Source organism: Malania oleifera, chromosome 3 (genome assembly GCF_029873635.1).
Source record: "Malania oleifera isolate guangnan ecotype guangnan chromosome 3, ASM2987363v1, whole genome shotgun sequence".
Lineage (NCBI taxonomy): Eukaryota > Viridiplantae > Streptophyta > Magnoliopsida > Santalales > Ximeniaceae > Malania > Malania oleifera.
The window spans coordinates 16,156,015-16,214,585 of NC_080419.1; the positions used below are offsets into that span (position 1 = coordinate 16,156,015).

Sequence of the window (58,571 nt, forward strand, 5' to 3'; positions counted from 1 at the left end):
ATTCTTATTAAAACCCATTCAAGAGGGCAAGAAAGGTATATAAGTTTTTTAAATTTATTTTAGCAGTAGGGTTTCTCCACTTATAATTCATGAAGTTAAAACTTAGTTGGATCGAGACGTGATTACTTTTTGAGATGGTATTGCTCACATATTTGACTGTTAAGTATTTTATAAAATCATGTCAAAAGCAAGCACAAGAATTAATTTAATGGTAGCATGCCTAAGTAAGCCTTCAAAATGAGCTACGTCACAAGTTGATTGAATCATTATAAATTAATTTTCTTGATCTTTTTGTATCTATTTATATTTACATTACTTATACGTGTACAAATTTAAATTCAGTATTTAAAATTTATGTTTCCAAACACAACTTAAAAACATTAAACTTTAATCACAAGATGTTTCTTAAAAGATAAAAAATAAAAATATTTAATGGCTATGGAGTCCTATTTCTTAGGAGAAAGAAGATATGAAAGCTACTCATTTCCTCCTAGCGATCCAAAACCCTCAAAACAAAAGCCTTTTGAATGAAATAAAGAAAAAGTAATAACTATCCCCACCCCCTATTTTATTTTCTTCATTTAAAACTTTGTTATCCTCTCTTAATCAAACTCCTAAATGTTGTGTGAAAAATAATCTTTTTTCACTTTTGAATAAAATTAAGTTATAGTTAAAATCCAAACTTTTAGTTGTTGCAATTTCAGGTTTTTTCACTTCTGTCATGTTTGGTTTGCATAATAGAATATGATAGAAATGCATGGAATGAAAATTTAGATGATGAATATGATTAAATCAAGGGATAAACTCAACTTTATTCAACCTAATTTCATTCCATTTTTAGGTAGCAAAAATATCATTAGTGTTACAGTTTGGGGAATCGATATAATGGATATTAAAGCTTTGATGAAAATTTTGATGTGAAACACAATCGACTTATGGGAGCATTAGTTTAGGCTTACATAAATACGAAATCCTATGCACAATTAAAACTACAAGCGAATTAACTTTTTTTGCATAAGTAAGGGCTTGTTTGCCACCATTTTTGTTTGTAGTTTTCTATTTTTCTTTTTGAACAAGAAGCAGATTATAAAAAAAATTTGTTTATGTTGTCAATTTTCTATTTCTATTGACGGTTTTCACTGTTTGTGAAAATTTTGAAAATCAAATTTTATGATTTTCAGTTGTTTTAGTAATCCATTGTCAAAATATTTTAGCATCCAGAATTAACTTTTTTGGATTAAATCATTTATCTTGTCCATAGTTTTTTATTAAAATTAAAATAAAATGATCATATTAATTGAAAACATAATTAAAATAAAACATTCCCAAAAAATTTTGAAAAAAAATAATTAAATCTATTTACAAAATATTTTTACTACATTTCAATTGTCATGTACAATAAGATTGTTCTTGTAAAGTGACTTAGAAATATAGTAATGAAGGAAAACAATTAGAAATATTTTAATTGAAAACATAATTAAAATAAAATATTCCCATAAATTTTTTAAATAAATAATTAAAGCTATTTACAAAATATTTTTACTTTTTTTAAATAAATAATTAAAGCTATTTACAAAATATTTTTACTACATTTCAATCCTCATGTACAATAAGATTGTTCTTGTGAAGTAAACTTAGAAATATAATAATTAAGTAAAACAATTAGAATAATTTTTTTTATTATAGTATTTTTAACATATATGTTATTTTGTAGTTATTATAGTTTTGTTATTTTAATCATATTTTGTAATTATTAATTGAAACGAGGACACAAATGAGCATATTCAATCAAATTTTTTATTTGTTTTAGTTCTAAAAATATTAACCAAACAAGTTATTGATTTTTGATTTTTAGTTTCAATTTTTAATTTTTAATTTTCATTTTTGGTTTTCGTTTTTATAAATTTTAACAATGATACCAAACGGCTCTTAAGTAATTCTCGAACCTATTTTTGAATCTTGTTGACTAAACTAATTGAGCCTAAAGAAGATTAAGCTTGACTTATTTAAACCCGTGAATAATTCATTTCTAAACTTGTTTGCACCAGCTTAGATTCATTTCTATTCCCATGAGGATCCTACTTATGAGAATTCTATTCCCATGATGATCCTACTTATGGGAATTCTATTCCCATAAGCATCTTACTACCAATTCTCCTCATTATTTTGAATTTTAGATGACACTGCCTCTATAAGATAATATAATCACATTCTATTATTAGATTTTAAAATAAAAATAACTTATAAGCTAAAGGTAAAAAATCTAAATTAGTATAAATATTGATTATTTTAATTAAAAATATGTATAATTTTAGGTAAAGATAACGAACTATGGCTTTTAATTAAAAATTAATTAATTATTAAGTATAAAGTAATCAAAATTTTGATAATAAAATATCAAAATGGAAATTAAAAATATTAATTAACATAAATTTTAAGTATAAATATTAAAAATTTTAATTACAACCAATGATTAGAAAATTTTTATTAATTTTTTAATTAATTTTTTTAAAAATGCCTATAAATGGATTACAATTTAACATTTTAATTGACGTTTATAATTTATTAAATGAAATTAGCATTGCTATTTAAAATTTTAATATAATATTAAAATTTAAACATTGTATTATCCTCAATTATCGGTTAATGGATTATTAATTGTTAATTGTTTTAAACTTATAATTGGTGAGTATTTTAGAATGTAGATTTAATTGAGTACATATTTCAATAGGTTTCTATAATAAAAAATACAATTGTTCCTTATATATTCATTATACGCTTGTCTAGGATATAATAGTCATCTCTTTAAAATATCAATCAATATATTTTAAATAGTCAATGTAGTAACCCGAACCAAGAAAATAAATAAATAAATAAAAGAAAAGACAAAGGAAAAGGAAAAGGAAAAAGAGGAAATTGGTTTGGCCAGGAGAAAACCAGCAATGGTTTTATGAGGATCAGAAAAACAGTCGACGGTTTTCCTGTAGGTAAACAAGTAAGAGTTGGTTTAAGGTCAAACTGTCAACGATTTTGTCAAGCCCAGATAAATCAGCGACGGTTTTCCTATGGGCTTGTTTACTTAAAGGCTAAGTTACTCTTTTTTTTTCATAAGTTACATTTGCTCTCTCTTTCTTTCTCTCTCTAAAAATTAGGGTTTTGGTTCTTTCTCTCTCTTTCTAGCTCGAGAAGTCTTCACAAGTGTTCTCCAGTTCTCGTTCCCTTCCCTTGGCACATAGGCTGTTGATTTTCGGCGGATCCGTGCAGTTAGATTTTTTGTAGTTTTGAAGGTTTAGACATTTTCTTAAGTAACAGGTAAGGAGATTATATTATGTCAGTTGTTTTTAAATTATAGACTGATTAAACTACAATTTATGTTTACATAAACGGTATATATGATTTTCTGAACGAATAGGGGATATGGAAAATGGTGGTTTTGACTGTTATATGTTTTTGGGGAAAACTAACGTGAATGGTTTAAGCATCTCCTATTTTCAATAAAATATGTATTTGAGTTAAATAAAACCGTGGAGATGCTCAGACCCCTGTTTTCAGTAACGTGTATGTTTCCCCATCAGTTTATTTATTTATGGTTATTAGGTGAAAATTGTGTGGCATGAGAACAGTTTTTAAATGACATATCTGAACAGAATGTTTTCACTGATATTATACAGTATGATATGACGGCTATATGCCGAGATATGATGTGATGGCTATAAGTCGTGAGATGATGTGACGACTATAAGCCGAGATTGATATAACGGCCAAGGGACGAGTTTTACATAACGATCGAGGGTCGAGTTTTGATATAACGGCCGGAGACCGGATTTTATTTGACAATCGGGGGCTGAGATTTATTGAATGGCAGGTTTTATACGAAATGAGTTATAATACAATTTTTATTGTGTAAATTGTCATATATGATTCTAGAACCCTGTGGATATGCGATGTGATATTGTGAGCACGGTACCGTAGCTATGTGTTGGCAGTGAGTACAATCACACGGGGATGGAAGTGTGATATGGGATTTTCGATTGGAGACTTGGGCATAGTGCTACCCCGAGGAAAGTGTCGAGGGCCCCATCTGATGCAGTGTCGGGTGACCCTTTAGGGTAGGCACAATCGTACTTACAACCTTTTTTCTGACTCAACTATGGTCGGCCAGCCATATGTTAAGTCCAGCCTTCGAGCCGCACAACCCGTCATGGAGGAAAGCATGTCGTATGAGTATGTGATAACATGACGACGCTAATTTAACAGTCCAGGTTGTGTCTTTTATGCATATATGGGCAAATTTACTATAAAATGGGCTATATGGAACCAACAGTTTGTTATTCTGAAATTATGTATTTTCATATATAAATAATGCAGTACAGTTTTAAAATGTCATTTCATATACAGTTAAATAATGGAAGTTTTATATTCACACAGGAACTCATGCTAGCCACACATTGCTAATAATGTAATCCGTCTTACTAAGAAGTGTCTCACCCTATTATACAAATCATTTTTCAGATCCTTTAGGGAATCGTGCCTAACTTACTACAGGGTAGGGATTGGACCTTTGGGGGGTGATAGGCATAACTGGTGAGCTACCAGCTATTTCATTTTGTTGTTTTGTTGGGTTGTATTATATAGACTGGTAGCATAGTAGTCAGAGGCGCGAGGCACGAGGTACGAGCTGAAGGCGCGCGCCTCATGAAGGTGAGGCGCACAATTATTAAAATGGTGTAAAGTATCTATTTGAGGTAATTTATATATGAACATATGAATATCTAGTGACATTAGAATTTAAAATGCCAAAACATTCAATAACAAAATTGGAAATTTAATAAAATTGTCAAGACGAAGCCCAAAAGCATCAACAATTGAACATAGTTCAACATCAAAAGAAAAGAGTACAATAAAAGATTTCAAAATATAAAATCTAAAAATCCTCCTCAATCATCACTCATCACTCATCATCAACTAAGTCGGCGAAGATATCATCATCTTCCTCTTCATCATCTGAACTGTTTTCTCCAACATCTTTTTCCTCTTCCGTCTCCTCTGCACTATCCACTTGGATTTCATCCTCATCTACAAGTTCCAACATTGTGGTCCGACCCCTAGCACTGGTTGCACTACTAGATGAAGCCCTTCCTCTTCCTCTAGACGATGATGGCATATTTGTACTTATTCTTGATCTAGTGTGATGCGGGGGGTTATTTAGTCCAGCAGCTCTAGCAACAGAATTCCAAGTCAAATTATCATCTTCAAACACAAGTTCATCATCCTCATCAGAATCACCATCCATCCTACCAATCAACCACTCATTACTATCATCAATGTCCTTTAAAAGGATAGGATCAATGGTGTCACGTTTGTCATATCGACGCCTCAGAGTTCGATTATATTTCACAAATACCAAATCATTCGAGCATTGCTGGGATAGCTTATTTCTCCTTTTACTATAAAGCTGCAAAAAGTTTAAAGTAATATGGTTAATAATGATTCTAAAAAGCAGTAGATTAGTAGTTCTTGTTCTTTAATAATTAATCCATGATATACTAATGACTTACATGTTGGAATATGCTCCAATTGCTTTCGTAGCCGGTAGCACTACACGTGAGGCTAAGAATTTTCACAGCAAACTTTTGCAAGTTTGGAATTGTTGATCCATATGTCATCCACCATTGGCTGTTATAAAATAAATTTTAAATGAATACCTTAGGTAAATAGCAAAAATAATTTTCAAAAATAAAGAGGTAGTACAAATGCCACTTTACCTGGTGCTTTTGTCTTCCTTTGTCTCACTGCCAAACTAATTCCAAAGATGCCACTAGCGGCATTGTATTTTTCCAACTCATTTGAAACTTTATCTTGCATTTCAATAGTTGGCAGTAACCTTGCAATACATTTGTACAAACCCATCATAATTTCTTCATCTTGCAAAATGTTGGGGTTTGAATAGAAAAATTTTGGATTCAAGTAGTGTGCAGCTGCATGCAACGGTTGATGGAGTTGGCATCCCCACCTCATATCAATAATTTCAAATGCCTCCTTGAATTTATCCTCTCTCTCACCGAAAGTCTTAGCTATGGCTTCCTTAGCCCTATCCATTGCTTCATAAATGTATCTCATTGCAGGCTTCTTTTTCCCATCAACCAAATGGAGTACACGAACAAGTGGACCTATTAACTTAAAAGCATAGACAATGGTACTCCAAAAAGTAGGCATCAAAACAATAGTAGCTGCTCTTTTTCCAACCGCCTCCTTTGCCCATTTAGTAGTATTCCAATCTTCAGTAAATATCTTCCTCAAGTTGTTCTTTTGAAGATGGATTGAACGAAGAGTGATGAAGGCAGTTGCAAATCTTGTAATTGCAGGTGTTAGTAACTTCTTTCCTACAATGAACTGTCTTATCAAGTTGACAATGCCAACATGATTATAAATATAGCCATTCAAAAAAATTGCCATTTTCAAAGTTGCATGAATTGAAGGCATCTTCCCAATATCCTCCAAAATTAAATCAATGTAATGAGCAGCACACGGTGTCCAATATAAATGTGGCATCTTTGCTTCCAACAATCTCCCTGTTCAAAAATCAAGGAATGAAGCCATTAAAATATTAAAATAAACAATATATACACTATAGAAAGTAGTTCTAAAAATAAGTTCTTACCTGCTACAACATAGTTTAACGCATTGTCAGTTACCACTCGAATCACATTTGATTCTCCAATTTCCTCTACCATCTCATCAAGTAATCTATATATTCTATTTGCATTCTTAACAATATTAGAAGCATCAGTAGACTTGATGAATACTGATCCCCTTGGAGAGTTCACTAAAAAGTTGATTATGTCCTTATTAGCAACCGAATCTCTCCAACCATTAGACATAATTGAGCAGCCATATTTTGTTCATTCCTCCTTATGGGCCTTCAACAACTCTTTCATTCGACTAACTTCCTCCTTTAGGTAAGGAACTCTCACTTCATGATAGTTAAGTGGCTTTATTCCAGGACCATATTGTCCAATCGATTCAAGTGCCACTGCAAAGCTGCTCAAACATACAGCATTAAATGATATCCCAGCATCATACATCCACCTAACAAAATCTCCCATTGCCTTTTTTCTTAGTTCTTTCTTGCATGCTTCATCTTCCCTTCTTTCCTAGCTTGAACCGCTTTCTTTGGATCGGGAGTAAAAAACAAGTCTATAGGCCCCTTCTGTTTTAGTTTCTTCAAGTTTGATTGGTATGATCTTTTACTTCCATCACTAGTAAGCACTCTCTTGCCACGAATGTCAATTTCTTGAACTTCATCTTCTTCATCTTCACCGTAATGATCTATATCATCAAAGTCGGGCAATAACTCATTTTCCTCCTTTTCCATATCTTTCTTCAACATATACTCTTTAATCTCCTCACGTACATGAGCAGGGCACTTAGAGCATTCTTTCACATTTCAAAATCCTCCAACAATGTGTTGTTTTGCCCGAAATATTCCTCCCCTTGTCACTTTACCACGAAAATTGCAAGTCAAATTATTTCTATTTTTTTTATCCTCTAAATGTGCATAGTTCCATGTAGGATCTTTCTTTGCCGAGGCCTCACATCCAGAACTAGAATCCATTTAAGATTTTAGACTTGGTATCCCGTATCCTAACTGAAAAAACAATGCGTCATATATTTAAAATTTAAGACTTACATAATGCATTTCCAAACAAATTAAAAAACAATAGCTAAATTTCAATAAAAAGAATAAATATTATGTATTAGTTATAATTTGTAAGCTTACATTAATTAAACTTAATATTATAAATTAAAAAACAGTAGATAAATTTATGTAAAAAAAATAAATATTATGTATTAGTTATAATTTATAAGCTTACATTAATTAACCAAATATTTAATTTATAAGCTTACATATAAAGAAGAAGAAGAAGAAGAAGAAGAAGAAGAAGAAGAAGAAGAAGAGCAGGCAGCAATCAGCAGTCAGCAGCACGCAGCAAGCATGCAGCAAGAAGAAGAAGAAGAAGAAGAGAAGAGAAGCAGCAGGCAGCAGGACGTAAGCAGCAGCAACAGCAGAAGAAGAAGAAGAAGAAAAGAAGCAGCAGGCAACAGGATGCAAGCAAAAGAAGAAAAAGAAGAAGACTTACAAAGGTTCGAAGGCTTAAAGACGATCTCCAGCTGGTTCAAAATGTTGAAGGCGACATGACGAACTCATGACTGCTTTGAAGGCAGGCAGACAAACTCGCGAAGGCTCCGGTTGGTTCGAAACAAAGTCGCGCAGGTTGTGCTTCTTCAAAATGTCGAAGATGAACTCACAGTTCTGGTCGAAGCTCGAAGATGAAGTCGCGAAGGCTCCGGCTGGTTCGAAACGAAGTTGCGCAGGTCGTGCTTCTTCAAAATGTCGAATATGAACTCACGGTTCTGGTCGAAGCTCGAAGATGAAGTCGCGAAGGCTTCCGGCTGGTTCAAAGGCTCACAAACGAACTCACGAAGGGCTTCGAAGGGTCGAAAGGGGTTAGGGCTCTGTTCGTTTAAGTCGAATGAGGGATACGAGTCTGGCTTGGGCTATTTCTCTCCTTTAAATGGCTTAAAAATACACAAGGCGCCCCTCACTACGCCTCGTCTCACCTAGGTTCGCCTTTTGCAGGTCGCCTCGCCCCACCTGGTATGAGGCGGCAGCCTCTTCGCCTCACTGCGCCTTGCGCCTAGAGGTGCGCTTTTAACTACCATGACTGGTAGTTGTATGTATGTATTTGGAAACAATTAGAACTCTGGTAAAGTGTTTTTATGTTTTAGCATCTTCGATTGTATGATTTAGTTCTAGTAATGACAGGTGCACCTGAGATTCCTTGGTTAGGATGGGTTGCAATGTATATATGTGGTATTAGAGAAAATTTGATATATTTAGCAGGTTAAATATTAGAGAGTTTATATGTTTTATTTAGCACTCTAGGCCCACGTGGCAGGTCGGGGCGCTACAATCAATAACATGCCAAGATACTATATTGTCCTCAAGTATCAGTTAATCAATAATAATAATAATAATAATAATAATAATAATCTAGGCTTTAAATTAGAACAATATCTATAATTTTTCTTCCCGAAAGGTCTTTCTCTAATACTATAAAATAATTTTTTTATATATTTTTAAAAAATGTCAAATTTGTTCTTATATAACTAACTATGACTATCAACAGTTATCTCAAAATACCTCTTTAGTTATTTATAATTATTTAAAGAATATTCTTATAATTATGCCAAGTTTAATCTTATAACTATTTAAAATTATATAAAAATATTATCATATTTTTAAATTTTTAAAAATATTTTTTAAAGAAATTAAAAAATGAAGAATCGTAAAAGACGCAAGTAGTGCTGACCCTGGCTTCAGGCTTCTATCATATTATCGGAATGGTATTGATTCGTGACGGCCTGCCTTGCAAAAGTTTTCAAGTCGAAGCACGACCCAAACTCTCCCTCAATTTTTAATTAATTTTGTTTCCAAAGAAAAAAAAAATCCGTTTTCATTCCAATTCGAGCCCCCAACTCAGCTTCCACCCTTCTCTCTCTCTCTCTCTCTCTCTTTCTCTCTCTCCCCGTCTTTCTGTGTCTTGAGTTCATAAAGGTATGATTTTTGTTTCTTTTTTTCAATTGTTAGTGATCCCTTTCCCCTCTTTTTGGCTTTCTTTGATTGTAGGTATTTGCTTTCAGGTTATTTGATCATCCATTTCTCGTTTTAGGGTTTCATTATCTGAAGAAAATCAAGAAATCAAACTCTGCTGCGTAAGGTATCGATTCTGTTGTATCCATAAAGCACTCGCTCATCGATCGATTGCTTATGTATGCGTGTGCGTCTGTGTGCTTGTGTGTGTCTTACCTGTTTTTTGTTAAGCTGATGACAGTTCTATAAACCCCCATAATTGAACTTGCGTGATTGAGTGGTCTTGAATTATTGTTTTTGTGATTTTGTTTTTCAGTTTTGCTATGTATTCCGTTATTTAATTATTTTTTTATTTTCTTGCGTGCTTGATTCTCTTGCATAACCTATGGAGGTTCTGTTTTTTATGGAGTAATGCATGCTGTCAATAAATATGTGGTGGGTTCTCTGTTTTGAGGTTAGAACAGAACTGAAGAGGTGGTTTATGGTTGCTGTGTACTTTATATGTGAGGCCCACCTGGCCTGGGCTACACAGCAGGGGTAGCCTGTTCCCCAACCCAAACTCCTTCCCATGGTTACTCAAAGTTTGAATATAAGACCTTCTCCATGGATATCCTGTGCTCAACCCTTGGGTTGTGCACTTGAGGCCCGCAGGGTCTGAGTCTTGTTGAGCTACCGCTGAGGCAGCTTCAGCTCCCTTTTTGTTGCTCAAATAGAACAAATGTGAGCACAAGGCTTCCCCATTTGGGGAATTGTGCAGCGTTGTCTAATTGCACTGTTTGAAGAATAAAGATAAAAAATAAAAATAAAAATAAAAACTTGTTTTGACCTATTACGTGCCCTCTTTTCAAATTCTTGTAATTTTTTTCCATTGTCCTCGTGTCTTTCATGAGGAGAATATGCCTTGGTGTTAACTTAACTGGCCCATAAGAGCTGTAAGTGTAATATCTTTTGAAATGACACGATTTTGCATCTTATTTCTGCTCATATATTGGCAGAATGGTTATAGATTTTCTCTTCTTTCCCTTGTTTTAGCATTTTGGTTTATAAATCTTACAGATGGTTGTCCCTATATTTTGATGGCTTTAGGGGGAAAATTTATGTTTTTTTTCACTTAATTTTTTTTACTTGGAATATTTAGCCATGATTGACTACCTTACAGCAAACAGGTGAGAGATGATGAATTTTTAGAATTCTTTATAATTCAATATACATAGAGATAACAGGGTTCATAAAGATTCCTCCAACATAATTTTTTATTTTTTCTCCAGAATAGAGGCTTCCATTTAATTTGAAACTTGTGTTTCCACTGCCTGTTTTGGTTATAATTATATCACAGTTATAATTTCATATTTTTGTGTAACTAGTGCTTCCCTTGTTGTTTCCACTTCAAAAAAAGGGAAATCTTAAGTATCATTCAGTTTTTAGATGTTGAGTAGTGGTATAAATAGCACGAGACTCACTAAATAGACATAGTTGTGAGTAATACATAAAATTTTAGAACCCTATGCTAGATTTGCTAGGCAAGGTCTTTGGAGAGTCGATTATGATGCTGTCCTAGATTTTAGCATTTACTCATAACACTTGAACCTTTGCACTCGTGATCAGCTGCTGGAGATTTTTACTAATTGTACCATACCATGATAAATGAAGGAAAATTTTTAGAAAAAATTCTAAAATCTTTTTAAATTTCATTCATGGATACAAATAGGGATAATTTGATCATACATGCCCCTTGTCTAAAGAAAGTTAAATGTACTTGTGTACATCAATTTGTCAAATTTTATTGCCTTCACGTGTAAGTAATGGAATTATATATTTTCAACCACGTGTAAGTAATGGAATTATATAAGTTCAATGGTTGAATATATGCATATTAGGACCATGAAAAACATGGAGAGCTTCCGTTTAGTATAATTTTTCCTAGGTGGTTTTTGCAAGATAGAAAAATAAAAGGGGTGGGGGGTGGGGTTGAGGTGGTTGCATTCCTTACTTTCGATTCTCTGACATTTGAGCAATGTTATGGGAAATTCTTTTGCTACCCCACAAGTTGGTTTCTTTTAAGGTAGTTGAGGTTTTACTCTGCAATCAGCAGCTAATACAGCAACCTCTTCATCTCTCTGATATTTATATGTTTATGGCTTGTGTGCCGTACTGTTGAACTGAAAATTATTAATAGAATGCAGTTTTTAACTCCGCAATCAGCAGGGGAAACTTAGGCTGGGCCCTGGAGCTGGAAATTGTGTATTTGGCGAGAATATTGGCATTTATTAATTATGGCAATTCACCACTCTCTCTCTCTCTCTCTCTCTTTGACAGATTGGCTTCATTACAGTTATGATGGTTTAAAAATTTATCCAGTTCATGTTGTTCCAAGCAGGTTATTTGTAAATACGTCTTTGATTTATTAATGGAGGTCATCAGTAATTTTTTAGGAATCTCCACTTGTTTTATTGGTAGCCTTTTCGAAGAATAAGAGAATTGGGCATGAGCATACCTGCATAGGAAGTGCAATAACATGGAACTTCAGAATATTCTTGAATCTTATGGGGCTCTTGCTTAGAAGATGGAGCAATGTCAATTACTCAATTCTATGTTGAAGTTTTTGCAAGGAAAATGCTTTCTTGGCATTTATTTTTAGTTCAGCCATTTTTTCCTTAAGAAACTGAGTTATTTTCTCCACGTGGACTACTGAATTTATAATATGAACTCCATTGTCATCATTGGCTAACAGTCCTGTTTGGGACACAGCCAAAAATTTACACTGTTGTTTTTTTGGGAATAAAAGCCTATTCAACAAAATTGTTCCTGTACGAATAATGACAATTCGCATTCAAAATGTGTGATTTGGATATTTCCAATGACATCCAAGTCTTTTACTCTTTTTTCTTGGCTGACACCTAAGTCTAATATGTTTATCATTATATTATATAGGAGTCTTAAGATTTTATGGTTTAGGAGCAGTTTATGATCTTGAAGAGTTTTCTCCTGGTGAACAGGTTAATCTCTTTCTTCATTTTGTTCTTCTTCTTCCCTTTTTTATCGTTGGGTTGCTTGCTTGATTGCTTTTAATCATGGGATTGGGGGTTCAATGAGCTTTTAGTTTCTTTTAATATTTCTAACCTTCAATTTTTCCTTGTTCTTAAAGGTAATATTTAAAGTTTGGTTCTTTTTAAGTTTTAATGACCTTAATATATATTTTTTGGTGTTTTGCACTTTTAATGCTGTCCCACAAAGATTTTCTTCCGAGTCTATTGGCATCCAAGATGGACCAGCAAGGACATGGGCAGCCCCCAGTGATGGGGGTGGTTGGTAGTTCAGCTCAAATGCCATACGGTGTGAGTCCATATCAACCCAACCAAATGATGGGGCCCTCCCCTCCTGGATCAATCCCATCCCCTACTCAGCCAGCAGCCCTATCTGCCTCCCCAGCTCAGCTTGCACAACACCAACTTGCTTATCAGCACATCCACCAGCAGCAGCAACAGCAACTGCAGCAACAACTCCAGAATTTTTGGGCAAACCAGTACCAAGAAATTGAGCAGACTACAGATTTTAAGAACCACAGCCTGCCACTGGCTAGGATCAAGAAGATTATGAAGGCTGACGAAGATGTGAGGATGATATCGGCGGAGGCCCCAGTCATATTTGCCAGGGCATGTGAGATGTTCATCCTAGAGTTGACACTACGGTCTTGGAATCACACAGAGGAGAACAAAAGGAGGACACTCCAGAAGAATGACATTGCAGCAGCCATCACGAGGACTGATATATTTGATTTCTTGGTTGATATTGTCCCTAGGGAGGATCTGAAAGATGAGGTGCTTGCCTCTATTCCCAGAGGGACTCTCCCTATGGCTGAGGGTCTGCCTTACTATTATATGCCACCTCAGCATCCTCCACAGGTGGGAGCTCCCGGAATGATCGTGGGTAAGCCTGCAATGGATCCAGCTGTTTATGGCCAGCAGCCTCGCCCTTACATGCCCCAGCAGATGTGGCCGCAGAACAGCAGCCACCTGCAAACTCCTGACCAAGGAGGTGAGTAGATTCACTGAGAGAGAATCATGAAAAAACTGAAAGTCAATGTAAGTAAGTGCATTTATGATAGTTTGGGATTTAGGGTTCCAAATTGCCAGTACCTAATTGTATCTCAAGGAAACTAGTCTGCTTAATGTTCCATCAACTGAAATGATGATTATGTTCTTGTGATTGCTCCTGCGTCTGATGAATACACATGCTCGCTGTACATAATTGAATTTCATGTTTCTTCCCTATTTTATGTATGGCTTCTGAATGCCCTCTTATTCAACTCATGCCCTCTTTTTTACATTCTCTCAGCACTCTCATATACCCCCAAAGGAGAATAAAATAAATAAAAGAGAAACAAAATCCTGTGTTCCCTGAGTTGGAAAATATCGATACAGCATCTCCATTCTTTATGCTGAATGCAATTAAGCTGACCAGAGGTAGGTGTTAAGCTGTGCATAGTTGTCTTGGCTCAGTTTAATTCTGATGAGTTATACTCAACTTTGATACATCGACCCCGCAATATTGTTATACAAAATGTGCCCACAAGTTGCAGCTTAATTCATTCCAGTCTAAAATCTCTTCAGTTCGGTTTTGATGTGTGATCGTGATAGCTTCTCTTATTTGTGGCATCTTTGTTCGAGTGGTTCATGCTTGTGTGATAAGTTTTGTCACATGGTAGGGTTCAAGTAGCTTTGATAATAGATGTTAAACGTAATTGTTGTTGATTGAATTCTGATGAATTTTGAATCGGCCGTAATAGTTTTGTCTCATAAAAGGTATCTCATGCTCTTTCTTGTCATTTTTTTTTTTCAAAGTTTTCCTTTGAGAAATTTATATCTGCTTCTGAAATCGAAGATCTGATTCCTCAGTATCTTGACACTTAATTTTTACCCTTTATTTTTTTCTTTCCAACCTTGTGAGATTTCAATAGCCTGGGTTTGCAGAGGTTTTGCTTTCGGCTTGGGCTGTGAGAGTGTGAGACAGCATCAAGTGCACTTCTCTTTTAGTTTTCCTTCTCCAATCTGTAATATAATTTAATAATATTGTATGGACACGTCAATGATTTTTATAGATACCTATATGATATCCGTTTGAAAACAACGTTGGAGAAGAATTGCAAACATGGTAGTAATTGTGGAGTATAATGTCATTTGAAGAATGCTATTTTAATGGACACGGCATCAAAATGTCATTTGAAGAAGGATGACTAGTTAGAAAAGATGGTCCATCGTCCAAGAAAGGTAGTTGAGCGAGCTTGGGCGGCTAACCAGCAGTCAACCAATCTTACTTTTCAAGGGTTCCAATAGTCAGTTGTGTACTCTTGACGACTAATGTCAAATCAATCCATTGTGACATAAATCGATCAAATGAACAATAGATTGATTTAAATGACATAAAGCATGACATAAGTCAACCAAATGAACAGATTGATTTAAATGACATAAAATGTGACATAAGTCAATCAAATGAACAATAGATTGATTTAAATGATATAAAATGACTAGTTTGACCAAGATCTTTATAAATATGTTCTCTTAAAATCAAGAAACATTGAAAAATGGATTTTTAAGTGGTCAAACTCTTTTTTCCCTCTCAATGTTTCTTTGCGCCTTAACTTCCTTACTCTTGAGAGACTTCTTAGAAAACTCTAGTGTTATCGTTTGCATATTTCTTTGAGAGTTATTTCTTGTGCTTCAAATTATAAATCAATCATTGAGGAAAATTTCTATTACAAGCAATCTTTGTAAAATGATTATCTAGTTTTCATATAAAACAAGGATGTTATTATTTCCCATCTCTATTAAAATAAGGATTAGTCGAACCTCAAGGTAGTTTCACCTTGATAAAAGAGTTTGTCTCCCTTCCTTACTTTTTTAGTTTAATTGCTTTAATATATGTATATTTGCTTGTTTTGCATTTTAAATTTGGTAATCAAGTTCTATTAAACTCAATTCGCCCTCTTTCTTGGGTTGCCACTTGAGCCAATGGACTAAACATAATTAAAAATAATAATAATAATAATAATAATAATAATAATAATAATAATAATAATAATAATAATTACAACTAATTAATAGGTTTTTAAGAAATCATTTGATATCATGACAAGTGATAACTCTTTTTTTTTTTTTCCCCTGGTAATAACATAAAAATATTTTATTTCCATTGGGAAACAAGACCAAGCCTTTACAACAACCAATACAAAATTGGCTAAATACAACTATGACCCAACTGTTCTAATAACATGCTTCAATAATCGGTTCAATATCTCCTTTATCATCACAATAAGGCAAGGGGATATTGGACCTTAGCCCCTTTAAAATAACCTTGAGGACTTCTATTTATAATAATTGGATAGCTGGGTGAAGTCATACATGCTTGTATGCAATCCTTGAAAACCTTGGGTGTCCCAATACATTCCAGCAAACTCAAAATATACATCTCTTTGGAGTCTACTTGCAAGAATCTTAATAGTATGTTTGTAGACCAGATTAGAGCAAACAATGGGTCTAAAATCCTTTGCTTGACACATGATTTGTTATATTTGATTTGCAAAATCTTTATTTTTAAAAATAGAATAATCATAATATAAGGATTTGATCATTTGTTAAAAAAATAAAAACTATCATTATAAAACAAACAATAAATTTTTTAATTAATCCAACTAGAAAAATATAACTACTTTCAAATCTTATTATGAAAACATATATTGCTATCCTATTGCATATTGGATGAAGTAACACATTCTTGCACAAATGACTCTAAATAATTTTATATTTTTATGCAACCTTTAGTTACATTCCTGTATATATTTTTTTTCACTACAAGCCAAACACAGCCTAAAACATAAAACATCACATGATCTTGGATTATTTGAGATGCAGATCACCAAAAGATAAATTATAAATACTGCCCTAAGACCATTGTTGTGATCCTAGTCTAAATGTAAACATAAACACCAACAGCAGCCCTGAGTAAGCACGAAATAAACTGAACCAAATTATGTTCAATTCTATTCTACATGTTATGTGAAGGTGCTTTTTCTTAAATTACGATTCCTATGAATGGTCTTCCACCATTTTTGTAAATGTTTAAGATTCTTATTATTGAGATTACTGTAAAACTGTTATAATTTTTTGTTGCGTCCAAGTATTGTCAAATAAATATGTGACCGAATTCAAAAAGGGAGGGGTCAAAATGCACTGTACTTACTGTTTTATGAAACAAAAACAGACAGAAAAACACAAGGGCTTATGCATATTTGGGCGCCTGTAAACATCAACCAGGACAGCTATTAGGTAAACCTACAAAACCAAAAAATACTAATTCACAGAGTTATCATCAGCTGGGGATTTCCCTTATTCCGCTCTCCTAGTTTGTATCTGCAATTTCGCTTTCGTCTCTTCCCCCCGCCAACCACAGGCAGAGGCTGATCGAACCTGAGAAAACAACACAAAATAGCGAGTCCACTTGACAACGGCCGGCAGGAATAATTACTCGAGTTTTCTCTCCACATAACAACAACTTTAACTTGCAGGACAAATATCCTCCAAACTGCAACAAGGAAAATCGAACTGTTAAAATGCAAATTTCTCGAATAAGCTTGGAGTTTGGATAAATATAATATAAAATTATTTTGAATTTCGTTCCAATCCACGAGTTAAATTTCAAATACAAGGCATGAAATCTACGCTGCTAAACACAATCTCAATATTTAGGCAAAATTTAATCACAGATAAGGGACGCTACCTTCTTCCCAAGCACCCAATAATGTCACTTGTAAGGGTTGCCCTTTTATTAATCTCAAAGGCATGCGAGGCAGCCTTCCGCAGTAAAGCAGACCCAGCAATAGAACCCAACAACATGGGATTTGTTGGTCTTCTACCAGCCATATGAGAAAATAACATTTTCAAAAAGGCGGATAAATAATGAAAGCTAAATAATTCCAAGCAATTTGAGAGCTCAATGGAGAGGAAAGTGGAGTGTAAGCTCTACAACCTGATACTTTGGTTCTTTTCAGCGGCAAAGATACATTGACGTGCCCAAGATGAAAATACCGCAACACTGGCAGAAAAGAAAGAAAGGCAGATAAATAATTAAAGCCAAATAAATCCACTGGAATAAGCATTTTTCACCACCAGAATCTGAAAGACCATACAAAAGCATGTTGTCTGTTGTGAAAATTTAAAGATTGGTAATTTGAACTGCCTAAAAAGATTAATAAAATATACCTTCCAGAAAGTATATCACCCTGGCCACCACAGCGGCGAGGAGAACCAGAGAAGCTCACGGAATTAACTGCATACAGGAAAAGGATTTGAAGCAGTTCCAATGCACAAGGCAAAGATGTAATAAATTTTAAAACCCAGGCCACGCACCAAAGTAAAGTTGAAATCAAATTTAAGTTTAAGCAAACCAAATGATGACCCAGCCAAATACATGCACCAAAACTTTGTATTGGCACCTTTTTGCTTTTCATTTTTAGGGTACGATCAAGAGCATCTATAACCGTGACTTAATTTTAAATTAATCTATAAATTGAACCCAATTGACATAAAATTAATTGGGTCTCAATTACCAAGTTTTTAAACACTACAAAATGGGAGCATGCCATTAAAAATCTGTACCCAGAAAGGTGCACCGTCGAATCAAAGAGGATTGAGTGGGAATCAAACACACACTCATAATACGGATGCAAGGATCAGCTAATGGTTCTTATCATGCAGTATGCATGCAACGTTGCATCACTACCATAAAACAGGATATGCAAACCCTCAAAAGCCACAATTTCAGAGCCCAAATAACTAAATATACTCAGATAAAGCAATTCTATTTGTGCAAACTGCAGTACAATAGTGCATCATTTCACCAAAAGGCAAGAAATCAAATTACACACTAGATAAATAACTACACAATCATCTAATTTAATACCTGTCTCCCCATCGCTTATAAGATCAGATTTTCCTTTCTGTAAAATAGTTACACCACCAATCCTGACCAAGACATTATCGTCATAATTGGCTACAAGAGAAATTCAATCATGGATAAAGAATATTTCAATGCATTAACACAAACAAATGCATGCACACCTGGAGACAGGCCCAACGTACACTTCTGAACAGGCATCATGTTCAAGGGCAGGAGTGTAAGCAACCCAGTGTAAACAAGTGAGGAGGTATTAGGGGTATGCATAACTGTGTTCTACGTTTACTTGTAACAAACCTCCTAAATGCACCAATTCACATGCACTCCTTGTCTCGGGCCCAACAGCGATCCGTGTGCTTCCAAACAAGGCTCAAGTTCAAGGTTAGGAGTTTAAGCAATCAAGTGTTACAAATCAGGAGGTATCAGGTGCATACAGAAGTGTGGTTAGCAGCTGTAAACCTCCTAAATGTACCAATCCACATGCCCACTGCTGTGATGAAATAGGCATCCAACCCAAAGCCACTTGGCAATGGGTTAAGTGACCAATTAGCTTCATGAAATAGGGATTTTTTTTTTTCCTAATTTTTTGATGTGGAACACCGAGTTCAATGGTTCATAACAAACCATCAAGCCCCACCAAGGACTTTAAGCAGCTCCACTCTATTGATACTAGCCCAACAATGAGATCCCTGCTCACACTTGTCAGGAAATTTTTGTCCAGCCTGCAGTCGGCCTTTTCCACAGCAGCTCTTACTCTTGCAGCATGTATTTCCTTCCTCTTAAGATGGATATCTCTATATTATAGGTAGCCATCTTCATGTAGCCCATTCCATTAGTCAGTCCAAATATGTGGAAACTAGGTTAGATGCCAAATGTTATGAACCCCATAAGCATTTAATGCAAAAATAAATTGGCAATATGGGGGGAGTGGGCTATTGAGTTCATAGCACGCATACACAAGCAACATGTGTGAATGTGCGTGCGCACAGGTGTCAGTTTTATTGGTAATTGTCACATACTTAGCATATATTATGAATAGAGGGAGAGACCCATCATCGTGATCAGGTCATCCAACATACAAAACACTTGGAGCCAAAGCATGGTCCTAAGACCTAAACTCTAAGTACCGCAGCCACTGCAAAGTCGTGCCCAAAAACACTAAATCCTCAGCATGTCTACTACTGTAGGAGCATGATTATCAAAATCCCAATTTAGATTGTCTTTGTAGTTCTTTTTACTTTTTTACTCCCCCCCCGCCCCCCCCCCCCCCCCGGGCCTTATTATCGATAAACCAGAGACCTATCTTTTTTTTCCCAAAGAAGAGAGCATATAGCTTTCTTTCTCCACTTCTTTTCTTTGCGACTAGCAAAAAATTCTTCCTCTTCCTTCTTTTTTTCCTTCTTCTCATGGTCTGATGACTAAACCACAGAAACTGAGAAATTTACATCAGTTCATTGAATTAAGATTTGCAATATATTCCTCCTTCTTCTCTTCATTTTTTTTCTTTTCTTTTTAATATAATTATTAAATAAATAAACTAGAAATAGTCTGTCCTTTGCAGGACACATTGCAGTTCAGGCTACTTAGATTATTTTTTTTGGGGGTCAAAATTGTTGAAGGAAAAACCTGCTCGGTGCTAGCTATCAAGCTAGCTACATTCAGAAATTTGAACCAAGTTTTTTGGATTATTTTGTTGAGAGTTGTCATAAATTTCCAAATATATAATTTTTAAAAATTTATTTTACATTGTAAGTAGAATCTTATGATCGATGACCCGATCCTACGATCCGATCCTGCAGACCCTCCCAATGATCCTACATAGGATCCTGATTCTAACAGCCTTGCGCAGGAGAGCTGCTAGCACCACCGTAGGCCTGAGAACAGCCCAGCACCTGCCAGAAAACACAGCAGTGGCTGGAAAGTTCCTGGACAACACTGCAGGTTCAGGAACACCGAAACCCATGGATATCTTGCAAAACAAACACCAGAGTCACCCCAGAGCTTCTGTCATGCAGCCTCATGCACCGGTTGAAGAGTAGCAGCACTGACTCCATGCATCAGTGTGTGAAGCTTCATACGGCCATGTTTTTTGCCTGAACTTGTCCTATGTTGTTCAAATTCCTCCATAAACCATTTTCTCAAGTTTTTGGTGATGGATTTTTGTCCAAAGATTCCAATGCTTTTAGTTGTTCATGCACAGCACTCCAGGAGTGATCGTGTGGGACTGTTGGAGGTTGTTTTTCTCTGGTGATTGTGGCTGTAGAACTGCTGTATCACCGTGTGTGTTTTGTTTCAGTTGTTTATCTTCATTGATTGGATTTTTTTTGTGGTTGTTGGGATGGGGTTCATGAATCCCAAAATATGTTTTCCTCATCAATCACCAGAGATTCTACCCTTACTTGTTCGGCCATTGGCAAACAGCATACTTTATATGTCTCACAGTAGGAGTATTAGAGGATCCTAAAATATCAAGTATCCGAGCTAGCATCTTATCTTTTTTCTTTGTGATAGGATTCAGTACTTGGTTTGTCTCGGGTCTCATGAAGTAAGGGGTGCCTTTCTTGGATCCTCAAAAGAGATTGGAAGGTGGTTTTATTTGATTGTTTTCTAGTTTATTTTGGTTTTCTTCTTTTTGTAGGAGGATCTTTTTCTCTTCTTTGTACATTATTTCCTCTTCAATGAATATATTTTTTTTTTCTATATTTAAAAAAAAGGATATTAGTGTATAACAAAGCCCTTTAAACAGACAAAATATATAGCACATCTATACTTCATAGAGATTTTGTAACTATTTAGTTTTATAAAATGCAGGTTGCACATAAAATTTTCTTAACTAATAAATTATGCTAGTAGATTTTAAGTAAAATATATATCCGGCAGTAACACAACAAAAACAAGATCAAGTATGCAGAAGATGATAAGAGCTTGTTAAGAAATAATTTTTTTTATTATTTCTTAGGTCAAGCGTGGATTATTATTTTCGGAATTAATAAGATAAAATTTCAACTTTTTACATAAAATTTATTTTTCTCATAGGAGCAATTTTTTCTTTTATATCAACATTTTGAATAACAATATTGAATTCTTTAGAAAAATGCTTGTGGATTTTTTTTGTACTGATGTCATTTTTCAAAATTCTACACGTGAAATGGGATTTTTCAATTTCCTAGTTTAAATTGCTGTTTCGAGTTGTACTTAGTAGTAAAAATTTTCAATATATGCGTTTTATCTTCACATCATTTCATTGAAATTTCATGATTAAAGTTGAGGCTTTCTAGCTTGATATTTTTAAGTTTTAGGAAGATATCCTTTCAAGTAGGACACAAATTTATTTATTAGATAAAAAACAATAATTGCATCATTGTCTATGATAGGCTTGTGTAGGAATATTTTTTACAGAAATAAATTTAAAAATGAGATAGATATTTTTCTTAAATATAATATTGTTAATTGCATTATAAAGATATATTTTAACCCCACAAATTCAGTGAAAAAGCATATTCATATACTTCATATACAATAATTTTGTATAATTTTTTTTTTAAATAACAGTATTCTATTCACACACACGCATATACATACAATCAATATATATATATATATATATATATAAAGAGAGAGAGAGAGAGAGAGAGAGAGAGAGAGAGAGTACAAAGAAACCACAAGGTGTCGAAATCATCTAAATCTGGCCTGGTTGTCATGCCCTTGGCATGTACTGGTGTGTGTAGCAAGGTTCAACATAAAATAAACGAGAGAGAGAGAGAGAGAGATCATTTTTTCTTGCCATGCACCAACGCAATCAATCCCTCCAGGGATTTTGAAATGAGAATTTACCTTTTGGCAAGAGATTTTAATTGCTCAGGTGCATCTTGATCACTCACTTCACAATCTAGGACTTTTTGAACAAGACGCTTGTATTCATTGACATTTGGAGTCAGGATGGCTAAGGGGTATCCACTAACCAAATCAAGAGAGTTCGTAACAAGAAAAAGTCCATCCTGAGAAAATAGGCATACCATCAACCATAAAGTGAAAAATTGTACTGTAAAGAATATGATGAATAGGCGGAGAAATCACCACGCGTACCCCATCCACAACAATAGGGATATTTGATTGTCTAGCATGCCTCATGATTTCACTCACACAATCCTGCGCATAAAATGAAAGATTCATAATATCTTTAGAATAAGAATTGGGGATAAACACAGGGCATGTAGTAAGGAAGGAGGATGATGCAGAATTGGAAGGAAAAGGACTAATTGTGATGTTTCAAAATGATAAAAACCTTATGACATTTGCACCTAAAGCCAAAGCCAGAGGGAGAATACATTGATAAAGTCTCTTTTGGACAACAGCAATCAGTTGAATACAGAACAAGATGCACATAACATGCCTTAGAACATGCCCTATGCGTTGGTCATGTTATCAAAAGTTGATTAGAAATAGTAATCCACCCATGATTATTGAAGCTTCAAATAAAGAATTTCCACCATTAAAAGACAATCAGAATGCACTAACTGAAATGAAGTGTACTTTTTCCTTTTCTTTCATATTCTTTTGGACATCTAAAAATGACAATATATATTATACCCCTAGCTACAATCCTGGACAAAGTGAGCTACGCATGCCCTAGATTGACCCCAAGGAGTCACTTGCACCTAGTGAGACACTCCAAGGACCTATGCTTTTCAGGGAATATATCCTGGCTCTCCCCCCCACCCCCACTAGGGTGCCCTTTGCGGTTCAGAAACATACAATATTGATTACCAAAACAAAAAAATTCTCAGCTATATTCTATGGAAAAAAAATCAATAATTTAAGGGTGCATATAAATGCACATGCATGCTCACAATACACAATCACAACTTAACAGCCCAAATCCTTCAGCATAACAACTAAAAGCATACCAGAAGAAAAGGGTCCCTTCCAAGGCCTGGTCCTACAACAAGACAATCAAATCTTTCCATCCACTTATAAACCTCAGCGAGAACCTTGCTCGAGATTGATCTTCTGTCCTCATCTCTGAAAAAATCCTTTTAACAGAATTAGCACCTTACTACTTACTAGACAAAATGTAAAAAAATAATATAAGGATGAATAGCAAATTTACCTAACACTGTAAGATTCTTCTAAAAGAGGATGTACAATTAATTCAGGACTGTAACTTTTTATAACTGGAGCAGCATCTTTTGTACAGAAAACATGAGACAAATCCGCACCCTGAACAATAAAGAAAATAAAAGAGTCATTCAAACTAGCAGGCTACAAATGCCACAGAAACAACTGATTATTTTTTTTCAAATACAAATTGCAGAAAACTCAACATTGCAGGGTAAACACTAAGTAGTAAGGAAAATAAAAAGGAAAAGAAGAAACTAGAGCAGATACTGACAATTTTTAAAGCTGAAATAGCAGCAAAATATGGTGCGCCTGTGTACTCACGACAGCCACCAATAACAGCTATTTTCCCTGATCGACAGAAAGAGGTTATTTGATCAATATCGTACTCAACTCAACCACCCCGAACTGCCAACTACTTGTAGATTCCCTAAAAAAATAGTGATGGAAACATGAAAAATAATTGAGAAAGATATCAACAAGCAACACCATTTAGTCCCAGATGGAGACATTGAATCAAATTTAAATTCTGAAGGTTTCTTAATATCATTAATTGCTTTTCCTAGTCTATGTTCTAATTTATTTAAATTTAAAAAATTAGGAGATATTCTCAATTGGAAAATAAAATTTGTCATCTAATATAACTTAAATGAATGATATGGAGTTGAATAGAGCCGCTTGTCTAAGGAAGTTAATGTGTATAATGTCAAATATTTTGTGAATGGCCGAATGAATTGGCCTTGAGTTCTGTATATTATATATAGACTTTACAAGAATGCTATAGCAAAATTCAAGCCCTATACAAGTAAAATATAATCTGTCTAGCCCTATACATGTAAACTAAATATATGCTAACTGTACAAAATAATGAATTGAAATATAAGGAAATAAATGTGAGCTGAAGCAAGGAAAGAAATCTTTTGCTTTGCTGTTTGCTGCTCCGTTGACAGCTCCCCTCAAATTGATGCGGATTGATCAACAAGCATCAATTTGCTACTTAGGAAACAATGTTGATAACGAGTGAGAGCCTTGGTGAAGATATCCGCAATTTGTAATTCAGTGGAAATGTGTGGAAGAGTGATAACACGAGCTTCAAATGCTTCACGGATAGAGTGACAATCGACTTCAATATGCTTCGTGTGTTCATGATAGACAGGATTGGCCATGATCTGGATAGCACTCGTATTATCGGCATGTAGAAGTGTAGGATCGGTCTCAGAAAAATCTAGCTTAGCAAGCAAGCCTCGAAGTCAAATAATTTTAGAACAAGTAAGAGACATCGCCCGGTATTCAGATTCCATCAATGACTTAGAAACTCTGTCTTGCTTCTTACTCTTCCAAGAGATCAATGTGTCACCTAAGAAACACACACCAACCAATGATGGAGTGATGTGTATCCGCACAACCAGCCCAATCAGCATCGCTATAAGTAGCAAGGCAAGTAGAATTGCCTACAGGAAAGAATAAACCAAGGGCAGAAGTGCACTGAACATAGCATACGATCCTACGGACAGCAACTAAATGAAGATGACGAGGAGTCTGAAAAAAACTGGCTGACTTATTGTACAGCAAAAGAAATGTCTGGCATTCTTTGACATCCATCTGATGTGGTGGCCACTCACTAGAAGCAACAATAGCCAGAATTGTACAAACAGTAGTCATCTTAGCCACAGGAACAAAGGTCTCTTCATAATTGACACCATATTCTTGATTATTCCCAAGTGCAACAAGGCAAGCTTTGTAACGATCCAGAATTTCATCAGATCGGACCTTGACTGAGCAAACCCATTTACAACCTAGAGGAACAATGGTGGGAGGACAAGGCTCAATGTCCCAGGTGTGATTGGCCTCTAGAGCGGCAATTTCTTCCTGCATAGCTTGTCGCCAACAATCATGCTTGGTAGCGTGTAAGTAGGAAGTGGGAATATCTAAATTGGACAATGCAGCAGTAGGAGCTGAAACAAAGTTACCAGAACTTGAAGAGGGAAACTCATAACTGTCCTAGGGTACAGACACTCGAGAAGTGCGACATACCAAAGGCCTTGGAGGTGCTACAACTGACTGACTCTGGAGCGTGGTAGGATCAGATATCAGATGAGCTGCTGGAAGAAACTGTGGGCGGGGGCGCCGCGTATACACAATACCTGGTTTAAAATGAGAACTGACTGGATGAGGATCCGAGAACTGCTCCTCAAAGGAGGGGAGAATCACAGTAGGAGAGGAGGGTACAGAGGACACAGGAAAGAAATGTTGATTTTCAAAGAAAATAACATTCCTAGAAATACGTGTACGATGTAATGTAGGATCATAGCAAACAAATCCCTTTTGACACACATTGTATCTCAAGAATGCACATCGAACAAATTGAGTAGATAATTTATGTCGCTCATGAGGAGGTAGATGAACAAAACATACACAACCAAAGGTACGGAGTTTATCATAACTAGGTTGCTTAGCAAATAAACGGAAATAGGGAGACTCCATGAGTAAGACTTGAGAAGGTAAACAATTAATCAAGTAAGTAGCAATTTTCAAAGCCTCAACCCAGAATAAGGATGCAACAGAGGATTCTAGCAAGAGAGTACGGACCACATCTAGGAGATGACAATTTTTCCATTCGGCTACTCCATTATGTTGGGGAGTAGCAGGACATGAACATTGATGAATAATGCCTTTAGAAGCCAAAAATGCCTGAAACTCAGTAGACACATATTCACCACCAGAATCTGTGCGTAATGACCTTAATAGAAGCAGAAAACTGATTGTCAACATACGCTAAACTCAGTGAAAGTACGAAAAACCTTAGATTTTGAGCGAAGAAAGTAGACCCAAGTAAATCTACTATGATCATCAATGAAAGTCACATAGTATTTAATTTTTTTTTTGTGAACTAACCAGGGAAGGTCCCCAAACATCACTATGGATAAGCTCAAAACACTGAGAAGCTATACTAGCATGCAAAGGGAAGGGAAGAGTTTTGATTTTACCAAGTTTGCAAGAGACACACTCAAGAGATAAAGAAGAACGTTCTTCATTACCAAGTAAACCAGAGTTCAATACATGAGATAAGATCTGAGTATTGGAATGGCCTAAACGACGATGTCATACCATACTAAGATCTGAAACATTATTACAAGCAAAAGACTTAATAGAAGAAACTAGAGAACATGCTGGAACAGGCAAAAGTAGTGGAAACAAGCGCCCCACTTTAGGTCCCTTCGCGATCGGCTCACCCGTTACCTAGTCCTGCACAACACAACCATTACCAAAAAAATTAACAAAACAATTGTCATCAACTAATTGATCAACAAAAATAAGATTTGTGAAAAGCTGAGGAGCAAGAAACACATTAGTGAACTTAGAAGAGGCATCTACGACAACAGCTGTTAGCAAAGAACTGCCATTGGCAGTCTGAATAGTAGATTGACAAGCATAGGGCCGAACATGACACAAGGTATTCGTCATGTGATTAGAGGCACCCGAGTCCACATACTAGAGATTAGTAGAATTGTTACCTTGGAGCCCCATTACTGATAATGCCGAAATTAGCATCTATTGCACCATTTCGAGTGTGCAGTGATTTGCTGGAGGAGGTGCAGGAATAGAGAAGTCACCTACAGAAGAGCTAGGGGCCGCAAAAGTCACTATGGGGGGTTACACTAACAGAAGTCTGGAATGCCTGAGCCTGATGATTCTGCGGGCAAATATGACATTCCTTGATAATGTGACCCTTCTTCTTGCAATAAGAACAAAATTTCTTGGAACAATTAGCAATTATATGTCCAAATTATTTGCAGCAAAAACACTGCAAAGTGCTAGAATGCGAAGGCGGTCCTCGTCGTTGAGCAATATAAGCCATAGGGATAGACCCAGAACTACCATGAGATTGTGCCAGAGTAACTTGAGTACTAAGTCGTTGTTCTTCACAAAGTAACTCGCCAAAACAAACATCCAAAGGAGGAACAGGAGAGCGATTTAGCAGGGATGAGAGAACAGATTCATACTCAGGGCAGAGTTTCAGAAGAAACTGATCACGACGACTAGTCTCGTGAAGACGTTGAATAATGAGAAGAGAAGCCACAAGAACATCTGCAGTAACCAGATCAGAATATTCATTCCAAAGAGTCAGAAACCCCGAATACTAGTCTTGGATAGAACGATTGTCATGTTGAAACATGGCAATCACATGCTCTAACTGAAAACGACGGGCACTATTATCTTGATGATATACTGTTTTTAAATAAATCCACATGGATTGAGCGGGGCAATAAGGTCGCAAGTAAGGGACAATATGTGGCTCAACCGAGCCAAAAAGCCAAGACATAGTCCGAGCATCAAGCACAGCCCATGAAGGACAAGCTGCAGACTCCTTGGATTTATCAGGATTGGGTGCACAATATGTGCCATCAATATGACCCCAAAGATCTTTTCCCTTCAGGAAAAATTCAAACTAAAAAGCCCACGTAGAATAAGTGTTGCCCGTAAAAACTTGGCACACACAGGTGCAGAGTCCATGCTAAATAATGGAGAAAATCGAGAAGCCCTAAAAAAAAACAGACTGTGCCGAAAGAAACAGACGACAAGATATCTAGAAGCCCAAAATAAACAACGCAAGTACAAAGAAAAACCAAGAACAACCTTCCTGCACTAAAAAATTAAATCTTGAACCAAAAAACTGCACTAAAAATTAAATCTTGAACCAAAAACCTGTGTCGAGAAGATAAGTGTCAGAAACAGCAACAGAAAGTTGTTGCCTACTTGCCGAGAGTCACAAACAGCAACAGAAACTGGAGTAATAAGTGCAAACCAGAAACCTGCTGTGCCTGCTTACCGAAAGTCACAAGCCTGCTTGCCGAGAGTCACAAACAGCAATAGAAACTGGAGAAATAAGTGACAAACCAAAAACCTGCTGTGCCTGCTTGCCGAAAGTCACAAACAGCAACAGAAAACTGTTGCCTGCTTGCCCGAGAATCACAAGGACATAAACTGGAGGAATAAATGGCAACCCAGAAACCTGCTGTGCCGACAGCCACGCAGCCACAGAAGTACCGAAAGAACAGAGAAAAATTCCAAAAGAGAAAACAAAACCACAACAGCCATGAAACCGAGAAGACAAAAAATCGAAGGGAAAAAAAAAACCTAGCGGTCGACTGGCTCTGATACCATGTCAAATATTTTGTGAATGGCCGAATGAATTGGCCTTAAGTTCTGTATATTATATATAGACTTCACAAGAATGCTATACATGGAAAGTAAATAAGGTCTAGCATGATTCAAGCCCTATACAAGTAAACTATAATCTGTCAAGCCCTATACATGTAAACTAAATATATGCTAACTGTACAAAATAATGAATTGCAATATAAGGAAATAAATATGGGCTGAAGTAAGGAAAGAAATATTTTGCTTTGCTGTTTGCTGTTCCGTTGACGTATAAAAGCAAGATATTTGTGCTTATAAGGCTGGTCATTGCATACAAAGAATAATCAAAGAAAATATTATGATTAAAATTTTTTAATAAAAATTTTGTAAACAAAAATTCTGCTGCCCATGATGAGCAGGATCTGACCATGACCATGTAAGCTTGGCTTGCTTTTCAAAAAAAATTATAAAGCCAGAAATTATAGTGAATAATGACCAAAATCTGTTACTCTTCAAGCAGACAAGCACCATAATAAACTTGTTATGTAGCATAGGTGCCAAGGACCTAATTAAGTACAACCCAAAATGTATTCCAAATCAGGTCAGTGAAATTGTATCATCCAATATGCCCAGTGTTAAAGAAAATTTTAGGTGCTCCTGGAGTACATGACACGTGGTAATCAAGGTCCAGGGACACTAAGCAATTTAGTAATCCTTAAGGCCAGTAATTTTTCTACAATTTTGGGATGGCCTTGGTAAATATAGAAATCTTCCTAAAGGACCTCATTGAATATAAACAACATGAACGAAAACAGGAAAAATATTAGGTATCCTCGGACTACCAGGTCATTCATACTCGCATCCAATCATACACTCCCACTTGGAAAAAACATACACGTCATCGACCCTTGAAGTTTGACAAAATTAGATTCCAACCTTTGAAGTATTGGAAAATTTCCCACCGCACGCTATATCCCAGTCCTGTAAAACGATATTGCTAAGCCAATAGTGTGGGTAAGATTAGGCCACTTGACAGTCCTATTGAGGCACTTTCGGCACTGTTGGATGACTTTAGCCTGAACCTGAACCTTTGGGTGAGGATCTTTTACGAAAAACAATTAGAAATGACCAATATCTAACACACTGGAGAAGCATATAAGAAGGAATATCCACACTGAGTAAGTGAAACTGCTAAAGAGTGTTGTGTTGGCTGCAGTATTAAAATTCATCATAAATATTGAGTATGTGATGTTATTTGCTAGAAGAGAATATGCTATTTTAGTAATTATGTGGAGTGAATGTGGTATTTTTTCTTGTGTGTCTTCTGTTATTAATACGTAAGAGCACAGACCTCAAGCTGCAAGTAATGCTCCAAGAAATTACCGCAATACTTCTCTCCTTTTCTCCATCTTAACTTTACAACATGGTGAGCATTGACCTCCTATAAATCTGATTATCTGAGTTGACTTTTTGTTTTTCTATTTCTTATGTTTCCCTAATTGGTTCTCGAATCTGAATGTCTGGTTGGGTTGAGAATTGTTTAGGGACACTCTTCCTCTCGGTTAGGCTTTGCAGCATCCTTGGTTGGATGCTGTGTGTGTTCATGGTGGTTTTCTGATGTGACATCAATCGCATACTGTTTCTGATATACTGCTATTGTTGTTCTGATGTTCCACTCACTGGTTGTGGCATGATGATGTTGTCTTGATGCTGCTTGTGTTTGCATTGATTGCTTGCGGTCTTGTATCAGTTGCTGGAACTCCATAACCATGGAATTCTAGGCATCAAGAAATCATATCTACGTCATAAATAATAGATTTTCTTAAGATAGAACGCCGTTCAAGACAACCCGAGGAACTAGTTTCAAGGATCAACTCAACATCAAGAAGATCACAAAGCAATAAGACTTAAACACATTCAAATTCTAATTCTTCCTGGAATTTCTTCTAAGAAAGAGGAACAAGAGTCAATCACATTCAAACAAATGAATATAAATCCCATTGGGTTTATAAAACACTAACCTAATTTCTATTTTAAAAAAAACATTTGTTATTGTGGGAAAATGTTCCACAATATTGTAATTTGAAGCTAATAGATGATGAGAAATAGGGTAACAACCATACACTAAAAACATAATGTCGATAAGGTCCAAGTTTTAACTGAAGAAATGTTTCAAAAAGGACTTATAGAACAAACTGACGGCCCTTATTCTAGTCCAAACTTTTAGTGATGAAACCTAACGAAATAGAAGGAGAAAAACCAGAATGTTCATCAATTATAAAGAATTAAACGAAATTTTTGTGTTTGATGGCTATTTATCCCAAGATAGGAAGCTTTAGATTAAACCAGAGGAGCTAGAACTAGAACATTCAGCAAGTTTGACTATCAGGATCTTGGCAGATTAGACAAACAGTACAAGTCAAAACTATTGATTGCCTTCTTAGCACCATATGGGCATTACAAATTGTCTATAATGTCATTTGGAATTTGTAAAGCTCCAAAGATTTTCCAAAGATGGATGGATGAAATCTTTAAAGACCTCAGGAATTTCTATCAAGTCTATATTGGTAATGTATTTGTCTTATCTAAAAATAGAGAACACAAGAAGCATTTGGAAATAAGTGCAAAAATTTAGAAAAATGGAATAATCCTCAACCCTAACAAAATTGAGAGAGAGTTTCCAAAAAAAAAAAAGAACTCTTCAATATTTGGAGACAACTTGCAACACATTTGTTATGCAGGGGCAGCATCAAGGATCTGCAGCCATGGGAGAATTGAAGAGTGGTAGGAAGGGGAAGTGATGTAGGACAAGAAGTAAGACCTTGGGAATATCCTTGCTGGAAAATAATTAAGAGTTGGGTTAAGGAATTCTGGGGTTAAGTTAGTAGTTTATTATGTGTGTTCAGTATTAATTAGTATAGGATTATGTGTATCTGGGGGTTGTTTGTAATATTTGTGTAAAGTAGGGGTATTTTTGTAATGTAATGTAGTTTTAGGGGTTTAAGTATAATTTCATGTAAAGAGAGAGGTGAAAGCCATGTTGCAGGCAGTTGTTGATGAATTTGAGTTGAAGTGAATGTGAGTCCCCAACACCCCCCCCCCCCAGGGTACCTTATCTCTCCTCCCTTCCCCTTCCTCCTCTTCTAATTTCTCCATGGCTGCAGAACCTTGATGCTGCACCCGCATCATTTGGTATTAGAGCCCAACCACGATCTCCACTCTTCCATTTCAGTCCACCCATTCTCCCTCATTCTTCTCCTTTTCTCTTCCTCTTCTTCCTTCTCTTCTTTTTGTTTCTTCTCTGTTTCTGATCTCCTGTTCTGTCCATAATTCCCTGCTGCCCAGCAGCAGTCTTCCCTCTTCTTCTTGTCTGTTTCTCTTCTCCTTCTCTTCTTCTTCTTCTCTTCATTCTCTCCCATAATGCTCTCACCTCGCTCATTTCTGAATTCTGTGGCTGTCTCTTGGCAGTTTCTGTCCAGCAACTCTCCAACCTCCCATCTTCTTCTCTTCTCTCCCATAACTCTCTCAACTCTCTTTCTCATTTCTGGATTCTGTGGCTGTCTATTGGCAGTTTCTGTCCAGCAACCCCTTCAACCTCCCATCTTCTTCTTTTATCTCCCATAACTCTCTCAACTCTCTCATTTCTGAATTCTGTGGCTGTCTCCTGGCAGTTTCTATCCAGCAACTCCTCCAACCTCCCATCTTCTTCTTTCTCTCCTGCAGTTTTTTTATTCTCTCTCTCTCTCTCTCTCTCTCTATATATATATAAATATGTATATATATATTTCTGAATTTCAGTTAAAAAGAAAAAATTGAGACCACCAAAAATTCCAATCGTGTCCCCATATCTCGAATACCACTTTCCAGCAACCGTCCTGCAACACCACCCAGACCACCAAAAACACGACTCCCCAAAATCCTTCCCCTCAAAATTTTTTTGCCATCTGACCACCAGAAGATCCCCACGTGCCAGCCAAAACTTCTGCAGCCATCGGCACTTCGAAAACTCTCATCTCCTATGCTTTTCTCATAACATCGCCACCACCAATAAACTCCTCATCCCCTGATCTCCCCTCAACCCAAGTTTCATCACTGGAGGTGCCTCACTGGCGGCACACGTGCCCCACGCACCAGCGACCTGTGACTCGGAAGCTTCCACAGTATTTTGCAATTTCCAGTCTCACGAAAAACTGCCCAGCCACGATATTTTGGGTTTTCTCCATGAAATTTTTATCTGCAAGGAGATAATTTTGCTTGTGGACGCAACATATTGCAAGCAAGGGTGAAAATTTGGCATGAAACCCTAGAAATTGTCACTGGTAGCATTAAAAATCAGGTTTTGTTGCTGTAATTTGTGAGTTTTCTTTGTGAAATTGTTTCATTTCAGCAGGACAATCAATATCAAGGTGAATTAAAAATAATTTTTTTTGAGAAATTGGGAGTAAGGCTTGTGAGAAATTGTGTTAAAGGGTTGTGATTAGCTGCAGCATATGTATATGCATAATTCAGCAACATGGTGACAAATTATAGGAAAAAGGAATGTCATTTGTCAAACTTTGGGTGCAACTTCAAGCTTTTCAACACCTTTCTCAAATGCGTAGAAAAGGTTTGCAAAATCATTATTGATGGAAGATGTACAGTGAACTTGGTTTCCATAAATGGAGTCATTCGTATGTGGCTTCATCCGGAACCTCACCCAAAGCCTTACGTGATATCTTGGGTTGATAACTCCATTGTACATGTTTATGAAAGATGTTTGGTTCCCATCCAAATTTGTGAATATTTGGCTAATGTTTGGTGTGATACCCTACCTATGAAGATTGGCCATGTACTCCTTGGTTCTCCTTGGTTGGATGATTTAGGTGTGACTCAAGGACATGAGAACACATATGTCTTTCACTATAATGGGAAGAAAATCGTTTTGAAGTCCGCTCTACCAATGAACCAAGACAAAGAATCAGTCATAAATACTCAGCTTGAAGACAATACAAGGAAATTAATGTGTTTGAAGACATCCAAAGTCCTTCAAACATTCCTATTATAGAGTTTTTCATCCCCCAATGAGTTCATTGATGCTGATTCTCAAGTCAAGCTTATGGTGCTGCCAATGGAACGTGGTTTCTTGCCTTATTCAAGTGTTGGTTTTCAAAAAGTCCAAGTTTGCTTCTCACTTTTGATCCTCCAACGTTTCAAAATTCGAGGCTGAATTTTTTCTAACTAAGGGAGAGTTGATGTAGACAAGAAGTAAGACCTTGGGAATATCCTTGCTAGAAAATAATTAAGAAGAGTTGGGTTAATGAATTGTGGGGTTAAGTTAGTAGTTTATTATGGGTGTTCAATATTAATTACAGGATTAGGGGATTTTTTTGTAATATTTGTGTAAAATAGGGGTATATTTGTAATGTAATGTAGTTTTAGGGATTTAAGTGTAATTTCATGTAAAGAGGCTTCCTTATAAATAGTGTATGAAAGCCATGCTGTAGGCAGTTGTTGATGAATTTGAATTGAAGTGAATGGGAGGTTCCCCCCCCCCCCCCCAAGGGTATCTCCTCCCTTCCCCTTCCTCCTCTTCTTATTTCTCCATGTCTACAGAACCTTGATGCTGCCCCTGCATCACATTCCAAGTTTTAAAACATTCCTATTGTTGAGTTTGTCATCCTTGATGTGTTTATTGATGCCAATTCTCAATTCAGGTCTAAGGTGTTGTCAATGGAACATGGTCTCTTGTCCACTCAAGCGCTGGCTTTTGAAGAGTCTAACTTTGCTTCTTACTTTTGATCCTCCAGCATTTCAAATTTTAAGCCGAAATTTCTAGCTGGCGGAGATTTAGATTTAGGACAAGAAGAAAGACCTTGGGAAGATCCTTGTAGGAGATTAGTTCAAAAGAATCAAGTCAAGGGATTATTGGGTTCAATTAATAGCTCACTATGTGTTTAGCTTAATTAGTATAGGATTTTGTGTATTTGCAGGCGTGTTTGTCATACTGTGCATTTTAGGGGTATGATTGCAACTTAATTATTTTCCAACAAGGATATTTCCAAGGTCTTACTTCTTGTCCTACATCAGGATGTCTTCAAACACCTCCATTGCCTTGCTTTTAGTGTCTTCAAGTTGAGTAACTTTGACATGATCAATAATCTCATATTCGTTGTCCTGGTTGGAGCAGGCTTCCAAATTATTTTCTTCCCATTGTAGTGGAAGACATATGTGTCTTCATGTCCTTGAGTCACACCCAAATCAACTAATCAAGGAGAACCAAGGAGTACATGGCCAATATTCATAGGTACGATATCACACCATACATTAGCCAAATATTCATCCATTCTGATAGGAACCAACCATCTTTCACAAACATGTATCGTAGACTCTTGCAAACCACAAACTTCACTCAATTTCTTAAGAATAATCTTTAAGTAAAACAAACCCCCGTAAACAACTTACAAATGGCAGCAATTTGTTCTTATTTTTCATGTTGGCAAGCAAATTTCTAGCATTTCAAATAAATTATCACCCTTGCTCACAAAATATCATGTCCACAAATCAAAATATCTCGTCACAGGTCAAAATATCGTGGAGAAAACCCAAGATATTGTCACTGGAGCAATTTCTTGCAAATCTGGAAGCAGGAGAAGAGTCTGGCAGATTCTCACTCGCAGTTGCAGGTCCATGGGGCATGTGCATGCTAGTGAGGGTCATTTGATGATGAAACTTCAGGCAAAGATAGATCAAGGGGTGGATAATGCAGTGGTGGTGGTGGTGTGATGACAAAGGAACACAATGTTAGGGATTTCAAAGGCCCAACTGCTAGTCAATTTTCTGCCTGCACGTGGGACCACACGTGTGGTCTGGCAGAGAAAAAATGTTGCAGGTAGGCCTTTCAGTGGTGTCTATTTCTGATGGTGTGGGAGTTGCCATGAAAATTTTCAAAGGAAATAGTGTTCAAAAGTTTGGGGGCATTACTGGAATTATTGCATAAGTTCAGAACTGTTTTTCATGTTTTTTTGACTAAAATTTTAGGGCAGAGAGGATGGTTGAGGGGATCAAATTTGGGATTGGGATTTAGAGTAACAAAGAGAGAGAGAGACAGACAAAGACAGAATTGAGGAGAGGGAATAGAAAGAAAAAGAAGAAGAAGAAGAAGAAGAGAGGAGAGAAGAGATAAAAGGGGAATCACACGTTCAATTCAATTCAAATTCATCAATAACTGTCTACAACATGGCTTTCACACACTATTTATAAGAATTTATAAGAAAGTTTCTTCACATGAAATTATACATATATGCCTAAAACTACATTAAGTTACAATCATACCATTAAAATATACAAATATAACAAACAAGCCCCCAAATACACATAATTCTATACTAATTAAACTAAACACACAATTAAATATTAACTAAACCCCATAATCCCTTAACCCAATTCTTCTGAATTATTCTCCATCAAGGATCTTCCCAAGGTCTTGTTTCTTGTCCTACACCAATTTGTCTATGTTAGAAAAGGCATTTTTAGAAAAATTAATGGCTTGGAAAATCAGAAAGGCTAAAAAAGTATAAATATGCAGATTGAATGCATAAACTTCGACACAAAAATTGAAGAAAGTTGAAACTCTCTTTAGACATAAGTTTTAGAGTTCACTTTTGTGAAGAAGAAGATTTATTAATTCTTGAAGCAGATGTTTCAAATTTGTTTAGGGATCAGTATTTAAGACCTTCAAGTTCTTAAGGGATACAAAAATTATAAAGAATTAATATGAGCATATAATTTTGGAAAGTACAAACTGAGTGAAAATATTTAATGTTCTTCAAAAAGAACTCTTAGCCATAAAAAGCAGTAGCCAGAGGTTTCAAATTTATTTGGCCCTTGTTAAATTCTCCATAAGAATAATAAAGCCTTAAGATGTTTCCAAAAGAAAAGGAACAATCGAGGATAATCTGAGATAGGTAAGATGATCCAATATATTTTCCAATACTCATTCAAAATTGCTTATATTAACTCTTCTGAAAATGTGCTTTCAGATTATCATTGCAGACCAGTCACTATAATAAAAGTGAGGAAGAATAACCATACCTCAAATCTTCTAAAAAGCTCATTTGAAAAGGTCTGAAAAGGCTAAGGGCTGAAAAAGCAAGCAGCTCAATTAAAGGAAAGGAGGTGCAACCCAACCACACTCCAATATTTTTACCAAGAGTAATAGCTGAAGTGCTAAACAAGCTATTCGAAATACAATAGGTTTGACACACTCCATTCTCGTACTCAATTGCAACAACAAAACAAGCTATCCCAAGATTAGAAAGAAGCAAGAGAAATCCCTGACTTCTAAAATCCATGAATAGATATAACTTTCAAATGAACCTCTCAATGGAGCATGGAAAACCCGATGCTCCAGAAAAGATTTAGTATCAGAAATTAGTTCCTGGAAAATTTATTGGCCCAACATAAGCTGATATTGTAAGGCTGCAGACGTGTTGATGATAATTTATTATCAATAATCTGCGAAGATTTTCGCTGATTTTTGTAGAAAAACATTTCCAAAGCTATTTATGTGGAAACTTGAGAAAGACACAATAGAGCACCACGAGCTCGTGATTTATTTTAACAAGTAGAGTCATCGCACTACGTTAAAAAATGGATACAATACAGTAATATAAATACAGACACACTGAAATCACAATATGAAGATGGGAAATGGAACTAGGGCTGTTAAAAAATAAATCAAAGAAAAATACGGCATCCAGTGCGAGCTCACCGGCTTGGCCTTTGTGTCTACTTGGATCTAAGGTTGGAGTTATCGTTCTCAAAATGCTCTCGGCATCAGCCTCTGAAGCAGTTCCAACCGCCATTGATTTTATTTGTCGTAGAATTCTTCTCTGACAAATGTTATCGGTGTATCCTCCGAGCGTCCTTATGAGGAACTGCTGCCTTCTGAAAACAGAGGACGAAGCTAACATGCGATTGTTCTGGGCATCCAAGAAGGCAATCCGACTACTCATGCCATGTCCAATTAGCATGAGCAAGCGGTACAAAATCTTCAACCAAACCTGTAAGAGAAAGACCCTAATTCAGACATCGTTCACAAATTTAAAAACAAAAAAACAAAAAACAAAGTTCTAAGAAAAACTGTGTTGGAGTGGTATCTCATAGATAATATGAGAAATTCTGCGAGAAACATCCCAAATAATTTTTAATTCATGCTCATAAAAGTAAGCGGCGGAAAGTCACCAACATAAAAAGGAACATGGAAAGCTCAATTTCAAATAGATACACTCACAAATCCAAATACCTCTATATAATGAAAATTTATTATGTGAATCAACGGAGACCGTAGATGATAAGAGTTTACTCTGTAAGCCAATGAGAACCGTGGATGGTGAGAGTTATCTGTTAGCCAGCGGGAACCACGAATGATAATGGAGATGTGTCTCAGGGGTTGGGTTAGCCGAATGTCCAACTCCAACTGGTGCACAGAAGTCGTATTCGCATTCCGGATTTTACTTGATCAATAAGACCTAGGGGAAGTATACTAATCCGTAGGTTTGGTGCCGCACCAGGGGTCCAAATGATTTGTTGGTGACTGAAGTTCTTATGTAATAAAAAAAAAATCATAAAGTGATAAATTACTTGCATGATCAATTGACATATTAATGTTAAAATGATATTTGTTTGGTACATTTAATAAAATTAAGCGTTAAATATTAAATTCTAAATTTAAATATAATTTTTGTGAATTAATTTTAAAAAATTAAATAAATTTAAATTTTGAATTAGTGTTGTATGGATCATTCATGCAGTGCTTTTAGATTGATGAATCGTCCTTAAAATTACACACAAAATGGTCTTAAATATTTAGCATAAAAACTTTGTAGTAAATTTATAACATCACTCTATTTCAAAAAAAACGAAGCCTAAGCAAACACACTAAATTGTGTGTTCCATGTCTTACATGCACAACCCGCTTGGTAAGTTAGACATGCTTATCTCCAAAATTTTGAATTAATTGAAGTAAAAGTTTGCAAAAAGATATTCACCTCGTCTTAGATTTCAAAAATCTCAAGTATCTCTCCTTAAGTCTCAAAAATCTCATAAACCTCCATAACATTTGATTTTTTGTGACACTTAAATCTTGAAAAAGTTTCCTTTTTTTAATAAAATATAAAGAAAGATTTGTATTCTTTTAACAAATCTCAAGAAAGGTTATTAAAATTTTTGAAACCTCAAAAGAGGTGAGTATCTTTTAGTTAAACCTCATGGGAGCTCAATGTTTTTGTCCTTAATCTAATTAGCATTTTGATGCAAGGGCATCATTAAGGTTTTGTAACCGTGGGAGAATTTAGAAGAAATAAAATAACGGAAGGAAAGAGGAGGGATGAGAGAGGAGATACCATGTCACATTCAATTCCAATTCACATTCATCAATAACAGCCTACATCATGGCTTTCATATACTATTTATAATAAAGTCTTTAAACATATGAAATTACACACATGCCCCTAAAATTACATTGCATTACAAACACTCCCTTAGAATACACAACTACAAACAAGTTGTAGATACCTATTTTGTCCGGATCAAATATGACAAAGGCGTTATTATTATTATTATTATTATTATTATTATTATTATTATTATTACACTAAGTACACAACAAAAGTACAAAAAAAAAAATGCAACAAAATACAAAAGAGAATTACATAAAAAAATAATAAAAATGCTGTTATTTTCTTGCTACCACATGGTGAGGCCATTTGGAAAGTCGTTTTGTTTCAAAATCCTTCTCGTTCTCTGTTAGGAGCATATCTCCATTTTCTTTAAAGAGGGGGTGCTTGCACAACAATTGAGGGCAAGGGCTCTCATTTTATCTCTGACATTCTCACTCCACGCACCTCACTCCCATCTCTCGCTCCCTCTTCTCTCCCTAACCACCTGCACGAGCGGGACTCTCCATCCTTTTCCCTCTAGTTCTCACTTTCTCTTTTTTTTCTTTTTCTCTCCTCAGATAGACGGCCTTGCGGAGACAGATCCATCTATCTCATCCTCTCAATTATCACCCTCTCCCTCTCACTGTCCCTCCCACTCTCACCACCGCTGTCATCACCGTCACCACCTTCCACCCTCTCGGTCTCCATCCCGCACAGCCACCCTCTCAGTCTCGCCTGTTGAATTGTAAAGTCATTTCTAACATTCAAAGTCCAACATAGAGGATGTACTATCCATATGGTGGTTGTACTATTTATTTGATGGCTATACTATTCATTTGGTGGCTGCACAAGTCTACAAAGGTGGCTGCACTATTCATTTGACGGCTTTAAAAATGAGGCTTACAAAACCCTTATAAATAGGGAAGTGGTGGTGAAGGAAGACATCATCTCAAGCATCTCCAACTCCACCTTTAGAGAGATAAATCAAGTACTCTCCCGCAAAGTGTCCCTGTTGTAGCCTGTATTTTTAGTTTCTCCTACTTTTAGAGAGATTTGTATATCCTAATTCAAAAGAGAGGTATCATTGTTCTCCTCTTATAATTAGAGAGAAGTTGTATCGATATTTTTCATAGTGGATTCCTTCTACTTTTGGCCGTGGTTTTTCCCTCGATTAGTTTGAGGGTTTTCCACGTAAATCTTTGTGTCAATTCCTATTTTCTCATTTCTTATTTTAGCTATGTGATACTGTTCCTACCCATTCAATTTCCTAACATCACCCACAGCCATAAACGCCACACGCAGCAACCCCAACCCCAACATCAACTCCAATAGCCTCCACTCTTCCTTTGGCTCTCCCTCTTCCTCTCACTCCAGCTCACTTCCCCTCTCCGGAAAGTCTCTCCATTTCTATTTCCGGCAAACAACCTTCAAAACCAAAGACTAAGCTTGATCCGAACTCCAACACAGCTGCTCTTGCATCCTCCTCATCGTCCTCACCCAGATTCCAACCATCGGGAAACCTCTCAGCCGCCCTCACCAAAACCCCCTCTCCTGGCTTCTATATTGCTCCCCCTCTTGATTGGCTGCTCCACTGCGGTTGCCGCCTTAGCAAACGCACCTCAATCTGAACAACCCCACCACTGTGACAATCTCTTCGATTTTCTGCAGATGTTGCCGATGCAAGTCCCTCGCCGACTGACAATGCTTGTCCTCTGACTCCCGGCCAACAATACGAAAGATGAAGCAGAGAGCGCAGCCAGTCAGATCAGAGTGATGGGTGGGCAATTTTTTGTCGTTCTGATCAATCAAATTCTACCGATCTTCTTCTTCATCCGAAGAAGAAGTCATATGGGTCTCCTCTAACTCTATCCCAGCGACCTTGAATTGGAGTGACAGCCAGTAAAAATCAATTTGCGTTCTGCATGTCGCTTTAACTCTGGTGCATGCACCAACTTCGACGAATCCCACTGTCGTTGTTGATCTCACCGATCACTCCTCCATCGTTAATCTCCGTTCCCTGAAGCTGCGCGTTCTCTCGCCTTTGGGTATCCATCCATTTCACTGGTACTTCACTTCAGCACTTCCCCGGGTTTGACCTCAACCAACACGCCTTACCAAGATAGTGCACCTAACTTTCCTAACTGGGTCTAAGTCAGTTTAGGACTATTCAACAGGGCTAGTCTCCCTCTTTAGGCCCACGCCTAGAATACAATCAATATAAATTTTTTGTACAAATAAATTTTCTTATACAAGCATATATGTGCCACTATGCACAATATAATCAATGCACCTCAATGATGTAAGAACTATAAGTTCGGTGTTCTACGTGTGCAATCAACACTCAAGGATGTATAATCTCAAATATTCGCAGAGTGTTCTAACAAGCTGATCTTTGAAAGCAAAGAATATTAAATCTCAATGTCATATTAGTGTTTCAAAGATACTAACAATTATATTCAAACGAACTCAAAAAATATTTTCTCAAATGCATCTAGCACAAGAGTTGTTTGAAATCTAACTTTGTAAAATATTTTGCACACAAAAATAAAGCTATAGGAATCTTGCAATGACAATGCAAAGATCTTTAAGCTTATAAGTTTATCCCAACCCAAGATTTTATCAATAAAATCTATGGGATAACTATGCTAAACTCTCCAAAATCAGTATCAAATATTCAAGCAAGACAATGGAAGTGTTAGCAATACCTAATAAGCACTAGCATAATTTGTAAACTCTCACAATGCTAAGATGTATCAAGGGAATGAATATATGAGAATATTTGGAGTGGAATAGGCAAAAATAGGCTTTTTGAGATTGAAAGGATTTTTCACTAATTATATTGCTAATCTCTCCTTAATTTTTCAAATGAGCCCCTATATATAGAGAATGACAAAATTATAACCATTAGGGGACACATAGGGCATTCTTAAATTTGTTAAAAAAGTTTAGCAAAATTAACCCTGTTTAACCCTTTAACCTCGGTAAAAATATTAATCAACTCGAGAGGATTCGGGTGGCTGAACTTTAGTTCGATTGCCGAACAGACTCATCAGAGAAATTTATAAAAAATGGTTCGGGTGCCTAAGTTTGGGACCGGGTGGCTAAACTAAAGTCAGTACCATATGGTGCGAGATTCAGGTGCCCGATTCAAGGGTCGGTAGCCTGAACTGGTCAGTTCAATCGCCCGAGGCCATAATGAACGTGAATGTTTAGCAGCCCGAGTAGTTAAGAAGTCCTTTCGGATGCCCTAGGGAGATAGGAACATTTTGTGTTCGGTCGCCCGAGAGCTGGTCAAATTGTTGACTTCTCAATAGTTCAGGCGCCCGAGGTGATTTGTTCACCTGGGGTTTGGTCGCCCAACCTCTCTCAATTTTTGCAATTAAGCTCGATTTCACTTCAATTAATTTCCCTAATAATATATGTGATTATGGGGACAATCTCAAGTGTTGTGTAAGGACCTAGGGTCATTTCTAAGGCCATTTTTCTTGCCGAAAAAATCTAGCGTCAGTCGACCTTGGGTGATCCCTAAGGTCTCTAAGGTCTTGAGCTTTATAGTTCCTACAGACATTTCCTACTTAAATATTACAGACCCAATAATAGTGAAATGAATTACAACATGAAAATAGTCTTCAGGGTCTTCAGTCTTCAAGTCTTCACATACCATCAAATGATCTTGTTATTACGAACCTGCACACAAACTTGACAGACATTAAATACCAGAGTATTTGTTATTATCAAAACCGGGACATGACCAATAGGGTCAACAGTTATAATTTTGGCCATGTCTATAAATATAGGTTCATTTGCTCAATTAAGAGATGATTAGCATTCTCGTTAATAAGGAAATCCTCTGAAATTTTTCAAAGCTCATTCTTCTATACAAAGCATATATCCTTACATACTACTACTCTTTTGCAAAATCAAGCCTTGTGAGAGTATTCTTGAGTGATTCTATATTATTCCTAGTTGCTAAAAACTCTCATTGAGTGATTGCTTGGTTATTTTTTATTAAGAGTTATAGCTAAAGTTTTCCTCTGGTTTAACTCAATAAATCCATTGTGAGGGAAACTTTAAAGCTTGTGGATCTTAGCATTTGAATGAATTGCAAGACACCTTAGCTTGTGTTTTTGAGTGTGCAAAAATCTTTTCACAAGCTCATTTTTCGAATATCTCTTGTGCTTGAATATTGAGAAAATATTTTTTTAGAGATATTTTGATTACTCTTGATGAAAATCTTTAAAACCCTAAATTGTGATTGAGATTTACATCTATACATAGTTTTAAAGATAAACCTGTTAATATACTCTTGTGCTTGATTGAATATAGACATTATATTGAGTGTTGATTGCACACATATTTCATTGAGCTTATAGTTCTTATATTATTGATGTGCATTGATTAATACTGGTACAAATCTGTTTGTTGGAGAAGCATATACTTTGTACACATCTTGTATTGTGAATTTGTTGTATTCCATGCGTGGCCTGAGAGGGTGTTAATCCAGCTCAGAAGGATTGGTTATAAAGGTTGAGGTCAGCCCTGTGTTAATTTGACTTGATTGTATTTCGGTGCCGCTCCACCCGTGAAGTGAGCCTTAGTGGAATCCTCATACCTGTGAGCCAAGGCAAGGACGTAAGCACATTTTTCAAACCTCGATAACATATATGATGTTATTTCTCTTTACTTGCTTTATCGTGCATGTGTAAATAGTTTACTTGTACAATTTAATTTTAGCTGAATATATTGATTTATTTTATATCTGCACTAGATTGACCCTAGGATTGAGTAATATTGTTGTTGGATATAAGATTTAGGGGAGAAAATTTTAAAATACCAATTCACCCCCTTTTGGGATTACAGAAAAGCTAACAGTGTGCACTTAGGACAAATTCACTATCCATCACCAACACTTTCACAACAGTGTGGTTGCACTCATGCTCATCTGTAACTACGATACCGAACATCCACCACATTCGAGCCATTAGGGTTCTTAAAACATATAATTACAATTTATCCAATAAAAATAGTATAATAATGTAATGACTCGAAGAATAATTATATTTAAATAACTAAGAGAGAGGAAAATGGAAATAATAAAAAGGCAGCAGCAGACTTTGTGTTCATCGACGACGTGGTGTTTTAAGCTCGTCGACGAGGGTACGCTTCGTCGACGAGAAAATATCGAGAGGATGTTTTTGACAAATCTGAATTTCATCGACGAGGGGGAGAGTTCTTCGACAAGATGCCTTCTTGACCTCATCGACGAGGTGACGTGGCTCATCAACGAAGCCCCGTGGTATAAATAGTCTTAAACCTGAATTTTTACTCATGAAAATCAGAAAATCTCTTCCCTTTCTCTCCTCTACGGCTTCTCTTCCTTCTCTCTTCGATTCTGGCTCCGTTAGTCATCAGATTGGAGCGGATCGTTGGTGGGACGAAGTTGGATTTCATCCCAAATTTAGGGTAAGACCTTTTATGCAATATTTAGATTTCCATCAGTTGTAGGAAATGTAGTAGTCAAAGAAATAGTGATATTTTGTTATGATAAATGTTGCTTTCAGGGTGTTGAGTAGGGAACCTCCCAAGTGTAAGACCCATCACAGTAGGGGACTTTAGCAAGAATCAGGTAAGGGAAATATGCTATGCTAAGCAATTCTATTATGATTCAGTACAAATCATACGTTTTAACAAATTATTATTCGGACCATATTTACAGTTTTCAGAGTCTGATAATATTGATATTTAGTTGTGTGACATGAGTTTAATATTAGATCAGCACAGGGTTTATAAAATTTTTAGAATACCATGATTTTTAGTATACGTACAAAAACTTGTGTTTTACAGTATTTTTAGAATATTATGATTACGAACCATAGAACCATAACATTCAGTTACTACAGTTAATCAGATACTTCAGTTACTCAGTTATGCAGATATCTTAGATATTCAGTTATTACAGTTGAATCAGATTGGTTTATATAATGTTATGGTTATTTCAATTGTTATAAAATCATGGTAAAAGCAGAATTTTAGAAATATCAGTTATTTATATATAGTATTAGACCCTGATGGACCATATTCAATTAGTAGAGCACGGTACCGTAGCTATATTCAGTTCAAAGTGCAACCACTACTCAGATAGTATGTGGTATTCAGAAGTTGATCGTGCCTATGTTGTGGATAGGCTCCCCATCAGATATGGGTTGAGGGGGCCGATCTGACTGTCGGAGTTCAGTTGACTTACCCTAATTGGCCAGCTAGGTTAGGTCCCGCCTTCGAGTCGTACAACCTTGTCATTAGGGGTTAAATCATGACTTTCAGTTATCCATCCAAGGAATTTTCTCAGTTGTTATATATACATATGACCACCTTTACAGAAAATAGTCTTACCTATAGATATTAGCAGTATTATGAAATTAATATTCAGAAAAATCAGTTTATGTTAAGCAACCTAGGTAGGATTTATTTTGCAGCAGGTATACAAATTTTATTCAATTGTATTATTTATGGTATTTTTCTAAATCGAATTTTACAAGCATATAGCTCACTTGCCACACACTAGCAATAGCATATTTCGTCTTACTGAGGGTCGTCTCACCCTAATAAATTGACATTTTTTCAGGTAATCTAGTTAGGTGAGCAGACCAACCTCGTAGGTAGAAGGACTACAGTGCTGCCCTGTCAGCAGAGTGAGTCCTTTTGGGGAGGAGAGTATTTTTGTATAGCCTTGTTCAGTGGTATATGTGTATTTTGAGAATAGTCTAACACTCTGGTATTGTATTGTATATATGTGGTTGTGTATTCATGTGAACTCAACTTCTCACTACTTAGGTTATGGTTAGATTTATATCAGCAGGTAACAAAGCAGTGTAAATATCAGTTTATATGTATATTAAAAAAAATTAAATTATTTAGCAGATCGTTACAGTTTGGTATCAGAGCCTAGATTGCTAGGTTCTATAGACTTTAGAGCACAGCGGAAGCAATACCAAAGTATAGGAAAGGATTTGAGGTTTGTTTTGTAATCTGGGTACAAGATTTTCCATGGTGGTTTCTATGTTTTTCCTGTGGTGATGATTTCAGGAAAACAATAGTAAACTATCGTCGAGTCATGTGTCTAGGTTGCAGAGTTGGATTTTAAGTTAAGATCAGGGAAAGCAGTTAATTATGAATATGGGATTCAAGTTGAATGGGATAGATTAGGTTTGTATAGGAGATAAGATTGTTAAAGTGTGTTCCTTGTTTTTCTTCAAGATGGATCCAGAAAGTAGTGGCACGAATGCTGGGGAAGATAGGCTAGGACCTTCCAACATAGAAGGTGGAGATACTGATGTCGTACTGCGCAACGTCACCCAACGGGTGATGGTTGAAATGGCTAGGAGCTCAAGGGAGTGTAGCTGCACGATCGAGCAGTTTACGCAGATGAAGCCTCCATCTTTTACTAGAGGAGATGACCCAGTTATAGTTGAAAATTAGGTCCAGGACATTGAAGAGACATTAGTTGTGCTTCCATGTACGAATGAACAGAAAGTGGTATTTGCAACGTTTAAGCTGACAGGGGAAGCGAAGCGCTAGTGGAGGTCAGTGCTACTGATTGAGGAACAAAGACCGGTTCCAGTGTCGGTGACATAGGATCGATTCAAGGAGCTATTCTTCGAGCGATATTTTTCCGCTATCATTCGGAGCACAAAGGCAGCAGAATTTATGCATCTAGTACAGGGGCAGATGACAGTATCTTAGTACGCAGCTTGATTTATTGAGTTGTCGCGATTTGTCCCACATCTAGCACCAGATGAAGAGAAAAAGGCAAGGAAGTTTGAAGAGAGTCAAAGGCAAAATTTTTTCGAGCAGGTGATTGACTTTAGAGCTCAGACATTTGCAGAGGTCGTAGATAGGGCTGCGATTATTGAGAGTAGTATACAAAGAGGTATAGAAGCTTAGAGCTAGAGGAAGAGGCCTGCGCCTTAGGGTTTTCAGGCTGGCTCCAGCAAAGGTCCATGGAAAGGAGGTTATGATAAGGGAGATCAGAGGCAGATGACAGGAACTCGTGAGAATCAGGGTGCGTAGACCTTCCCGGTATGCCAGACGTGCGGGAGACGACATTTGGGAGAGTGCTGGCAAGGAGAGATGTTTGCTATCATTGTGGGAGACCCGGCCACATGGCAAGTGCATGACCAGGACCGCAAGACTAGATTCCAACTCCCAGGCCCTATAGGGGAGGATATCAGGCAGCTTAGGGAGGCCAGCAGAGGAATGTAGCCCCGGCGAGGGTTTACGCTTTGACGCCGAGTGATGCTAAGACGACCGCGGATGTGATGACAGGTACTTTTACTATTTTATCATATCCAGTTGTTGTTTTATTTGATTTAGGTGCTACTCATTCCTTTGTCTCTGCATCCTATATCAAATTATCTGGAAGTAAGACTCAATCATTAGATATAGAATTATCAGTAGCTACACTGTCAGGGTCAGTGATGAGGTGTCAATTAGTACTCTGAGGTTTTCCAATAGAAATTCAGAGGAGAGTGCTACTAGCTGACCTGATCGTGTTAGAGATGTGTGAGTTTGATATAATACTAGGTATGAATTGATTAACAGTTAATCACGCCAGTATTGATTGCCATCAGAAAGAAGTAATTTTCAGATCTCCTGATGAATAGGAATTCTGGTTTATTGGTTCACGAGTACGTACTCCGTCGTAGCTAGTATCAGCCATGTAGGCAAACAGATTGCTCCTAGACTGAGGTCAGGGGTTTGTGGCTTTTGCAAAGGAAGTATCAGAAAATGAATTGAAGCTTGACAGTACACCAGTAGTACAAGAATTTCTAGATGTTTTTTCAGAAGAGCTACCTAGGTTACCTCCCGAACGCGAAGTAGATTTTGCTATAGATTTACCTCCAGGGATGACACCGATCTCTAAGATTCCTTATCGAATGGCTCCATCTAAATTAGGAGAATTGAAGGATTAGTTACAAGACTTGCTAGATAGGGGATTTATACGACCCAGTGTATCGCCATGGGGAGCTCCAGTGTTATTCGTAAAGAAGAAAGACGAGACTATGAGGATGTGTATTAATTACAGGGAAATAAACAAGGTCACTATTAATAACAAATATCCTCTACCCCATATAGACAATCTGTTTGATCAGCTCTAGGCTACACTAGTGTATTCTAAGATTGACCTCAAATCAGGTTATCATCAAGTGAGGGTAAAAATAGAGGACATTCCAAAGACAGCCTTCAGGACCAGGCATGGACACTACGAATTCCTTGTTATGCCATTTGGTCTGACGAATGCTCCAGCTGTATTCATGGACTTAGTGAATAGAGTCTTTCACCAGTATCTAAACCAATTTGTAATAGTTTTTATTGATGATATGCTGGTTTACTCAAGGAGTTTAGAGGATCATGAGGTGCATTTGAGACAGGTACTGCAGACGCTCAGAGAGAGAAAACTTTATGCCAAGTTTAGTGTGTGTGAGTTATGGCTTGAGAAGGTTGCATTTTTGGGCTATGTGATTTCAGGAGATGGTATTTCAGTGGATCCCAGCAAGATTGACGCAATAGTGAATTGGGCTAGACCGAGGAATGTGCAGGAAGTCAAAAGTTTCTTGGGACTGGGGGGTTATTATCGTCGATTCGTTGATGGGTTTTCAGTTTTATCAAGACCTCTCACCCGTTTGACCGAGAAGAATGCCAGATTTGTGTGGGATGAAGAATGCAAGCAGAGTTTTCAGGAATTAAAATAGCGGCTCGTCGTTGCCCCGGTACTAATGATTCCATCAGAAGGTGATGGTTATGTGATTTACAGTAACGCGTCTTTGAAGGGGCTCAGTTGTGTACTGATGCAGCATGATAGGGTGATGACGTATGCTTTCAGACAGTTGAAAGAATATGAAAGGAACTACCCTATTCATGATTTGGAATTGGCAGCAATAGTGCATGCACTAAAGATCTGGAGACATTACTTATATGGTAAGAGATGTGAGGTTTTTATTAAAAGGTGTATACTTTTTTAATTGTTAGGAAAAATGACACTAACCACTTACATCCATCCATGTTTATGATATTTATTTAGTGTATTTTAATATTATTATTTTATTAATCATATTGTTAGTGTATTTTAATATCATTATTTTATTTATTATCTTGAAAAAAAACATGTACCTTGGATTGGATTTTGTATTCATATCTAATTAGGTCATTCATTCATGTATTTCATAAATGCATAAGATTAATTATATCTAGGTGTGTATCTATTTAATATATATACATCTTATTTATTAAGTACATGGAGAATGAAGAGTCATTTTGTGTCAATAAATAGACCTTTGAGGCATTAACACAACATACCAATCTCTTCTATTCATTCTCATCATATCATCATTCTTTTGAGTCTAGAGAGTTTGACAAGTAAAGAAAAGTTTTTTTTTTTTTATTTTAAATAAAAATAAATTTGTGGAGCTTTGGACTCCTCCGTTTGTGCTAAATTGGAGAGAATCATAAGATATGGATTTTTACGCAGGAAAATCAGAAAATCTCTTCCCTCTCTCTCTCCTCTACGGTTTCTCTTCCTTCTCTCTTCGATTTTGGCTTCGTTAGTCTCCGGATCGATGATCTGAGGCCACCACGACGCTCCTGGGAAAGTTCTCTCTAAGTCAGCTGGAGCGGATCGTTGGTGGGACGAAGTTGGATTTCATCCCAAATTTAGGGTAAGGCCTTTTATGCAATATTTAGATTTCCAGCAGTTGCAGGAAATGTAGTAGTCAAAGAAATAGTGATATTTTGTTTTGGTAAATGTTACTTTCAGGGTGTTGAGTGGGGAACCCCCCAAGTGTAAGACCCGTCACAGTAGGAGATTTTAGCAAGAATCAGGTAAGGGAAATATGTTATACTAAGCAATTCTATTATGATTCAGTACAAATCATACGTTTTAACAAATTATTATTCAGACCATATATACAGTTTTCAGAGTCTGATAATATTGATATTTAGTTGTGTGCCATGAGTTTAATATTAGATCAGCACAGGGTTTATAAAATTTTTAGAATACTATGATTTTTAGTATACGTACAAAAACTTGTATTTTACAGTATTTTCAGAATATTATGATTACAAACCACAGAACCATAACATTCAGTTATTACAATTAATCAAATACTTCAGTTACTCAATTATGCAGATATCTCAGATATTCAATTATTACAGTTGATTCATATTGGTTTATATAATGTTATGGTTATTTCAATTGTTACAAAATCATGGTAAAAACAGTATTTTAGAAATATTAGTTATTTATATATAGTATCAGACCTTGATGGACCATATTCAGCCAGCAGAGCATGGTACCATAGCTATATTCAGTTTAGAGTGCAACCACTACTCAGATAGTATGTGGTATTCAGAAGTCGATCGTGCCTATGTTGTGGATAGACTTCCCATCAGATATGGGTTGAGGGGGCTGATCTGACCGTTGGAGTTCAATTGACTTACCCTGGTCGGCCAGCTAGGTTAGGTCTCGCCTTTGGGCCACACAACCCTGTCATTAGGGGTTAAATTATGACTTTCAATTATCCAATCAGGGAATTTTCTCAGTTATTATATATATATATATGATCACCTTTACAGAAAATAGTCTTACCTATAGATATTAGCAGTATTATGAAATTAATATTCAGAAAAATCAGTTTATGTTAAGCAACCTAAGTATGATTTATTTTGCAGCAGGTATACAGATTTTATTCAATTGTATTATTAATAATATTTTTCTAAATCAGATTTTACAAGCATATCGCTCACTTGCCACACATTAGCAATAGCATATTTCATCTTACTGAGTGTCGTCTCACCCTAATAAATTAACATTTTTCAGGTGATCCAGTTAGGCGAGCAGACCATCCTTACAGGTAGAAGGGCTACAGTGCTGCCCTATCAGTAGAGTGAGTCCTTTTGGGAAGGAGAGTATTTTTGTATAGCCTTATTCAGTGGTATATGTGTATTTTGAGAATAGTCTAGCACTATGGTATTGTATTGTATCTATGTGGTTGTGGATTCATGTGAACTCAGCTTCTCGCTGCTTAGGTTATAGTTAGATTTATATTAGCAGGTAACAGAGCAGTGTAAATATCAGTTTATATGTATATTAAAAAAAATTAAATTATTTAGCAGGTCGTTACAAATAATCTTATTATTTTCCTAACATAAGATTTGTAATAAAATCTCATCATTATTCATAATAAAATACGTAATAAATATAACACCGTAAAAATCTCATACTTGCTCATTTATGGAGTAAAATAAACTCATGCCACATAATTTGCGTGCTAATTATAATTTAATAAATTTCCATAGAAAATATAGAATAATATATTCGGGTATATTTAAATAAAAATGCGGGTATGATCACCTTCATATATTTTAATTTAACTCAAATATATTTAAATAAAAACGGACATGATCAAATCCATGGACTTTAAATTTTCTTAGGTATGTATTTAAATAAAAAAAATATAATTATATTCACATACTCAAATTTAATCAGGTATATTTTAAAATAAAATCTGACATAATTTAGCCCACTTATCTAGATCTACTCCTTTAACACTATTTAAAATGAATTCCTAAAGTAATTTGATGAGACGGGATGGCCTGTCAAGTCTTGAATAAAGTCATTTCTTCTTTTTTGCCTTACCCTTAACAGAAGGCATTGGATCATCTTGAATAGATTGATAAAAGTCTGAACCAAGATCGAGATCAACGGTCTTGATTGAATTTGAGCTGTCGGCAGAATTTGAGTCGTCTGATTCTTTCAACTGTTTGATAAGTTTGATCAAATGGTCTTTCATCTTCATTGATCTTGAAAACTTTGACCTTCATGAGGAGATTGAAATAGTGTCGTCTTATTCAACAACTCTCTGTCTTTCTTTTGATTTTAATAACATTCCTTGAGAACTTGAAGGTGGAAGAACATGCTGAACCAGCCGTGAACAGACCTGTCCTTCTGGCAAGGTAAATTTTTCCCACCAACGGATTTTGAAAATTCTTCTCATTGTTTTTGAATAACAGAGGGTGCTATCATCAGGAGAAACCATGAGATAGTCCCAACAAAAAATCCAAGTAATTCCAAAATTTGAACAAAATTGTAGGAGCTTGAAGGATGAATGAGATTGATCCTGAGGAAGGATAAAATTCTTTTGAAATAATTCAAGATCATTTTGAATTAATTCCGGGAAAATAACAGATTCAGGACCAAAAGTTTTAAACCATTTGAGGAACCAATTTGGAAAGGTTTTTGAAATTTTTGGATCAAAATGAATAAACTAGGAGTGGGAATAATTTCGTAAGAAGAGAACATTTGACCAAGCGTCAATGTAATCTTTATAGTCGAAAGTTTGAGGAATAAAATTGCCTTTGAATCTTTTCGAAATCCTCGGATGGGATCCCCATTCAGAGGGTGAGATAATTTTGAAAATTTTGAATTTTGAAAAATTAATCTTTGAAGAGTCTTGGAGGTCGCAATTATGATCAATTGCAACCGAGTTGGACTCAACAAGGATTAACTCATAAAGTTTTCTGTTCTTCAATGGGTCAGGAGTGTCAAAATGGCACCCAGAGAAGAAACAGTTTTTAATGACTTCAAAGGGAGTGAAGTCTTCCCATTCGGGTTCAATAGGAAATAGATCTTCGAAGCCTTTTGAATAGTAACCTTTAGTAACCTTTTGAACAGTATGGGCCGCAGAAGATTGGGCCTGGCCTTCCATTACTTCTTTGAATGAAGGGGCTTGAATAGTTTGAGGTTTTATGAGTGGGTTGAACCTGTTGTGAATATGAATTTTATCTTGGGCTTTTGAAGTCTGGGCTTTTGACTCTTGAGGCTTTGAGTAAAGGTCTTTTGCTGTTATTCTCGGCATCTTGGCCTATTAAGAAATCTCTTGTAAGAAAATTAGGAATAAGATTTGAAGTTCCTTTGATAAATTCAATTTTGAAATAAAAAACTGAAAGGATTGCTTGCCATCTGGCAAATATTTGTTTTGAAACAAGATTTTTGACATCTTTTCAATAATATTTTTGGCACTTGCACAATCAATTCGAAGTAAAAATTCTTTATTTGTCAAATCATCTTGAAACTTTTGAATGCACAAAACAATGGATAACATTTCCTTTTTGATGGTTTAATAATTGACTTGAGGACCAGACCAGACTCCTGAATGAAACCTGACCAGAGTTTCTTTTGCATCCACTCTTTGCTTAAGAATACCTCAAAATCCAACATTAAAGGCATCAATTTCAACTATTATGAAAGTCTTAGGGTTGGGGAGACTAAGACATGGAAGAGCTTTGACTAAAGATTTGACTTTAATAACTATTTGAGTACACTCATCATTCCAAGCTGGAGGGTTTTTCTTAAGTCTTTTGAACAATGGTTTGACTAAGATTCTGATATTTGGAATAAAGTCTCCAACATAGTTGAGACATCCAAGAAATCTTTGTTATTGATTTTTGTTTGTAATTTCATTTGAAAATTTGTCAGCGAATTCTAATGATCTCTGTATTGAAGCTATTTTATTTTGATAAATTTGATGACTAAGAAATCTGATATTGGTTTGAAATAATTTGATTTTTGGTTGGGAAACAACCAGTCCATTTCTTTTTACAATGTTGTAAAAAATATTGAGATGTTTGAAATGTTGGCTTATTGATTGAGAGTATACAAGGACATCATCAATGTATACAATGGTGAAATTTGTATAATTATTGAAGATTTCATTCATAATGTTTTGAAATTCTGAGGGGGCATTTTTGAGACCAAATGACATTACATTCCATTCGTAATGCCTAAAGGTACTGTAAATACTGTTTTGTATTTGTCTTTTTCATCAATTTGTATTTGCTAAAATCATGATTTCATGTCAAATTTTGAGTGTATTGTTGCCGTATTTAATCTATTTAGTAAATCTCTTTTATTAGGTATGAGATACCTAAATCATTGTCAAGCTTTATTTAATGGTTTGTAATTAATAACAAGTCTTGGGGCACCCCTTTCTATTTTAGCTTGATTTTGAACATAGAAGGCTACACAACTCCAAGGAGATTTACTTTTTCAAATAAGTTTCTTATTGAGTAATTCTTGAATTTCTTTTTTGCAATATTCAAGCAATTCTTTGTTCATTTGTATTGGCTTTGCCTTTGTAGGTATTTTCTCTTCATTGAATTCTTTTGTATAAGGTAATTTGACTGAATGTTTCTTCCTATCCCAAAAGGCATTTGGAAGATTTGAACAAACTTCTTTTCAAAGTTTTCTTTGAATAAATCAATTTGTATTTTAATCTTTGGGTCTTTGATTTGTTCTTCTATTTTTTTAATGATAAATTTCTCTTGACAAGGATTTAACATGCTTTTGTTTATTTTGAATAAGATTTATTTTACTTATTCCTAAATCCTTTAATGTATTGATTTCTTTTTCATGCATTTTGTCAATGAATTCAAACGTAATATCTTGATTACCAATTGAAGTGTGAATGCCATTTTCATTTACTGTGAAAGGATAAATCATAGTAAATAATGACATTCCAAGTATGGTTTCTTGTTGCATATTTTTGACAAGTACAAATGTTGTTTTGAGACAGATGTCTTGTTTACAGACATGAGCTTCTGAAATTTTGTATTGTATTTTGAGTATAGAATTTGTTGCACTAAACAATTGTACTTTAGTTTTTTCATAGTAACAAGTTGGTATAAGACCTTCTTGAATACAATTTAAATCTGCTCTTGTATCAAGAATAACACATGCTTTGAGAACAAAATCTTTATTAATAACAATTTTGATTTCAGAATACCATTTATGAATATTGACCTTGGATAAGTAATGAAGAAATCCTTGATTAACTTGAAATTCTTCTTCATTATCAGAATTGATTTTTGCTTTTCCTTTATAATCAATTTTATCAATTTTTGAATTTAGATGAGACATCTTTTGCTTAAATTCTTCATTTTGTTCCTTTAATTTTATAATTTCTTTTTTAGTTTGATTGACTTCTCTTTGTAGATCTTGAATACTAATTTCTTTTTTTGATGAAACATCTTTGTCTTTAAATCTATTGATAATTTCTTCAACATTATATTCTTTGTTAATCTTTGGAATTTTTTCCTTTTCAATATTTTTCTTTAACTTTTGTAAATATTTATTCTTGACTTCTGGGTCTTGAATGTGTTCAATCATTTCAAAGATAATTTTGTTTTCTTTTGAAATAACATTGACTGATTTTGAGCATTTGTCACATGAGCAAAATCCTATTTTTTCTTGACAAGATTCTTCAGAAGAAGTATTTTTCTCTGAAGATTTAGAACTTGAAATAATTTCATTAACAAATTCTTTGTCAAAGGATGACGAAGAATAAGATTCTTCTGACTTATTATCAATGATTAAATTGAGCATTTGTTTCTTTAATTTCTTTCCTATATTGAGCTATTTGATTTCTTGTTTAACTCTGCAGTCTCTTGCATAGTGTCCCCTTTTTCCACATTTGAAACAAGTCTTTTGATTTTTGTATTTTTGAAGTTTTTCTTTGTTTTGAGATTTTGTAGTTCCTTATATTCTTCGTTTCTTCTTTTTATAGTATTTTTTGTAATATCCTTTCGAAGGTTTGTATTTCTTGTGAGTTTTCTTTTGATGTTTCCTTGAAGGTGCTTGAATTTTCTCATAACCATATTGAACACAAAAATCACCAAGTTCACATTTGTTTCTTTTGGACTCAGTTTTCATTTGTGATTGAATCTTAAGTTCATTACATAATTTTAAACCTTCATGATTGATTGTACAAACAATTTGACCATAAGTGATTGATTCATAATTTGTACCTAAAGTTTCTTTGACACGATCTCTAACTCTTTGAGCAAATAATTTTGGTAAGCCACTGATAAATTTTTCTTTCCAAAATCCAGATCTTCCATCTAGTCTGCTCATAACTTTTGCAATAAAAACATCTTTGTACCATTGGAAATCTGATAATTTTGGACAAGTAAGATTAAGTAGAATAACACTATTTTTCTTGTGTTGACTACTCTGTTCTCTAATAAATTGTCTAAAAATTGCTCAAAGGAGTGCTGCTATTGCATCACTCTCTTGACTTTGCATTCCATTTTCTTCTTTGATTTTCTTGGTTTCTAAGATTTGTCTTTTCTCAAATGAGATGAGATAGTGATCCCACCATTCCCTAAGTGTAACGACCCTAATAATAATGAGATTTAAATAATAAAGAGGAAGAGAAATGGAGACCGTAACAGAAGGAGGAAGTCGACTTCGTCGACGACATTGCACTTAGGAAAGAATAACCAAGGGGAATCATCAGGGCTTCGTCGAAGAATACAGGGGATTCGTCGACGAAGGTGTAAGAAAATTCGTCGATCAATACAGGGGACTCGTCGACGAGGGTATAAGAGAATTCATCGATGAATACAAGGGATTCGTCGACGAAGAAATACCGAGAGAGGTTTGAGCCGACTGAATTTCGTCGATGAAATTATTGAAGGATTCGTCGACGAATGACGTGGCTCGTCAACGAATTCCCTGCTCTATAAATATCAAAATCTGTATTTTTAACTTACTAATGAAGCCAACTCTCTCCTCTCTCTCTCTCTCTCTCCCCTTTGGTTCTTTCTCTCTCTCTTCGATTCCGGGCTAAATTTACGCCGGATCGACAGTTTAAAGCCACCACGACGCTCCTGGGGAAGTTCTCTCTAAATCTGCAGGAGCGGATCGTTGGTGAAAGCAAGTTGGAAATCATCCTTGAGTTGAGGTAAGACTTTTTAAGTCAAATTTGGTTTTACGATAGTTATAGGAAATGATATACACGTGGAAATACTGAAGTTTAATACTGAGAGTTTTCATTTTTAGGGAATTGGTTAGGAAATCCTACGGGTGTTTGACTAGAATATTTTGGGGGGCTTTCTCAGTGGTCAGATAAGGGGATAAACTAAGCTAGTATTTTAAGAAAAATGTATGTATATTATTATAGAATTTAATTTCAGGGAAATGACTGTATTTATATATGATTTATATTTGGAAAAATATGGTTAAATGGTATGTTAAATATGTGGAAAATCTATTCAGTGTGGCATGAGTATAAAATGTTATGAAATACTGTTTTCTAGAATGGGATTATGATACAGATTTTTATAATGGGAAAACCGGTGTACGGGCCGAGATTTTTATATATGTTTGCCGGCGTATGGGCTGAACTATGATGTGATTTGCCAGCGTACGGGCTGTGCTATGATATGTTTGCCGGCGTACGGGCCGTGCTATGATGTGAATTGCCAGCGTATGGGCTGTGCTATGATTTGCTGATGTACGGGCCGAGCTATGATAAAATGTGTAATACCGGCGTACGGGCCAATGATTTTCATGATATATGTATATATGCAAAATGACATGATTGATGTGAAAATTAATGATATGAAATATCCATGTATCACAGTTTCAATATATGTTATATGGTATCAGAACCTGGTTGGCTTGGTCTAGGCTAGCACTTCCACGGTACCGTTGCTATGTGTCCATGGTCTTCGTGATCATGATATTTGTGTTAACCTCGCTGTACGGAGTGATGTGAGATTGGATGGTCGATGTGGTTTATAAGAAGTGTGTGAGCGCCCCTAATGTACGGATCAGGTCTGTCAGACCCATCAGACTTACAGACTGTATTTTTGACTTGGCAGTGGTCGGCCAACCATTGTCAGGTCTGGCCTTCGGGCCACACAATCTAGTCATGTGGGGGTAATACATGACGACAGCCAACTAACCTACCAGAAATGTTTTTTGTGTTATTATTATTATATGAGATGAGATATGTTTATGAAAATGTAGTATATTCTGTCATGTTTTGATGATATATATATATGTTTTCCCAGATTTGACAAACAGTTACTGAATATGTTCTGTATGGTGTATGTATATCACGAAATACTCATGTTGCCACACACTAGTATTAGTTTATTTCTCTTACTGAGAGGTGTCTCACTTCTAAATTTTATAAACTTTTCAGGAGCCCCAGATAGGAAAGCGGGTTGTTTTTGTCATTTTATAGATTTCCTAAGGATTAAGAAATGAATATATAAATAATTAAATAACTTAAATAATAAAAGAAGAGAAAGAGAGTGCATTGGGACGGATGGGAGAGAAAGAGACTCGATCAGATTGAATTCAAAATTCAATTTGATCTCAATTCTATCCAATATGATATATATATATATATATATATATATATATATATATATATATATTAATA

General features: G+C 35.8%; 2 protein-coding genes across 3 annotated transcripts; one reads left to right on the top strand and one right to left on the bottom strand.

Annotated features, from left to right (window-relative positions):
- The first annotated feature begins 9,388 nt into the window (after positions 1-9,388).
- Positions 9,389-13,863, top strand: LOC131150225 (nuclear transcription factor Y subunit C-9-like). Its single transcript, XM_058100827.1, is given in 4 exon segments — positions 9,389-9,619; positions 9,706-9,782; positions 12,890-13,651; positions 13,654-13,863. Coding segments are annotated over 2 exon segments (762 nt in total). The 5' UTR covers positions 9,389-9,619; positions 9,706-9,782; positions 12,890-12,918; the 3' UTR covers positions 13,683-13,863.
- Positions 13,864-16,760: 2,897 nt separating this feature from the next.
- On the bottom strand, positions 16,761-38,126 carry LOC131150226 (ATP-dependent (S)-NAD(P)H-hydrate dehydratase). Of its 2 annotated transcripts, none has more exons than XM_058100828.1 (11): positions 37,617-38,126; positions 24,000-24,076; positions 23,718-23,827; positions 23,515-23,629; positions 22,694-22,756; positions 22,442-22,605; positions 18,614-18,675; positions 17,914-17,980; positions 17,681-17,746; positions 17,432-17,563; positions 16,761-17,236 (listed from the first exon to the last, which is right to left on the bottom strand). In XM_058100828.1, exons 1-11 carry the CDS (start codon positions 37,876-37,878, stop codon positions 17,209-17,211), a joined length of 1,146 nt encoding a protein of 381 aa, XP_057956811.1. In that variant the 5' UTR covers positions 37,879-38,126; the 3' UTR covers positions 16,761-17,208. The 2 variants fall into 2 exon arrangements, with proteins under 2 accessions (XP_057956811.1, XP_057956812.1); XM_058100829.1 differs by having other exon boundaries at positions 17,432-17,560; positions 37,617-38,116.
- Between the last annotated feature and the right edge of the window lie 20,445 nt (positions 38,127-58,571).

What these genes read in the sequence shown, in the direction of transcription:
- LOC131150226 (XM_058100828.1), bottom strand. Translation starts at nt 37,878, where the DNA reads ATGCTAATTGGACATGGCATGAGTAGTCGGATTGCCTTCTTGGATGCC. An exon ending in TAGACACAAAGGCCAAGCCG is followed by an intron (nt 24,077 to 37,616) that starts GTGAGCTCGCAC and finishes TCTGTCGATCAG; the next exon opens with GGAAAATAGCTGTTATTGGT. An exon ending in CTATTTCAGCTTTAAAAATT is followed by an intron (nt 23,828 to 23,999) that starts GTCAGTATCTGC and finishes TTTATTGTTCAG; the next exon opens with GGTGCGGATTTGTCTCATGT.